The sequence below is a fragment of the Aplidium turbinatum genome, chromosome 12 (genome assembly GCF_918807975.1).
Source record: "Aplidium turbinatum chromosome 12, kaAplTurb1.1, whole genome shotgun sequence".
Taxonomy (NCBI): domain Eukaryota; kingdom Metazoa; phylum Chordata; class Ascidiacea; order Aplousobranchia; family Polyclinidae; genus Aplidium; species Aplidium turbinatum.
The window spans coordinates 20,041,703-20,113,791 of record NC_137483.1 but is presented as its reverse complement, the minus strand read 5'-3'; the positions used below and the strand labels follow the sequence as shown (position 1 = coordinate 20,113,791).

The 72,089-nt window shown below is 37.1% G+C and overlaps 1 protein-coding gene across 1 annotated transcript; it reads left to right on the top strand.

Annotated features, from left to right (window-relative positions):
• Nucleotides 1-15,789: 15,789 nt before the first annotated feature.
• Nucleotides 15,790-41,330, top strand: LOC145780664 (DDB1- and CUL4-associated factor 5-like). Its single transcript, XM_082592285.1, has 11 exons — nucleotides 15,790-15,997; nucleotides 17,539-17,685; nucleotides 19,688-19,847; nucleotides 31,314-31,463; nucleotides 33,068-33,194; nucleotides 33,584-33,667; nucleotides 33,973-34,104; nucleotides 35,900-36,069; nucleotides 36,719-36,889; nucleotides 37,069-37,167; nucleotides 37,661-41,330. Exons 1-11 carry the CDS (start codon nucleotides 15,790-15,792, stop codon nucleotides 38,223-38,225), a joined length of 2,013 nt encoding a protein of 670 aa, XP_082448411.1. The 3' UTR covers nucleotides 38,226-41,330.
• Nucleotides 41,331-72,089: the final 30,759 nt, after the last annotated feature.

Sequence of the window (72,089 nt, the reverse complement as noted above, 5' to 3'; positions counted from 1 at the left end):
AATAGAAATAGCCTACTTTGATTTGTTTTGGTATTTCAAAATATGTTTTTTTAATCGTTTCAAAATCCAAGCAATTTCATTTGGTTATGCGTTTGAAACGATTGTGAAAGACTGGAGAATCTCAGAACGTAGGCCTAATAAGCTGCCGGACTAAATTTGACCCAACACGTCTGACGTCTATATGAATGAGAGAGTCTCTTAGGCAACAAGTCAGCAGTTCTTGAGATCACCAGCTGAGTGTACGAAACTGCCATACAAAACTACTAGACTAGGCTACTAGTTTGAGAATTTCAAATAGGTCTGTCAGTTTCTGTGAGGTAGAAAACGAATAATTTACTTTTGCCTTTTCCGGAGTGTTTTTTTTTATCATTTCATTTTGATTTGAAGCAAATTATATTTTCTTGGCTTCCCCTGAATCCATATTTCAGAGCTTTTTGTAATAAACAGATTGAAATCATCAGTCAAGAAGTTTTCCAACCCCCAGTGCTATTGCGTGGTAAGCTGCTTATCCGGTTGTTAATACAATGATTGTTTTTACGTTCATGGATGATTTTATTCGAAACAGCATAGCCTAATTGAATTGCTGGTCGTCATTTGAGCTATTAGGGCGGAGGGTCTCAGGAGCGCCGGAAGCGAGGGGGCGGATGCCCCCTGCCATCAATTTTTCTGTGGATGGGGGGGCAATGGTGCCCTTTTAAAGTCATGTAAGCTACTGCACATTTTGCAATACGATATAACAATTTCAGCTATTCGCTTTCAGCCTAATTATAATCTTTCATTTCTGCGTCAAAATAATATTCAGGACACAAAATTCTGTATCACAGGTAGGTTAGCCTACGTCATTATAACATAGCATGATGCCCTTCCGTGCCATTGTTCTTTTTATACAGAACACTTGTATCATTACTCGATGATGAGCTAATGGATGAGCATTATTGCTATATATTAAAACTTTAAAAAAATTGGCCTTTCAGCAACAAAAGTGCCCTTTTTTCATAATCCTGCCCCCCCCCCTCCAGTCAAGAACCGTTCCGGCGCCCCTGAAGGGTCTACCTTTGAGCAACCCGGTTACCTTACAAGTAATGAGTCAGGATGCACCGTAAGTACCCACATTTCGAAATATGTTTGTTTTGAACAGCCTTGATGGATAGGCTATTTAACGTTCTAATACGTCTATATTTGATTCAATCTTATATTTGATTTGTTTTACGTTGTGAAGCATTGTTTGTGATATATTAGTACTCTTGTAAATGTGGTTAAGAAGTGCTGTGTCTTTAATTGCAATGGAAATTATAGTGAAGAAAATAAAGTTGCAGTGTTTAAACTGCCTAAATGCGAACCGGAACGTGATAGATGGCTTGCCACTATCCCAAGGGATAATATTCCCGATTCAAAGGACAACTTCGTTTGTGAACGCCATTGGCCAGAAAACTATCCTACCACAAAAGTGACATTATTGTGAGCTTTGAAAATGTCCTGGCTAATGCTTTTAGTGTCCAATTTCCTTTTTTAGCAGGTGATGATGTTGTATTTCGGGCTCATCAGACGCTTGTTTTTCAATGCAAGGAATTTATGCAAGATTCCGACATACCCAAGTTTGTGTTAAGAATTGATGACAATCTGAGCTTTGAAGCATTTCATTCTGGAGTAAAATGCTCTATAACGTCTCTATCAGCAAGTAAATGTTCCAGATGGTCACAAATTCAAGAAGCTGTGAGATTCTTGCATTATATGGAATTATCTCATCAACAAAGTATTAATCTTTTAACTAAGCGAGTCTTGGCTACGAGTAGCTGGTGCATTGTTTTTTTTAGATACTTTTTGCTAGTGAAGTTACCACTTTTTTAAATATCTCAGTGTTATCATGGCTGATCCATCGCAATTTTCAAGGTTGGTGTGGTACAATATCAAATGAACGATTTAATTGTATTTTTCCTTTTACAAGTTTGTGGTGGGCCCGTTTGATACGAGATTAAAAAATATATAAATTGTTTACGAGTAGCGTACTTGGTGATTTATTTCAACTTTCAGTAGGCTACCGTTCTGTAACAACATATTAGTTTTTTAAAGCTGCCAGACAGTGCCACAGCTTTCGTTTCAGTGTTATAAATATTAGCCTAACGTACGGTTCAATGTCGGTTCAATTGAAGACAATGGCAGTATGACGTCACTATCTGCCCCCAGTTTTAACAATCCCATTGTACGTTGTCATGGCCTCTATATAGTCCGTCTTGTCATCAACGTAACATTAATCGCCTGCGTGTTGCCTTCAATAATGCATTTAGAATTATACACAATTTGCCTAAACATTATAGCGTACGTGAACATCAAGTCTTGTGCAACATTATAACATTTCATGCATTACTTCGGAAATCTGTTTTTTCTTTTGTTGGAAGATGCGAAGTATCCGAGTGGTTAGCGCGTTGGGCTCGCAGTCGAGAGCCTGCATGTTCGACTCCAGCCACCCGCACTTGCTATTGTTTCTCTGGGCAAGAAACTACGATCATTGCCTCTACCCAGTGATCGATTTCGAGTAATGGGTAGTACCAAATTTAAGTCATAGACATTAAGTAGAGTAGACAACCGGAAACAAACATTGCAGTCGGCTGCAGCGTGGGTCAGGTGTATGTCGGAAGGCGTACACCAATGCATAGCGCTCAAGTCCGCTTTCCTGCAATGCAGGATAAAGATAAACAAACAAACTCTATTGTTGCCTCCCTGATGAGGTCCGATTGCCATCGTATATCAAATTATCGTCTTCATTATAATAATTCTATGTATGCTGATATCTAGTTTTGATGGCTGCCATGTCATCTGATTGCTTTTATCGTTCTGAATACTTTCAGTTCTTCTAACTTGCAACACTACCGTACCATTGTCTGTAAACTTGTAACATTAGATAGCCTATTTAGTGAGATTTTGTGCATTTGCAGTTTGTGTATTATTTCGTTGTTGTTGTTCGTTATTTGTGCATTTGCAGTTTGTGTATTATTTCTTTGTTTTGTATATTGACAGCTTTGTCTGATGCAAATAAATATTATTATTTGTGTAGCCTATTGCCCAAATTTGAGCTACCCGAAAGATTCCACTGGATAGTTGAGCTGTACTCCTCAGACATGGCATATTCACTAGCAGTGTGAGTCGAATTTTCACCGTCGACAAGAACAATAGTTACACGCCTTGGGCACTGGCAGCAGTGACCGAGTGGTTAGCGCGTTGGGCTCGCAGTCGAGAGCCTGCATGTTCGACTTCAGCCACCCGCACTTGCTGTTGTTTCTCTGGGCAAGAAACTTTACGATAATTGCCTCTACCCAGTGATCGATTTCGAGTAATGGGTAGTACCAAATTTAAGTCATAAGTAGAGTAGACAACCGGAAACAGACCTTGCAGTCGGCTGCAGCGTGGGTCAGGTGTACGTCGGAAGGCGTACACCGATGCATAGCGCTCAAGTCCGCTTTCCCGCAATGCAGGAAAAAGATAATAAAACAAAAACACTCCACGGCATAATTATTGAAGTAAAGTTTTAAAAATTTTCGCTTTTTTTGTATAATGCCCATCATATACTCTAGCCACTTGTAGCGTTTAGTTTCGTCATTAAACCGGACCTGGGGTCAAAATGCCCCCTTGAATCATTATATGAAGCTCCGTTATGTCTAAAAACGATTTTTTAGAACAAATGTATTGGATCTGCAATTATCAATGGGCTGAGAGTAATAGGTAAGCAATTTTAATTTGATGACGTCATAGTGACGTCATTTAAATATAAATAATATTTTATCAAATGTGAGTTGTCTCTTTCTTATACACATAGGGAAAAAAGTTAAAAATGAGCCTAAGAACTTGTGCAAATGGAAAAATACAGTTTCGCCACTAGCGGCGCAAGGTGCTGCTTCAAAAACGGCCATAACTTTTTTTACCAAGGATCTCTGATTGGAGGAGAGTGAAAATCTTAATCTAGAGGAGTTAAGCTTTCCAACGATACCTAATTTGTTAAGGTCGCAATTTATTCCAGGTCAATACGTTTTACGCTTAGACTATATACAAGCTTGGGTTCTTTCTCGTAGCCTACTGTCATTCATCTATGACGTCACAAACAATAAAAAACAGCTGATTAAAATGATTAAATAGGCTTGCTGTATGTGCGTCACAAAGTAAATTTGTTACAAAGATTTACGTCATAAAGTCCTTTTGTAAATTTTTTAATGTAAATGAATGGGGTCAAAATTTCATTTTGGCCATTTTGATAGGGGATTTCAGGTCATTAGAGTGCACAGAAAAAATGCCACCCTAAGTTTTTTTCATCTTTATAGTATCATCTGACAAAATCAAGAAAGTTTTTGCTTTTAACAAAAAAAATACACGAAACCTTTTTTCATGACAAATGTGCCCACACTATATGGTGTCATTATGGGAAACCACATATTTTGCATTTTTTAATCCTTAATAAGGTTGCCAGATTGGACGCTTTAATGCCTAATTGGGCTACTTTTGATTTCTCCAGGAGCCAAAAATTCGCGTTGGGCGTTGAGTTTGAGCTAGTCAGAAGTACTGTGCAGTTTTTTGTCTTTTTCTGTTTATAGATTTAGTTAACCATTGTATTTTTTTTCAGATGTAGTTAATTTGTATGTATATTATTCCTGAAGAGGACATCTTGTGATGTCGAAAACGTTCGATACTTAATTTGTTGCGTAGTTTTATGTTTATGTAAATGTAATAAACTTGAAGATGTTAAACTTGATCACGTTGCTCGGCTTCGTATGCCTATGGTTCAACTTTTTTTTAAATTTAATATAACTTTTTATGTAAAAATTGTATCATGTTTAAGATTTTTACCTAATTCGTAGGCTAGTTATTTCATTGAGGAACAGCGTTTTTGGAGGCCTCGATTAGGCAGGGTTACCAATTTGGTAAATAGATGCCAATTTTCATTTCCTGGCAACTTAAGTGATCCAGGTTTTCATGAAAATGCAGTGGACCAGGGTGGCCAGATTGGCCTTTTTAATGCCAAATTTCTCGAATTTGGTCTTTTTTAAAGTCTGTTGGCCTTAGAAATTATACGTTTAGCCTTTTTCTAGATTTGGCCTTAAATTTGGCCTTTTTTAAAATTTACTCTTCAAAATGCATAATAATCAATATTTCTCATAACTTATATCGTAACCTTACCAGATGAAACCATATTCACCATTGTTCAATACATGTTCTATGCTTGTTTAATAGTCGTAATGTGACGCAGTCACGCAGGCGCCGAGTCAGACTGCGCTCACCCGCCAAGGCAGCCAGTGGTGCCAGATGTTACCACTGTAGCGGATTATAACTCATCCGCTACAATCCTTTTATACTTGCTACCTTTTGGGCTACTTTCAGAATTATTTTTGCTACAATTTATTAAAATCCGGTACAAGTCATAAAATATCGATAAATATGAATATTATAGATATTATTTTGGAATTATAATGTCAACGCTCAAAAGTAGGTAGCCTAGCCTATACAGAAACGTAACGTGTTCACTGTTCACGTAATGTGCAAGATGAATATATTGCCAAAGCTAAGCAACATTTCTACAGATGAAAAAACCAAGAAACACCTAAATAAAATACCAAACTCCTCTTAAAGTTTTCTCAATAAATTTGTTCATGAAGTCACTGATTCAGAAAAAATAGCAGAAATTGATCTAAGTTTAACCACAGTCTCTATATTACTAGTCTGGAAGCTAATATAGAGACTGTGGTTTAACCATAGTGTGCCATGCATCTATTCGCTCAATTGATCACATTGGTGATGTGGTGAAGTATCATTATCATGGCAATATTTTCACTAGTTACTGCTGAAAAAACAAAGCCCAGAAACAGAGCACAAATTCAACTAGGCCTATTGGAAGTTGTCATAAGAATTCATTCTCATCTGTTGGACCACAAAATGTGTTGCAAAGACTTCAAGTGCACCCCAAATATGATTGAATTGCACAACAGCGCAGGGCCGTAGCCAGACCGCAGAGCAAGAGGGGCCAACTTTTAAGGGGGAGGGGCGAAAAAAGAAAAAAACGGGAAAGATGGGCAAAATCATTATAATTGTAGCTGTTGCTCGAGAACGTTGGGATTTTGCCAGGGGGAGGGGGGGCAAATTTTTTTCAGGGGAGTTGAGGCCCTCCTGGCCCCCGGCTGGCTACGGGCCTGCAACAATGAGAATTTGTATATTTCATCAAAAAATGAATAAACCAACTATTTAGAAGAAATTCTTCAATAATTCAATAAAATATAAGTAAGTTTGTTAAATATATGTAATTATGTATATTTCATTATTTTTAATATAAACAGGCAAATAGCCTATCCATTTGGGCTTTTTTATCTAATATTTTCCTTGTTTTGGCCTTTTTTGTATTATTTTGCATTAAGACCTTTTCATAGTCTGGCAACAGTGATTACAATGCTTATTTTATCTTGTTTGAGTTTGGCTTATTTTTGGCCTTTTTTCTACCTATTTGGCCTTAAGTTGGCCTTTTTTCTTGGTGAGTTTGGCCTTTTTTACAAATTTCAGTCTGGCAACCCAGTGGATATCAGTTCAGTTCAGGGTTGCCAGATGGTCTTTTTTTAGGCCAAATTCCAGAAAACTGGCCTTTTTAAATTGCAGTTGGCCTAAAAGAATTGATGCAAAGAACGCCAGAAAATCTGGTCTTATTTGGCCCTTTTTATAGCTGCAAATTTTGACCGGTTTAGAAAGTATTATTTTAAGGAAATTTAATTTCAATTGTAATATAAAAGTATCACTTATCATCACTTAGAGCCTGACCTATATTCGTTTTAATTTTAATTAGTGAGTAGAGACATAGGCTAGGTAGAGAGTAGAGAATGTGTTAGCGGTGGACAGGGCGGTTCTATTAAGTTGCACCTGCCGTAAACCGTAAAGTATGCACTTGCCTTGTTTGTTAATGTGATGTGTTTGCATTCCATTTGTGCAATCTTGTCGTATTTTGTTTGCTGCTAAATAATTTCAAAACCGAGTAGGGGGAGAACCTCCTACAGTGCCCAGTTTTTTTACATTTTCATAAATTTTGAAAAAAGTTGCAGAGAAACATTGAAATTTTGATTTTTATTCTATAGTTTGAGGTTTTCTCCATTTCTTGGCCTATTTGTCTAAGTTCAGGGATTACTAATTTTTGTTCGGTAGCCCTTTAAAAACTTGCTTTCAAAAGTGGGCACTGTAGGGTATTGGTCCCATACAATGCCCATGGGGAGTACCTACAGTGCCCACTTTACAAAGCATCACATTATTGTAATGCTTAAAAGGTCATATCGTACTTATCTTGTGTTGTAATATGCTGGCTGCAGCAATCACCACACAAAAATGTTGAATTCAAGCCATATAACTTAAAATGAACAACATTAAACAACAACAAAAGAAGCAGCTGAAGAAATAAAAAAACTTTGGTGCTGGTTTAGGATCGGCCGCCTTGGTTAGTGACGTCACAAAAATCTGTGACGTCATGCAAAAAAACGCAACTACTTTTAGGAAGGGTGCAAAAACGCGGAATAGAAGTAAAAGCGGAATGCCTATTGATTTTTAAATATTTGTAGGCATTATTATTGATCTAGCGCTAACTTAAACTGTTACTATTTTGTACCAATTCTCAGCAATTCATTTTTACAATAAAAATACTTGCTTTATTAACGTAACAACTTTCACGTTTATATGTTATCTACAAAACGAGCTATCGTGGTTCAGTATAAGCCGCCCACAGTTTGCTGTGATCGATGAATACTGCCTCCACCAAATATGCTGTAGCTTTCTCATTTCTGCTCGGATTCTAACAATTTTACTATCGTTGGATGGCATTATGCTTCATCTACCCGAATGGATTAATTGCCAATCTAAAGTAGGCACTATCTTTATGTAGCGCTAACTTAAACTTTACTATTTTGTAACAATTCTCAGCAATTCAATTTTTACAATAAAAATACCAAACCAACACAAAATAAAAGAATAGCCTATGTCTTGTTTTATTAACCTAACAACTTTCACGTTTATATGTTATCTACAAAACGAGAAATCGTTCTTCAAACGTAACCGCTCGACGAAGCTTTTTTCCAATGCATTTTTCAAGGCGATTCGATCGTGGTTCAGTATAAGCCGCCCACAGTTTGCTGTGATCGATGAATACTGCCTCCACCAAATATGCTGTAGCTTTCTCATTTCTGCTCGGATTCTAACAATTTTACTATCGTTGGATGGCATTATGCTTCATCTACTCGAATGGATTAATTGCCAATCTAAAGTAGGCATTACATTTATGTAGCGCTAACTTAAACTTTATTATTTTGTACCAATTCTCAGCAATTCAATTTTTATAATAAAAATACCAAACCAACACAAATTAAAAGAGTATGTCTTGCTTTAGTCAAATGTTAACTTTCACATTTATATCTAATCCACAAAACGAGCAATCGTTGTTCAAACGTAACCGCTCGACGAAGCTTTTTACCAAAGCAATGCGAACACAAAGCGATCAGTTTCCAGTGTTCATTACAAGCCGCCCACAGTTTGCTGTGATCGATGAATACTGCCTCCACCAAATGTGCTGTAGCTTTCTCATTTCTGCTCGGATTTGAGAAATTTTACCATCGTTGGAAAGCACGATACTGCATCTATCTGAATTCATTAGTTGCAAGTTTAAAGTAGGCATTATATTGATCTAGCGCTAACTTAAACTTTACTATTTTGTACCAATTCTCAGCAATTCATTTTTTACAATAAAAATACCAAACCAACACAAATTAAAAGAGTATGTTTTGGTTTATTTATATGTTAACTTTCACATTTATATCTAATCCACAAAACGAGCAATCGTTGTTCAAACGTAACCGCTCGACTAAGCTTTTTTCCAATGCATTTTTCAAGGCAATTCGATCGTGGTCCAGCATAAGCAGCCCACAGTTTGATGTGATCGGTGAATAGTGCCTCCACCAAATATGCTGTAGCTTTCTCATTTCTGCTCGGATTCTAACAATTTTACTATCGTTGGATGGCATTATGCTTCATCTATACGAATCAGTTAACCCTAATTCACAAATAACCACTGGAGCCATTAACTGATGGTTTAAACTTTACTATTTTGTACCAATTCTCAGCAATTCATTTTTTACAATAAAAATACCAAACCAACACAAATTAAAAGAGTATGTCTTGGTTTATTCATATGTTAACTTTCACATTTATATCTAATCCACAAAACGAGCAATCGTTGTTGAAACGTAACCGCTCGACGAAGCTTTTTTCCAATGCATTTTTCAAGGCGATTCGATCGTGGTTCAGTATAAGCCGCCCACAGTTTGCTGTGATCGATGAATACTGCCTCCACCAAATATGCTGTAGCTTTCTCATTTCTGCTCGGATTCTAACAATTTTACTATCGTTGGATGGCATTATGCTTCATCTACTTGAATGGATTAATTGCCAATCTAAAATAGGCATTACATTTATGTAGCGCTAACTTAAACTTTACTTTTTTGTACCAATTCTCAGCAATTCATTTATTACAATAAAAATACCAAACCAACACAAATTAAAAGAGTATGTCTTGGTTTATTCAAATGTTAACTTTCACATTTATATCTAATCCACAAAACGAGCAATCGTTGTTCAAACGTAACCGCTCGACGAAGCTTTTTACCAAAACAATGCAAACACAAAGCGATCAGTTTCGAGTGTTCATTACAAGCCGCCCACAGTTTGATGCGATCGGTGAATAGTGCCTCCACCAAATATGCTGTAGCTTTCTCATTTCTGCTCGGATTCTAACAATTTTACTATCGTTGGATGGCATTATGCTTCATCTATAGTTAATTGGCAGTTAATTGGTTTAAATTTATTCTACTTGGGTTGAAATTAGACTTGTTTGAGCCTTTAAATAGGGGTGGGGTATATCAAAATGTCATATGATGCGTCAGAACGGGGGGAGGGGGTTAGCTGAAACTGTCAGATAAGGGGAGAGAGGGTCCAAAATCAAGAGCGAATCCGCAGAAGTAAGTTACTGTTCCGATCAATGAACCAACAAAAGATATGAAACACTTCAGAACATAAACAATAAGTTAATCCTCCCGACCTCGAATACCTTTTGAACATTCTCTGCGATTCGCAATGACAATTTACAGTTTAATGCGATGGCTGTGCTTGGCAAATATATCAATGACTGCATCATGCTCGAGTACAATATCCTTATTTAAATACATCTGAGCTGGACCATCCAAACGTGGCTCGGTCATGGTCGTGCGGTAATAATTTTTCAGGTACTTTAGTGAACTGAAACATCGCTCATTGGAGGCAGTTGTAACTGGAAGCGCAGCAAAGATTCAAAGTAATAATTTATGGATAATCGGATAAGTGCCGAGTTGTTCAGCCGCTTGATACGCATCCACAAGAGTCGCAGGTCGTTTATCCACAGAAACTGCAAGCCAATTCGCTCTCCATCTTCGCAATTCAATAGTAGCTGCAAAGCAATTGCTTGGTTCAACATCCAGCATTCCATGGTAGAAGTCGAAAATCTCGTCGATCGTGCAGTCCTCATCTTCATGAATCAATGAAGGAAGAAATGTGCTGACTTTAAAAGCTGAGCAGTGCTCATTGAATCTATCGTGAATTTGTGCCATGCAATTGTCAAGAAAAGGAAGAAAAACTGTTGATACATTACATTGCAAAAAGTATACCCCGCGCTAGGATGAATCATCCAAGCAATTATTGCGCTACAACTTTTTTTTTTGCAAAATTTGTATTTTATTTTTTTACCTGATCATTAGGGGTAGGCCATCGCCCTTTATCCTCCCCCCTAAATACGCTACTGCCTTGGACAATGGACATGCAACCAATTGATTCGTGTAGATGCAGTATCGTGCTTTCCAACGTCAGCAAAATTGTCAAAAAAGCTTCATCGAGCGGCTACGTTTGAACAACGATTTCTCGTTTTGTGGATTAGATATAAATGTGAAAGTTAACATTTGAATAAAGCAAGACATAGGCTATTCTTTTAATTTGTGTTGGTTTGGTATTTTTATTGTAAAAAATGAATTGCTGAGAATTGTTACAAAATAGTAAAGTTTAAGTTAGCGCTACATAAATATAGTGCATACTTTAGATTGGCAATTAATCCATTCGAGTAGATGAAGCATAATGCCATCCAACGATAGTAAAATTGTTAGAATCCGAGCAGAAATGAGAAAGCTACAGCATATTTGGTGGAGGCAGTATTCATCGATCACAGCAAACTGTGGGCGGCTTATACTGAACCACGATCGAATTGCCTTGAAAAATGCATTGGAAAAAAGCTTCGTCGAGCGGTTACGTTTGAAGAACGATTGCTCGTTTTGTAGATAACATATAAACGTGAAAGTTGTTAGGTGAATAAACCAAGACATACTCTTTTAATTTGTGTTGATTTGGTATTTTTATTGTAAAAAATAAATTGCTGAGAATTGGTACAAAATAGTAAAGTTTAAGTTAGCGCTACATAAATGTAATGCCTACTTTAGACTGGCAATTAATCCATTCGGGTAGGTGAGGCATCATGCTTTCCAACGATAGGAATATTGTAAAAATCCGAGCAGAAATGAGAAAGCTACAGCATATTTGGTGGAGGCAGTATTCATCGATCACATGAAACTGTTGGCGGCTTATACTGAACCACGATCGAATTGCCTTGAAAAATGCATTGGAAAAAAGCTTCGTCGAGCGGTTACGTTTGAACAACGATTTCTCGTTTTGTAGATAACATATAAACGTGAAAGTTGTTAGGTTAATAAAGTAAAACATACTCTTTTAATTTGTGTTGGCTTGGTATTTTTATTGTAAAAATTGAATTGCTGAGAATTGTTACAAAACAGTAAAGTTTAAGTGAGCGCTACATAAATATTATGCCTACTTTAGATTGGCAATTAATCCATTCGGGTAGATGAAGCATAATGCCATCCAACGATAGTAAAATTGTTAAAATCCGAGCAGAAATGAGAAAGCTACAGCATATTTGGTGGAGGCACTATTCACCGATCGCATCAAACTGTGGGCGGCTTGTAATGAACACTCGAAACTGATCGCTTTGTGTTTGCATTGTTTTGGTAAAAAGCTTCGTCGAGCGGTTACGTTTGAACAACGATTGCTCGTTTTGTGGATTAGATATAAATGTGAAAGTTAACATTTGAATAAACCAAGACATACTCTTTTAATTTGTGTTAGTTTGGTATTTTTATTGTAATAAATGAATTGCTGAGAATTGGTACAAAATAGTAAAGTTTAAGTTAGCGCTACATAAATGTAATGCCTACTTTAGATTGGCAATTAATCCATTCGAGTAGATGAAGCATAATGCCATCCAACGATAGTAAAATTGTTAGAATCCGAGCAGAAAATTTTAAGCTCTTCGGTTTTTTTCATATTTGCTAGAGCCAAAGTGGTCTAAGCCATAATTTTTTCCCTGCGCTTGAGCCAAAGCGGTCTAAGCTACAATTTTTCCCCTGCGCTTGAGCCAAAGCAGCTGTTGTGCAAATGCTTCAGGGTTGTCAGTTGTCATTATTTGCAAATTTGGCTATTTTCAATATCATTTCAATGTTATGTTGTGTATAAATCTGTATGATGCAATTTTGGCAACTTTAAATAGAAATATTAATATTGTTCTTTTGTGGAGTTATGGAGTAGCTAGACTTGGTATTGAAGAAGTCAATCACAAATTCATGGTTTCTGGCCATAGTTATCTTCCCAACGATAGTGACTTTGCAAAAGTAGAAACCGCGAAAAAGCGTCATGAGAATGTTTACATTCCGCAGCAGTGGATGGACATTATTGCAGAGGCAAACAGGAAAAAACCTTTCAACGTTATTCCCATGTCTTCAGAAGACTTTATTGGTGTGAGTGATTACAAAAAAGAACTGGTGATCAGAAAAAGGGATACTGGTGGCAGAAAGGTGGAGTGGTTAAAAATTCAATGGATCAGACTTGTCAGTGAATCACCAAGTTTAATGTATTTCAAGTACAACTTGACTGATATTACTGAATGGAATGTATTGGATTTGGCAAAGCGTCAAAGTCGTGGTCGAACAGCCAATGGTGTGGCAGTTCTCAATCGTCTTCATGATCAGCCTGTGCTGATTAACCCGTTAAAACTAAAAGATATCAACGATTTGTTGGATTATGTTCCTCCTGTCTATAACGATTTCTATAAGAACTTGCGTAGTTCTGCGGATCAGGATCTTGATGAGATGCTACCAGACAAAGCAGATCATGAAAACGAAAATGATTAGAGGAAAGTTGTGTGAGTTAATGATATCCCAAAAGTTTTTCACAATAGAACTGCTTTTATTCCTTAAATGCATTGACACTTTCTTTTGGTAAAGTTTTTCTGCTAAACCTAAATATTCTTCAGCCCTTAAAAGATCCAACTGTAGATAGAACTCCCAAAATTGTAACTTACAATGTATGCTACAATGGTCTAACAGCATTTTTGTAGTTTGTATTGTTATGTTACAATGTGTGCCACAATGGTCTAACCGTATTTTTGTATTTTGTTTAGTAGTTATTGCGATTTTTTGAAACATTCAGTGGATAACAGATGAGGCTTGTCACAATATCTAATAAACTTGCAAGCATTGTTGTGTGTATTGTTTGTCGATTTTTTGGTACTCAAAATACTTCAATTGCGATTTACTCAAAATAATGTTTTTGTGGTTTAGACCGGTCTGCTTCTAAGCCCTTCATTTGTTTCCAGCCATGTTATTTGCCTTCCACGCCCCCTGTATTTTTTTGTCATATTTTGTACACGTAGCAAGTTCGTATGCCAATTTTCTAACGTTCTTATTGAAAATCTAAAATGGTGCTTTGCAAACTCTATTAGATAGTCACAAAGTTTCTGTTCTTCTTGGTCATTGAAAATTCTGTTTACGGAGTAGTTTTGATTGAAATTATTCATGGTAATATTCTCTAGATCTCGTTTACACTTAGCTAAATAACGCCGAATTGTTCTACGAGAAATGCCGCACTCCTCAGATACAAATTGTTTTGATCTTCCTTTTACAATCACCTCCATGCATGCTTTCTTAATGACATTTTCTGGATGTCTAACAAGCTTCTTTGTAGGCTGCTGGACATTTTGAAAATATGATATGGAAGATTATTAACTTATTGTCTGGACAAAACTAATAAAAGTAAACCTATCTGAAGATTGTTGCTCATTATCAATAAAAAATATATAGATCCAACAGTGCCCACCCCTGGGCATTGTAGGCTCTGTCACTGATGGGCACTGTTGGGGCCGTCGCCATTTTGGACAAAATGTGCTGCAATATTTATAAACTACATTATTACAAGCAGTAAGCAGTATCAAAGCTTGCCTACATTAACTAACTATCCACAGTGTTACTGACAATACTGTAACATGAGCAATGAAGTCACATGCACACTTTCCTTTCTTCCAAAAAAAAGTTTCTATTTTCCTAAAAAAATGATTTCTGTTCTCACTTGCCAAGTACTTCACGTTGCATCTTCACGTTACATGTGAGAAATCATTGGGCACGTGGACATCTCAAAATGAATTCGGGCGCGCAATTGATGATGCCTTGTGGGTAAAATTTGAATATGGGCACTGTAGGAGCCTGGGCACTGTAGGAGGTTTTCCCCTATTAGTTTTAGTTCTTATGACATCTTAAACGTATTGATTTCTTACTGGGTTGGTCTGTGAATAAGTTTATTATAAAAGCCTACATTTCACTGATTGTTGACCACTCCACGTTTACAACTGATCCGGTTTGCAATACGCAAAATGCTACAGAACGACAGGGAATATTTGCATTCGTTTATTTTTGATTTTTTAGATTCGTGGTTTTAAACTTCTATACATCAAATAAGTTTTGATGTGAGTGAAGGCTATATTTTATATTGTTATTGCGAAATTGAATTTTATACATTCTTTAGTTGATACAAACAGTGTTTTATTTCAATAATTTTTCTGTAATCATGTGTAGCACTGAAAATAGTTTCCAATCCTGTAGTTGTAGACATCCCTGGTACATATACTCAAGAAGACAAATTCATGCTTATTGCTTAGCTAGATGTTCCGAATAGCACTGTTCATGAATTGAAGTAATAATGGTTTCTAGTTTGTCTGCTACTACAGTAATTTTTCATTAATCAAATTATGCAAACGAACCGGTCATTATGCTCTGATCGTGCTAAATTATTATCTGTCATATTTGATCGTAAAATAGCATTTTCAAAAAATTATTTCAATTAAGTTGTTAGCGTTTATTTAGCCTTAGAAGTAAATAAAAAATTTGGCCTTTTTTTTGCCTTATTTTGTAATGGATTTGGCCTTACAATAGCTTGAATTTGAATATCTGGCAACTCTAGTTCAGTTTGTTTTTATTTCTGACCATCAGTCCATCACAACGAAAAACAATATACAGTACGGTATGTCAAGCATAGTAGGTGTCTAGAAAAAGGTAGAAGCGACAAAACACGGACGCTATAACGTTCATGATGCCAAAGCAGGACAATCAGTTATGGCATGGTCGCAACACCTTAATAAAGTTTTCACAAATGTAGAAACTTAGAAAGATGAGAAAAAAAAGGCTAGTGATTTTTTTTTAACAATTTATATGAGTAAAAAAAAAGATAGTTTCTACGTTGATCGACGTTGGTGGATTATGAAAACTGTTGATGGTCTTGAGCAAGTTGGCAAATTTTATTTTTATTATTGTTTTTAGGTTTACCATCTTCAAGAAGTCTTGTGTAAATTTTAACTATAGAAATTTAGAAAAAATGTTGAAAAGTACATGTGATGGAATTTGCAATGTGACACAGTTTACAAATTTACGTTCAATAAATGGAAAAATTAATTCAGTCTGCAACTTTAAACGAACATTTTTTGGGAAATGTTGCAACTTATATTCTCATCAATTAATTGCTCACTATGACTGCGTTAATGCCATGGAGTTTTCAAATGGAGCACAAAGTTATCTTGCTTCAGGTTAGTTAGGCAAGTTCCTAGTTAGGCAAGCACTATAACCTTATTAAATAAAAATGCGGTATTGTATTGCTTATGAAGGCATTGTTTAAAATGCAGAAAAAATACATATTAATCATAATGCATTGTGGTGTGTTGGTAGCATGCATTAGCTAGCATAATGTACAAGCAGCTGCTGACATGGGCAAACTGGTGCTCGCAAGCCATACCCGGTTTTTGGATTTTCTAATCCTGCTACTGTACCGTATATAACTATCTAATCCTAATCTTGGCTTAATTTAATGCTTATGCTTTAAATCAATTTAATCTTTTTATTACCTTAATTACTTGACCCTGTAGCAAAAACATTGTTATGTGAAAGTACTTTTCACACAACTTTTCTATTTTCCAAATCTGTTGCTATAACGTACTTGTGTGTTTTATGACCCACACTCATGTGGCCCATCTATACAAGTTACCACTTCTGTGCTGTATTCCTGACTAACCAAGAAAAGTACCTACATGATTCTAAAAGTACAGCAATCTTGCATGCAATGAGTCTGATTGTAAATCCAAGCACTTAAGCTGGTATTTCTCAATGACCGTCATCATTTCATATATATAACATCCAAACAAATTTATTTTCACACGAGTTCAATCATAAATAGCTAAAAATCGATTTCGATCAACTAGCAGCTAGATCAATGAAAAATGACATGAAAGAGTAGTATAGAATTGTACCGTACCATCATAAGCCTAACCAGGAAACAACAACAATGTGCAAAATATTGGTTAAATTGATAAAAAGAATAAATTGACAAAAAGAAGCTTTCACTTAATTACAAACTCTAAGAAGATTGGATAATCCCAACCCTGCAAAAAATGCTCCCTTTGCGGCAATCGGTAATATGATCTCATTCTCTACTACAAACCAGCTCATCACCAAATCAGAAAAAAAATGTCCCACTGAACGAACTTTAAATTGCAAAAACTTTGTCTTATATGTTGCCACATGCAAACTATGTAAAGAGCAATATGTTGGCCAAACTATTAATTCGTTTTCAAAAAGATGGACAGGTCACCGAACAATATGGAAAAAACTACCGTACTCCAAAAATTTGAATAACACAAAAGCATCCTTACTACAACAGTGTACAACACTACTCCAAATTCCACAACGACATTTTGCTTGTAATGGTACAATTATACTCTTTTGTGCCATTTTTTATTTGTTTCACCATTAGTTGTTAATGTTTTCCATCAATTCTTTAATGTAGCAAGAGTGGAATGTTTTTCATTCTTTCGCACCTTCATCATTTGATCTTTTGCGCTGTTTGCTTTCAGCTTAACTGAACATGATCTAGCTGCTAGTGGATCGAAATTTATTTTTAGCTGTTTATGATTGAAGTGACTCGTGTGAAAATAATTTCATCTGTATTACAATTTACAAGACATGTAACCGAGTCGTTTGTCAAGCATTGTTGTGGATTTGACACCTGTCAGAAGATAGTTTATTTTCTTAACACTTTATAACATTTAATAAAATGTTTAATTGTTTATTGCAGGTGGTGATGATAGACGGGTGTTGCTCTGGGATATAAGTGCAGCATTATACAAACCTCATTACAAACCTGTGCAAATGAATGAACCACACATGTCTAACATATTCTGTCTTGCATTTGGTGCTGATAATTCCAGGATTTTTTCTTCAGGTACCGTAAGCTTAGCTTTTTTGTCAAGAGCCTCAATTTGACATGATATTGATCATACTGAGGATGCTATGATAGCAAAATAAATTTATGATTAAATAATAAAGCTGGTAAACTGTTTGTTGCGTTGAGTAACAGGAGTCAGGACTATACTAATGATACGAGATAGCCAAGTACTTCAAGTGGACAGTTTGGTTTGTAAAAACAAAAGTTTTATTAGTGAATTAACTTGAAGCTAATGATGCGTTGTGTTAATAGGGTGGAGTGAAAAAATGTTTTTTTGATTTTCAAATGAACTGCATTAAAGAACGATTCACTGACTTCAACACCATTCGTCATAGCACATGACGAGGGGACTGTGTTCTGATAGCTAATGCAATTCGCTAACCACAGCGAACTCGCAGTATCAGGCTAAAACAGGTCGTTAAAATCTACATTGGGAAATCTGTAAAGAGGCCATTCTGCGAATCTTCCTTAAAAACAAATATATATATTATATATATATAATTGTTTTTTTGGTTTGGGATCATTACGATTCAACGTCAATTCAACTGTTCAATTTTAGCACTGAAGGTAATATGAGCTTAGTTTATTAAATGTTTGATGAAGCTCAAGATATATTATACATATATCATACAGAGTGCAGACAAAATTCTTGGACTGCTTTAAAGTGTAATGTTTCTCTAAATAATGAATAAGTGAATAAAATCTCAAAATATTTTAACGGTGTATTGCCAAGACAGTAACTAACAATCAGACTAAGTTTTATTCAATATGTCCCCCTCTGGCCTGAATAACACACTCAAGTCTACTTCTGAAACTCCCTACTGCTTTACATAGGGTTTTTTGAGGTTGTTTGCCCCATGCTTTTTTGAGAGAACATTTCAACGCCTCAACTGAGTCATGGGATGAAGCACGGGCATCTGCCTCCAAAACTGACTAAGCACAAAAGTCCTATGGATTCAGGTCTGGTGATGAGGGCGGCCAAACTTCCTTGCTCCAGAAATGAGGAAAATGGTTCTGGCACCATTCCTGGGTTTTCTTGGACGTGTGGGATGGTGCACCGTCTTGTTGGAATGTAAATGGCTTCCGTTTGAATGGTTCTTCAGCCTCTCCAAGGGCAGGAGTTAAAATTGTCTCAATGTACGAATTGGTGTTAACTTTAGCACCTTGTGGAACAAAAATGAGGGGAGACTTCCAGGTTTTGGAGACAGTGGCCCACACCATGACAAAAGACGGTTTCTGGCACCAGAAAGCTTTTTTCATGGAGTCAGGAATGTCTGCAGAAGACTTAGCAAGGATACGATCATTTTGTCGGTTACACATTGCTTCGACATTGAACAATTTTCATCTGAGAAAATGATCTCTCCCGTGTCCGTACCTGACTTCATTTTGTTCAGAAGAATTTTAGCTCGAGCGAGTCTGTTTTCTTTTTGGAGGTCTGTGAGGTGTTGGCAAGTTTGCATTTTGATGAGGGACAACTTCAGATCTGTTTTAACAATCTTCCTGATCGTCTTTTCATTCACATCTATTTTGCGAGCCATTTTCCTTATGGATCTCTTGGGATTGTGGCGGATTCTGGCTCGAACCGCATTAATGACCTTTGGGGTACGAGAAGTTTGTGGTCTCCCACTTCGAGGGCGATCTTTGGCACTGTTCAGTTCTTTAAACCTGCTAACAGTGTGATAAACCGTTGATTTTGGTGCTTCAAGAAGCTGTATTATCTCTGAATTGGTTTTGCCTGCTCGATGAAGCTCAATGATAGCTGCACTTTCATCACTCATACTTGAAATAAAGCTAAATCATGCTTAACTGATGACACATTCTGAAAGATAAGGTTTGATACAATAAATATGGTTTATCAAACACTTACTAAATCTATTTAAGGGCATATTAAATTAAAATTTAATTTTAGTCCAAGGACTTTGTCCGCACCCGGTATATGATTCTCTTCATATTACGCTCTATTATCATTTATATTTTTGCCTGCACATTTCTTCACCAGGTAACGACAAACATCTCTTCGTTCATGATATATCCACTTGCTATCCACTGAAGGTGTATCCTAGAAACACTGTTATATATTCTGTATCAACCCACCCCACAGACCCCAATATATTTGCCACTGCCTCAGAAGATGGCCAGCTATGCGTCACAGACATGCGGTGAGAATCCTTTCTGCTAGTTCTAGATAGCAAATCAATCTTTTTCTGCATTGATTTAATGTCAAAGAAACGACTGATTTTTTGGTACTGCCCAGGCCGTGAAATATTTTTTCCCACGAGATTTCTGTTACTTCACATAGACTTTGTACTTATACCGTGTGAATGCAAACATTTTTCGTTGGTGTGTTTGGTTCAGTGGTTTCGCCTTTTGCTTTACATTCGTGAGGACATCGGTTCGACGCCCAACGAAGTCAATTTTTTTTTCTCTTACAGACATTAGTTTTTGCGGTGCACGAAAGCTTTTCATAAAAAGTAAGGTTAGGGTAGTAGTAGGTTAGGGTTAATTCACTTTTAGACTAGTGAACAATTTTTTTTCCCACCAAATTTGATGGGTTAGGGTTAATTTCTTACTTTTAGACTAGTGACCAAATTTTTTTTCCCAAGAACCTTTCAGCCGATACTCACGGTCCAGTCCAAATCTAAACATTGAACTTGAAAAAAACACGTAGCCTGGAGACACACCTAGTCTAGTCAAGTTTAAAAAGGTTGAGAAAATAAATTGATTCTGGTCACCAGTCTAAAAGTAAGAAATTAACCCTAACCTTACTTTTTATGAAAAGCTTTCGTGCACCGCAAAAACTAAAAAAAAATTGACTTCAGTGGGCGTCAAACCGATGTCCTCACGAATGTAAGGCAAAAGGCGAAACCACTGAACCAAACACACCAACGAAAAATGTCTGCATTCACACGGTATAAGTACAAAGTCTATGTGAAGTAACAGAAATCTCGTGGGAAAAAAAATTTCGCGCCCAGGCCATGGTCCCTGATACAACAAAGCTCCCATTGTTTACTCATCAACTGTTGTTACACATCAATACATATTTGTGTTTTTTTGTTATTTTTTCAAAACGCTACATGACTTTTTAGATTATGATTCATGCATACGCGCTGACTTCGGGGGCGCCCTCCGTAAATTTATGGTTGAGGGACAATAAAAATAGCTATGACAAGTGGTGTTTCAAAGATAAAATACTTTGCGAAAGAAATTTAGTTCATTTAAAGTTTTTAAACAAACTTAAAGAATGCCGAAAGCGAAAAACAACCTACGTTGCTCTTGCCTGCAAAACTGCAGCTGATTGCATGGCTTTCTCTGGAACAGGAATTACTGGGGACGCGCCAGAAAATCAACAAGAGAAATAGATCAGTGTCGCATTTATATCATTTGCCTTGATTTGCTTCATTGTTGGAACGATCACACAATCGTAGCAATATTGCCACTGGAAGGAACTCAACAACGGCTTAAGAACAAAATCAGTATCATAAGATCATCACCGCAATAGTACCAACAACGCATCTACATCGCACAATCACATATATATATCATCAAATACTTTAAGAACATACAACTTATTATCACTGCAACAGAAACTACACATTAACTGCACAAGACCTTATCTAATACAATTACATCATTAACTGAAGAATATAGTCAATTGGGGCAAAAAAAACATAAGGGTACTTGGGGTAAAAAAGGACAACCCCCCCAACTCCCCCTAAGAATGATGTTTTTTTAAAAGCTTTGCATGGTTAGAAACATCATTTATTTGCATAGTTTTTTAACATACAATACAGGTTTAGAGGTAAGTAATCTTCAAGGATTATGCAAATCACTAAATTGACCTAAAAACTGTCAAAAAAAACTTTTTTTGCTCTTTACCAAACTTTTTGTGGATCGAAAACGATTGTTGACAATCACAATTTTTTTATGTGTATTTACATGATATTTTAGTGTGATTGTACTCCAGTACTTCAATTTCGATTGCTGTTAACCTTTCATTCTATTCTATGTTGTCTTTTTTTACCCCAAAACTACAATGTGTTGGGGGCAAAAAAAAAACAGTTGTTTTTATTTTCCCTGTGCTTGTTTTTTTTTACCCCATCGTTAATAAATTTCATTTTAAAACGATTTTGGTTGCTATATAAGGAATTAGACTAACATTTTAATGTTTTACTTGCATTGTTTCAGTTTCCTGATCTCTAATAAATACATTAATCCCAATCTACTGATGATTCATGACAGGAAAAGCAAAGTTAAGTGTAAAGTTTCACGCTCCAATCGTTTTGTGTTGTTCTTTGTAGTTAATTGATTTATGTACCATTCCACTAGTTGAACTCCTGCCAAGTAGCCATTCAAAAGCTTAACCTTCTTCTAAGCATTTACCAGTTTCAGAAGTCTCAGTTCAGTGTTAGTTTAACCAGTCCTGGTAGCATTATGTTTCGTATATAGGCAAATAGGAAATTCCGTTGAGGCAAATAAAATGCTTTAACTTGACTTGCCCTTCATCAATATGATTAGCTTTGAGGTTGTCTCAATTGAGCAATGAGCAAGAAAAAAAAACAAAAAACGTCTCATTGAGCAATGTAGTGTCGTTTCAGGATGATTTCTGATTAGATAAATCCTAAAGTACTCGCATGACGTGCCAAAAGATGAATCGGTTTTGATAGACAGTGTGTTAACATCAAGGGGACGACATACAAATGACAAGAAGAAGAGTGAAGAAGAATGCAAGCATTTTAACAAATGAAGAATATAAAGTGCAAGTTGAAAACTTTGAAGCAGATGGAACAATTGCAAAAATGAGAAAAGCTGGGAGAAGGAAAAGGAACGCAGACGAAGATAAGAAATAAATTTACGAAGATAAGAAAGATAAGAAATAAATAAGATAAGACCTGGAGAAGGAGGAAGAAATAGAAAAAAGGATAGAGAGAGAAATTTAAAGACAAATGGATGAAGACAGGAGGAGAGTAGATACAAAGGATAAGATGGTAGAAGAGTCTGACAATGAACATGAAGAAATGAATGACGAAGCAAGAGAAGACATAGTTGTTGGAATGGAAGATGTAGAGGAAGAGAGAAAAGATCTAACTGAAGAAAGTGTAAATAAACAGAGGAAAGAAAAGAGAACAATTAAATTGGAAATAAGCAAAGAGCAAGTTGGAAAGTACTTTGCAGTGTTTTGGGAGAAGCCAAGAACATATTATTGGGAAAAACTTCTGAAGGTCTTAAGATGAGGTTGATGGAAAAATTGAGCAAGCTGAATTTCAGTTTTTGCACAAGAAATCAACTTCAGAAGATGCAGTGTACTGGGACTGGCCAGCAAAGGAGGACAGATATCCTCAAATGTTGAAAATTATTTTTGGGGCCTTTCAACTGCAGTGTTAACTGCTGCCGGACGTGCACAATCATATTTTGGTTTTGCCGAAGGAGAAGAAGTAAAAGAAAAACTTGTGTTCCTAAGCAAATGTGGACTTCATAATGCATAAACTTCTTTGTTTGTTTGAACAAGATGTTACAAGTTCATCCTCATCTGTATATAGGTACCTATTTCTTCTGCTTTGTGTAGCTTTTAACAAACAAAATTTGCTGTAAAAATTGATTGTTTTTTATTGCCCCAAACACTGGGGAAAAAAAAACAACACAAAATATTCGATAAAAATAAAAAGAATATAAACTTAATGCTCCAATTTTTTGGATACATCAATGGAGTATCAATATTGATCAATGGAGGGTAAAATTTGACTTTTTGGCCAATTTTTCAACGAGAAAATCAAAAGTTTGTCAATTTTGCATTTTTTTGCTCCACTTGACTATATCAAAATCGACTGCCTAATATCAAACCGACTGCTTAATATCAAAACCGACTGACTAATATCAAAATCGACTGAATAATATCAAAACCGACTGACTAATATCAAAATCAACTGAATAATATCAAAACCGACTGAATAATATCAAAATCGACTGAATAATATCAAAACCGACTGACTAACATCAAAACCGACTGAATAATATCAAAATCAACTGACTAATATCAAAACCGACTAAATAATATCAAAATCGACTGAATAATATTAAAATCGACTGACTAATATCAAAACCGACTGCCTAATATCAAAATCAACTGAATAATATTAAAATCGATTGCCCAGTATCAATATCATATCGACTGAATAGTATCAAAACCGACTGCATCAAAATCGATTGCTGAATATCAAAATCGACGGATTAATATCAAAACTCACTGACCAATATCAAAATCGACGGAATTATTTCAAAATCGACTGCCTAATATCAAAATCGACTAACTAATATCAAAATCGACTGAATAATATCAAAACCGACTGCATAATATCAAAATCGACTGCCTAATATCAAAATATACTGAATAATATCAAAGTCGACTGAATAATATCAAAATCGACTGAATAATATCAAAACCGACTGCTTAATATCAAAACCGACTGACTAATATCAAAATCGACTGAATAATATCAAAATTAACTGCTTAATATCAAAATCGATTGCTTAATATCAAAACCGATTGATTAATATCAAAACCGACTGATTAATATCAAAATCGACTAGTTGCTTAAAAGATCAAAGTCCCAATTGGTGTACAATAGAAAGTCCATTGCTCGCGTTAGGCTAATGCGATAAAGCAATTATCCCTTGCTCCTCCCTGCAGGCAATGAAAGAATTGCACTTGTATATATGTATAGCGGATTAGTAGGCCTACAGTTTTCCTAGAAAACTGTCTGATAACAATAAACTTAATCTACTTTCTCACTATTGTTTGTATTCGTTCCAACTTTGGAAAACTAGTCCAGCTGTAATTATTATTTAATGTTGAGGTATGTGTTGAAAATACCGTATTATATTAATAGATAATGTCAAAATTATTGAAATTGAAAAGTCAAGAAATCTCGATTTTGAAAAGTCAAGAAATCTTGTAGTCGTAGCTTCAGTGATTTTATAGATACAACTGTTGATACAAAAAAGTTGAATTGACATCCCCCCAACCCAATGGTGTAGCCAGCCCAAAATTTTTGGGGGGGCCAAATGTTTTGACTTTAAGCGATTAACAATAGTTTGTTTAAGGCACTGCCCATCCAAGCACATCCTGACAAAAAATGCTTAGTCGGCAAACTAAGTTACCGTAATAATTAAGCTAAGTCGCTATAAATTTCATCAACATAAAATCCACTTTTCCAAACAATTTTTTTTTAAATCTGAAACATAACAAATGTTTAAGACGCCATAAGAAAATAGCACTATGATCAAACCTCCATTCGTCGCTTTCCGCCAACGTGACAACTCGATAGATCATCTCCTCATTGATCCTTTCACGATGGCAATGAAGCACACACAAGTCGGAGAGGCGATCGGAAATCATCGCTTAGCATAACTAATACTATGTCTTCACTTGTTTCATGCACGAAGAAGACCTCTGCTCAGCCTCAACAGTTGTTGCGGGTGACGCCATGATGATTTTGATTGCGTTACGCACGCTTGGGTAATCCTGAGCACTCAAAAGAAGCTCCTGTGAACATTTTCTGTTGGCTTCAGCGCTCAACGAAGATCTAACCCACAAGCTTACTTCGTTGTTGAGGTTATCCAAAGAATACAAGCGCGCAATGTCATCTATCTTGATTGGTTTGTTTGGAGGAAGGATTTAACAGAGCATAAATGAAGGGTTGTCAGTGAATCGTTCTCGAATAGAGTAACTCAAACCATCGATGTATGGAAGACATACGGAACGCCGGAAATACTGTGAGGCCGATTCAGCACAAACGTTTCCACGATAAACTGCACCTCCACTATTCTGGGCATTTTCAGGTTTTACACCAGGTTCTTACACAAGCTTCTTAGTGAATGTTTGACGTAATGTTGTAGTCGATGCGTTCTTAATTAGGAACGCTTTGAAAAGTAGAAATGAGGCTTTTCACAGATGGCATACTGACTCCGACAGTCTGAAGCTTGGGTGCTTATGGTTTTATGGCCAATCAAATATCGGCCAACCAAACATACAGCATAAGTCACGCCAAACTTCTCTAGAGTACATTTCAAAGAAAAAACCTTCGCCTTGGTCTGACTGCTGGGTCATTCCATTATATTTCAGGTCAAAATTAGAGGAAATGCCACCCACCCTCTCCGATTTGGTTGATTTTGACATATGTGAGAGATGGCAACCCACTGAGCTCAACTAAAAAAATTTTGAAATTGGTCGAGGGGTTTTAAAGTTACACCATTTTCAATTTTAACCACACGGTGGCAGTATTTCAGCTCCAAAGAGTAAAAATGCCCCAATATCTGTTATACTGAAGCTAGGAAGTTGATGAAAATATGTAGAATACCATTTTGGGGGATGACGAATCCAAATTTGCTAACAGAATATAAGAAAAACATGTAGTTTTGGAGTAATTTGATTATAAATATTTTTTGAGGTATATATTTTGGGGAGAAATTTGCCCATGTAGCTGAAGAAAAAATAAACATTTTTTTTGGGGGGGATGTTAAGTTGGACTTATATTTTGATAAACACACTCCAATTTTGTTGTTCCATATTGTTACTTGCCTTGACTGGTGGTCAAAATTCTTTCTAAAATTTTGCAAATTTTAAATGCTGTTTTAACATTTTACAGTGGGGCATTCCACTTATAATCATCAGATTTTTTCAAATTTTGTAACCACCAGTCACAGATTTTGCTTATTTTGACATATTTTGTACATACTAAAAAATGATGAAAGTAGCAAAAAAAAAATTTGAAGTATCTTCATTGGGGGTCGAGATAGAGCACTTTGAATTTTCGGCCACTAGTAGGATTTTGGAAGCTGAGCACAGTCATTTTTCATTTTGCGCCTTCATTTTTTGACAATAACTCTTTTCCTTGAACGATTTTCGCACTGAAAACATCAGGGTTGCACAGAAAAAAGATGCAAAAAAGGTAGATTCATGCTTATTTCACCTCAAATACTACTTTTTACCAATGAAGTGCCTCTCACTCACAGTACATGCTGGCATAACTCAATAAAATAATGCACTAGGGCTGATGAGGCCTTCTTGCATAAATGAGTTTTAGTGTAGAACAAAGTGGCATTACTTGATTTTTGTGTACAGAAATATCCACTGTGTTTTCAATTTATCCTTGGAAATTTCCTTCACAATCACAGTCATCCTTAAGTCCTAATTTGAAGTTTGTTTTAAGTACCTTGTAGTACTTTGGTTCATTTTTTCAATTTTCTGATAAAAATTGGACAAATATGATGCTCTGGGTTTTTTTTATGGATTTTTTTAAGTGGGTTTTTAAAAAAAAACCACACGCGTTTTTTTGGGTTGGGTAAAATACCGACAACCCTGGAAAACATGCATTTTACCAATTTAAGATCCAAGGAATTCATTTACCGTAAATTGCAATTAAAAATATGCTAAGATGAACATTTCAAATGGTAATTTAGGTTTAAAATTTTTCTTAATTTATTTTTGATACGCTAAGTTTGGGGGAATATTTCGGAGCGTTAAGAAAAAAAATCCCAAAAAAATTTTTTTTTAAACAAAGCAATTGAAGTATAATATTTTCACGAAATTTGATTGATGTAAGTTTTGCATAAACCAAAATATTCAACTTAGAAAATATCAACCCATATATATCGAAAAAATGAAAATAATTGAAACATAACTGATGCTTTGTTACAATATTTGCAGGGTTCAGCCATATCATGGTCCATTTCTTTAAGAATTGTTTTATGTGTCAAACTACCAATGTTTTATTATTCAGCTGATATCACACAGCTAGTCTGATCAAGATTTTATTACCGTTTTTTATCAAACCAGCACATGCACCCTTATCATTTCTGAACTAACTTTTCATTGAAGTAGAAAACTGCCTGGCCATGATGTTTTTATTATTCAGCAGGAAAGGAGTTGTTAAACAAAACAGTTTGGTTTGGAAAAGACGATATGCTGGATGCCACCCATTTCTGCACTTTTGAAACTAACTCCACCTTCTACAATCTACATCCAATGGTTACATCCAATGGTAGAAGTTACATTTTTAGCTCGCAAGAACTGAACAAACTTGAAAAACTTTTTAACTAGACTGATGTGCAATTTGGTGTATTTTTTATCACTTGATCCTCACTCAATAATTTCTAAGCTGTACCTATGGGATTTAATTATACTTTTAACTTTTTTGATCATATGGATTGAAACAAATCACTGTCAGATGACAGACATTGCAATTTGCTGTTTCAAAAATGCCAAAACTTCATGTCAAAGAAATTGGAATTTTGCCAAACTGAGTATCAGTTTTAAACTGCAGTCCCTCTCAAAAAACAGATGGAACAACTAAAATAACTCATCATAAAGACATAGCATAAACAGGTAAATAATTTCAGAAAAAAAATTTTGAGTTTGGTCATGGCTACATGGCCAAAGCACCCCTCAAAGTTATCCCCCCAAAATTTGTGAAGCGTTGTTTTCATCTATAAATGATATGTTTTCACCAATTTTGACAAGAAATTCAGATTCCTTGCCCCCAAAAATGGTATTCTACATATTTTGGTTGTTTTTTTAGGTATGTATAAATTACGAGATATTAGCAAAACTTGAATTTTGGGGGGCACGATGCCCCTGTCAGGTGGTGAATTTCAAACCCCCACAACTTCTAAACCACTTGGTCAATTTCAAAAAATTTTTTTTTGGTGTGCTCAGTTAATGATTGTGAACTTACTGCCGAAGTATGAAACATTTCCAAGAGTATTGGTTTTTTCATGACCTGAAATATAATGGAATGACCCTGCTTGCATCTCTCATCATAAAGCTAAGAGTATCAAGTATAAGCTACTCTTGAAGTTACATTTGAAGATTCGGATGCTCTTGTCTTTTTCGGACCACCAGGTGGGAGAGAACAAAGGAATGTTAATTCCAAGGCTTGCGCGCCGTTTAGGTCTTTCCTTGAAGAAACGATTCCTTAATACTACCATAGAAACTTCTGGTGATTGGAAATTTTCTTTGGTCATTGATCGCCAAGTTTAAAGTCGATTTTGATATTATGCAGTCGATTTTGATATTAGGCAGTCGATTTTGATATTATTCAGTCGGTTTTGATATTAGTTAGTCGATTTTGATATTATGCAGTCGATTTTGATAATATGCAGTCGATTTTGATGTTAGTCAGTCGATTTTGATATTAGGCAGTCGATTTTGATATTATTCAGTCGATTTTGATATTATGCAGTCGATTTTGATAATATTCAGTCGATTTTGATGTTAGTCAGTCGATTTTGATATTAGGCAGTCGATTTTGATATTATTCAGTCGGTTTTGATATTATGCAGTCGGTTTTGATAATATTCAGTCGATTTTGATGTTAGTCAGTTGATTTTGATATTAGGCAGTCGATTTTGATATTAGTCAGTCAATTTTGATATTATGCAGTCGATTTTGATAATATTCAGTCGATTTTGATGTTAGTCAGTCGATTTTGATATTAGGCAGTCGATTTTGATATTATTCAGTCGGTTTTGATATTAGTCAGTCGATTTTGATATTAGTCAGTCGATTTCGATATTACTCAGTCGATTTTGATATTAGTCAGTCGGTTTTGATATTAGTCAGTCGGTTTTGATATTAGTCAGTCGATTTTGATATTATTCAGTCGGTTTTGATAATAGTCAGTTGATTTTGATATATATTAGGCAGTCGATTATGATATTACTCAGTCGATTTTGATATTAGTCAGTCGGTTTTGATATTAGTCAGTCGATTTTGATATTAGGCAGTCGATTTTGATATTATTCAGTCGGTTTTGATATTAGTCAGTCGATTTTAATATTAGGCAGTCGATTTCGATATTACTCAGTCGATTTTGATATTAGTCAGTCGGTTTTGATATTAGTCAGTCGGTTTTGATATTCTTCAGTCGATTTTGATATTAGTCAGTCGGTTTTGATATTAGTCAGTCGATTTTGATTAAAGGCAGTCGATTTTGATATTAGTCAGTCGATTTTGATATTAGTCAGTCGGTTTTGATATTAGTCAGTCGGTTTTGATATTAGTCAGCCGGTTTTGATATTCTTCTGTCGATTTTGATATTAGTCCATCAGTTTTGATATAAGTGAACCGATTATTTCAATCATGTGTTGATATTGGTGATGTGATGGCAACGATGCTGAGATGGTATTCATATTGCGATGATAGTGTTGTGGTGGTGATACAACTACCAGGATGGTATTGACACGTAGCTGATATAAGTAACGTTTAGGTTACGTTCCTTCATTGATATTGCTATGGTGTAGCTCTACGGCTGCTTTTGTGATTAATACTACGGATTTGATATCATTCAGTTGCTGTTTTCAATCTGTTGTTGGTACTAATGGTGGAGTCCGAATTGCTACGGTATACTGAGATGCACACGGCACGCACGCTCACAGTCACACACGGCTTATCTTCCCGCGCGTGAGGAGCAACTTCAAAGTCAAAACGCGTGGTAGCGAAAAAGCGAATGCGAGGTTGAATGATTGTTTATTCTCATTTCACGAGTTATTCAGACGTCCATTAGATTTTTTGTAAATTCAAATATGAAATCGATTTTAGCAAACTTTATCGAATTGAAACTACGACACGCAGGTAGGGTCGCTAGTCCTCACACCCGTTGGTCGACGTTGCCTTACATGCGAGAGTGGGAGCTTCCGATGTTGAGTGCTCAGCGAAGGCAAGTCGACCCTTGTGTTCTATCAGAAACAACTTAGGTTTGTGGCACCGAAAGCGGATTAAGCTGTTTCGAGCCACATAACACCCCACCAGTGTCTGAGGGCTGGGTTTGCCCGAGACACGCAAAGGTAGAGTGTCCTGCGTTGTTCTGAACGTCAGGGTTTTTTTTTTGGTTTCAACTGGTGCGCGATGTTGGGGTGTTCAGCGAAGGAAAGTCGACCCTTGTGTTCTATCAGAAACAACTTAGGTTTGTGGTACCGAAATAGAGCAAAATCCCGAAAGTGGGGCTGTTTCGTGCCACAACACAACGAACAATTACGTGAATACAGCTTAAAGAAAAAATGCATTTTTCAAAACCGTCATCCATGTTTTGCTTCAATAAGCACTGAATTGATGTATATATTGTGAAAACATATACATATCATACACTCATCAATATACACTCATCTAGGCCTATATACACTCCTGCACTACTGTATAATTATACTCGAGTATGAGTCGATCTCGTGTATGCGTTGAACCCCTACGTTTGAGCTGAAAATCGGTGATACTTCCTTCTTCCGCGTATAAGTCGAATAGCTTATTCCCGTCACTACCATTCGATGGTTCAATCAGTTCATCTAAGTACTGGCATACGGTATGGAAATTTCAAAGTAGAGCGCAGAGTAACTTACGCTGCTGGAAAAGTCACGTAACCATTCACGGCAATATTATGTAAACCAGCTAAATTAGACGCGCTATTTTCAACGAAGTCTTTCCGCTGTGAGATCAATTATGACGCCACAGAACGCATTGCTTTGTTCGCAATGTGTGAGAATTAAATCGATTTGTTAAATACAGTTGTTTGAAGTTGTAACGTTAATTATTATTGATGACCAAATTGACCATGTATATATGTATATTTTGTTTTCAGAAGCAATTCTCAGTCTCCAGTCGTCAGTGTAAAATTCTCTCCAAGGAAACCTTTTCACGGAGTTGCCTTCAACCCCGTGGAACCTTCACTTCTAGGTTGGGCAAATGGTAAAATGGGGGCCGGTGTTTGGGATGTGAAAGTGCCCCAAAAGTAAGAATAGTTGTTCTTATGAAAAGTTCAATTTTGGTAAAGAGGTCACTTTCTTCAACCACAGACATATACAACCAAGCAACCACACGGCATTTAACATAATCGATTAAAAATTGAACAAACTATAAGCTACAAACGTTTTCGGCCATACACACGTTAGCCCTTATCAAGTAACAAAAAACAACTACTTATCATATCTACAATGAAAATGAATAACTGATCTAAACACTGAATTGAAAAACGAAATGCAAAATGAAACGGCAGAACAAAGGAGAAAGGCACATCACATGGCGTTTAAATTACACCAGGCAAAGACGCATCATATGACGTATCAAGAAAAGACGTTGAGTAAATAAGAAGCACCTGAGGCAAACAACTGTGTATTGAGGCGAGGATTGTATGATTTTATTAGCAAAGCCTCGTGGATTTTAGTGTCGAATTCGGTGAAACATTTACGCATAATTCTAAAGGACTCCAAGGATGGTTTGTTATTTGAACATGTTTGACAATCGAATATGTGATCTTTAATGGCACTTTGCTTGTTCAAATTAGTTAAATCTAAGTGCTCCCTCACTCTCGTGGCCAAATGCCGCGTAGACATACCGATGTATGTACAATTCGCGTCATGCGAACAAGTGAACTTGTACACGACATTTGAATAAACAACAATTATTCATTTTCATTGTAGATATGATAAGTAGTTGTTTTTTGTTACTTGATAAGGGCTAACGTGTGTATGGCCGAAAACGTTTGTAGCTTATAGTTTGTTCAATTTTTAATCGATTATGTTAAATGCCGTGTGGTTGCTTGGTTGTTATGAAAAGTTGGTTTTAAAACTTTTCAACTATGTATAATTCTTGATTCTTAATAGTCTTAAAAGTTTATCGCTTGCAAAGGAAGCTATGTTCACTGAGTTATAGTTAACTGTGCAAAATCTCAAGGACTCTTTTTCTTGAATCATTTAACTTCCAGAGACACTTTAACTACGTTTGATACACGTTTAACAATATTTTATAATTCAACTGATCACGCATAAAGACGTGAGTCGTTTTTTGTCTCTGTTTTTTGTTTTTTGCACGTAGCTCGATGCTGCAGGTTTTCGTCTGATTCTCTTCAGGGCTAACGTGGTACCGTCAGAATAAAATAAACGTAAATGTCGTGAAGCAGAAGAAAAACGGAATGTAAATTTGGCTAATCAGAAGAATTCAAATCAACAAAGGAGCTTTAAGGCATCAACGAATTCTATTTGGCGGCACAAGACTGGAACGAGAATTTTCATAAAAATTGCTTCCAGTGTTGCAAGGTAGAACGATCTTCAGCAAGGAATGAAAAGCGTTCGAGTCAAAAGTTCCAACCACATTCTTTGTTATCCGGCAGGTGTTGCCCAACTGCAGAGTCACTAGATACAGTATATATATATGTTTTGTCACTAACAGTTTTACATGCACGATTTGGTTGGAATCTTCTATCATTTTCTTTTAATTATTTTCAGGACATGTTGCTTGATTCGTTCCTCCAGGCGTTTTTTGTTTCTATTGTAAGATTTAGCAATGCAAATTGCTAAAATATCACTATTTCCTCATCATTACTTATTACTGCTTCAGGATCTTGATGAGGTACGATCTATGGGACAATGATATGAGCGTCCGATTCAACGAAACCGGTTCACGCTTGCTCGTACTGAGACGCGGATATTTTCCAGGAGTTTATGAGACTACAAGGACAAACCCAGTGAGGAGTTTTGGTGCTAGACTACTTGCATTAGATTGAGTTTCGCTTTTAGCAGCATGACTGTTGTTTATTTAATTTACACTTGTGAAGTACTTGCATTAAACTATTTTTTTGGTTTCCTCGTCGTCGTGTGAGCCTCTGGGGCCGAAGGTATATCCTTTTACCACCCCGGATTTACGGTGTTCCCCGGCTAATCTTCAGTTTCAGAAAGTATAAAGAATTTTCAAAAGGCGCTGTGTCTATCAAGGATGTGCGTTTTCAGCGTGGTTTGGCTATTTTTCTAAGTTTATTGATTAAACATCTGCAAACGTTAAAGTTGAATCGATATAAAGAATAACTGCATTGCTTGCTGGAAGGAGGCTTTGAATAGTTTGTTCGATTTCTTTCAGATATCGATTGCACAGTTTCGTTCTGACACTTATGCGAACTCTTGCACCATGAAAAGTGGCTGCTTTGCCAGCGAAAATGATGAGGTAGTTAGGTTATTGTGGTGATACTTTCTCTGATGTTAGTCTTATTGCTCTAACAGATGTTTCACTCATTCTCCAGACAGCAAAATCTGTCATTTTTACATTGATTCAACGTCTACAGACGAACTATAGTGCGATCGCATTGACAATCTGATGCTAAATTGAAAAATCACCGTTGCTATAAAATCTTTAAAACTACACAGTTTCATCAGCGAAAAGTGACAAAATTATAACACGTATTAAAGCTTTTTTCCCACAATTTCGTTTTCTTAAGTGGTTATTCTTCATTATTATTATATTTTTTTCAGTACGTAGTATCCGGTTCCGAGGATTTCAAAATTTACTTATGGAAAATTCCTAATTCAAACCGGACTGTTTATGAAAGTCCAGTAACATATCCGCACATGGTGCTGCACGGGCATCGGTCCATTGTCAACCAAGTGAGTTGAATGTTGCTTTTAAAAATACAACTGCTTCAACAAGCGAACTATGAAAATGATGTTTTTGTTAGCAATAAGTTTTAAAAATCTATCTCTTATTACGGCAGTTTCACGCTTGTGTAAGTGGTACACCTCGGAGTGTCAAAATAAGACTGCCTATAACTCTATAACACAGTGGTTCTTAACCGGGGGGGCGCGCCCCCCCCAGGGGGGCGTGAAGCCTCTCAGGGGGGCGCGAGCTCTACAACAATTTCAATTTTTTTAAATTACTTTAATGTCCTAGGACCTATGCTGTTTGTCATATTTTGTATTTTATTGTATTTATCTGCGAAGCATTGAATACTCTCAACCTTTAGCTTCAAGGGAAAAACATCAACATCATTAAGCATCATGACATCATTTGAACTTTTATAGCTAAACTTGACCTCTGGAAGAGTCGAATTGAACAAGGAAATCCAGCGAGCTTCAGTATAAACTTGGATTCTGCTCTCAAAGATGGTAACTTTGAGTCTGAGTTGAAGAAACAAATAGAAATCCACTTTAATGAATTGAAAGCTCGGAGTTCATCAAATACTTTCCAGATCTGGATGAGAAGCGTGAAGCCTGGAAGTTCATCAGAAACCCGTTTCAATGCAAAGTAGTTGATATTTTCGAAGAAGGACAAGAGGAGTTTCTTGAGATGAAGTTCAACTTCACAGCTAAAGAAGACTTCAAAAAACTGGAACTTGAGACGTTCTGGGCCAATTACCTTCCTGTTTACCCTCTTATCGCAACTCGGGTTTTTCGAATTCTAACAATGTTTGGATCCACGTATCTTTGTTAAGCTGCATTTTCTGCTCTCGTTGCTATCAAGACCAAGTACAGAAACAGGTTGAGAGTTGAAGGAGACTTACGTTGTTCATTCTTTGGAGTTAAACCTCGCATCAAAAACCTAGTTGCTAAGAAGCAGTGTCAAGTATCTTACTGATGTGTACAATAAACAGACAAAAATGCAATTTTTTTGGTATGATACTTATTTAAAGTCTAGGGGGGCGCGAGGCTCATGACCATTATTGAAGGGGGGCTTGATAGAAAAAAGGTTAAGAACCACTGCTATAACATGTCCTGCATGCCCACGTGCAAGTCATTTAAAGGTGTTTTGTTCACTGGCATACATGCTCATGTAAATTATCCGCTTAGCAATGTTGTTTTGCTTGTAGTTATTTTTTTCTTTTTTCATCCATCAAGATATTTGCTAACCACAAAATTATTAAGCCTAAATTATACCTGCGTAACGGAGTATTTATATGTGCCGTTTTACTATCTTTAAATGGTGTCACAGTCAGCCAGCACTGTGGGGTACTGCACTGCAAAAATGTACCACTCGAAACTGCGAAAATGTACGACTCCGACCTCACGTGTTTGTTTGGCCGACTTCGGCTTCAGTGTTGGCAAGATTTGGAGGGTTGCCAGATTTTTTTTTTTAATTTTGTCCCTTTTCATTTGAAGTTGTTGTAGCTATTAAAACGACGACTTTCACGAAAACTTACAAGAAAAAACACTTCTATTTTCTGGTAAAGTTTTAGAGCGCTATACGGAGATCAAAAAACAATACTTTGAAAAAAAATAGCAAACAAAATTTTATTGTTATCATTTTGTATCAAGTCGGAGTAGGCCTTTTTAAGTTAACTACTCCGGACAAACCAAACTCTCTTCGACTCCACAGCCCTGGTGTTAACATCACTTCAACAAGTGAACTTTTAAAAGTGACCTAGACTGGGCAAGATGGTACAGTGCACTGGTTGGTTAAACTCAGGTGAGGTACAACAAGGAAATGCAGCTTCTTGTCTCATGTGGCATAGAAAAGGTCATACATTTGTGGTCACCTTTCAAATACAAGAACTTCACTGGAACTACTCGTAAGCCGTCAACTACAGCAAGTCGGGCTCTGTACACCAGACAGGATCGCATGCGTATGTTGCAGAGGTGAGTTAAACCAACAATTGCTTGGCGAATATTATACGTAAGTTTTTGTTTCTTACAAACACTTGCTAACAGTACGCCTATGAAATGATAAAAACTTATGGGTATAGTTATTGTCTTTTTTAAAACTTTGAGGTTAAGGATTACAATTTCAACTGTTAATCCAAGAAACATTTCTACTTTGCAACTTTTGTGCCATTGATAACATAATCCTATCGGTTCATTTTATATCAGCATTTGTCTATTTTTGTGATATATATTGTTGTGCTTGATTTAGGTCCTTTTGGATGTAAAAAATTGGATATTTTGATTTTATTTACTTTTTTTTTATATTTAGTGGCCGAAGAACAGTTCTGTTTGTTTGTATTTCTAACCACCACAATGAAAATATACCAAACATGACAGCGGTCTAGAAAAAGTTATAAGCGACAAAACGCGAACGTTCTACGTACAGTGAACAAACAGGAATTTAAGGAAGCTAATCTCCGAGACCACTGTTATATATGCCTTTAAGTGTCCTGACACAGCCGTGTACTATTAAGCGGTGTCGAACTGGCGCCGTTTCAACTGTCGCATCAGGGCTATCACCACTCGACTATGCAGCCGACTAATGATGCAATAAACCCAGTTACCACGACCCGTTACATCGCAGTGCTATGTCCCCGACTGACGATTATGGAACTGTGGACGAAGATCCGAGAATGCTTGCCTTCTTTGATAGTCTGGTGGAGAATAATCGTAATAGCTCTTCCATCTCTTTGTTATCGGATGAAGAGAACCCTCCATCCAGAGAAACTTTGTGGGATTCCATCGCTAATGACAGGTAACTTTTTGTTTTTACTTGATCACGTTTGGTAGTAGCTTTCTCTCATGCTTTTTCACAATGGTCATTTATCACGATGCATTCACCTTTATTGCAACGAATCAACGATCGTTTTACTTAGTTTAGGACAATTTGATGTCCACAGTTCACATTTTGCATCCTTTTATTTATGCTTGCAGTGACGCAACTAATTCAAGGGATGACACCGACGCCAATGTGCCGCGTGTTTGGCGACAACTCAGTACATACAATCGTCCCAACTCATCATTCGGGGCCGCGTAAGTTGATCTATTTCTGTCATGCTCTTCTAGACTGTTAGATTCGACTTGACCTTTTATAACCCAGACAGCAAAATCCGCCATTTACGTCGGTTCAACGTCTGCAGACGTTGAATCAATGTAAAAATGACGGATTTTGCTGTCTGGGAAGTGATTGTTTAGTGTTACTCTTGCTGCGCCGTCATGCCGGCGTGCTAAGGTCACTACTCCCTGTTGCAAATAGCTCAACGCTATGCGTATGTGCGTTATGAAATACTCGTTTCCAGTATAACAGATGAAATGGTTGCTTAAATCGAGGAAAAAGTGCAAAGCTCAACATGTAGAAACGAAAGTCACGCTCAGCAACGGTTTTGCAAACCAAAAATTCCATCGTGAGAGCAAAAGTTGAGTGATTATTGTCATTAGTTTTGAGTTTATAAAATAAAAGTTTATAAAATCATTCATTGAGATACTAAAAGTTCAATTTGGTTGATGAATATCTTGGAAATTATAGATCAACACGAATGCTAATCTGGCCTGGCCAAACCCACACCAACGCCTCAACCGACATCGACGCCTCAACCGACACCCACGCCTCAACCGACACCGACGCCTCAACCGACATCGATTCCAGCAGAAGCGACTCCGACTCCTCTCCGGGTGCTTCGAACAAGCCAAGTAATGTTAAAAAAGCAGTGACACATTTCAAGAAGATAAACGCAACTCATTCTTCTGAAGACACTTCCAACGATGATGCCGATCACCGTTCAAGAACTCGCAGGTTCAACGCCCAGAGGCGTCGTCGGAAGGTACCCACGAAATGGGGAGTAAAGCGATTTGTTCCGACACATCACGTGTCACCCAGTGAAAGTGACCCACATTGTAGCAGTAACCTAATCCCACATGAAACCCGCCAATCTAACCCAAGTACATCTCGCGAAGAGGAGACCCAGGTCCCACACGAGCCTTCCCATGCCAAACAGGGTTCGCCAAGTGGGGCGCGTAAAGGAAAATTTGCAATGGCAGCCATGAAATTACCGAATGATCTCGACGAAAGAAGCTCGTCTGATGATGAATGATTTGACAATGATTCAGAAGCTGTCTGTAGTCAGTCAGTAGACTATTTTCGTACGTGTAAAAGCGTGGGACTCGCAAATGACTATTTTAGGTCACTCTTGCAGAATTTAAAACAAACAAATGAAAAAAAAAAATTGCGGACGTTTCAGCTCAGTACAAAATCAAGTAGAATTTTTATAAAAAAAATGTCGTTGTATGACACAATATTGCAATATGGTAATAGTGCAATAGCAATATGGTACATGTTTTGTTTTTGTAGTACACTGTGTAAAGGGTGCGTAATAGGTGTATTATTTTGATCATTTTGATTACTATTTTGATCATCGTGCTGTCTACCATTTTCCCATGTGAGACTGACTGTGGCATGCTCTGTAACTTGGCTTTCCGGTTTTGCCGAGTCTCGAACCGATATTCTTTTAAACATCGTCCAGATACTAAACCAACATGACGAGGTGCTAGGACTTCAGTGCTTTCGGAGCTTCAGTAAATGTTTAAAGCACTGAAGGTGAAGACAATGCAGTTTTCGAAACTTTTGTTTACTAAACATGAGTTAAGTAATTAAGTATCCACATTTTGGGCTCTTTATTTTTTGATTAAACAAATTCGTTTCTTTTCGAGTAAAGTTTCAGAGCACAATTCCAAGAATAAAAAGCCAAATTTGAAAAAATATTGCAAATATAAATGTTATTGTATTAATACTTTTAAATCAAGCCGGGGTTGGTCTTTATTAACGACTCCGGACACGCCAAAATCCCTCCGACTCCACAGCCCTCTAGACAAAAGCAGATAAAATGCTTACGAGTTGTGCGTGCATCTAGTGGAAGGAATGTGTTTTTTAATCCTCGAACCGTGAAAAACTTTCTACACAATTTGCCAGTAAGCGAATGCAGTATACCGGTATATTGCTTTTTACCGTGCTTTCATATATGTTTAAAGATTTTAGTAGTAGTAGTCCAGTTTTAATCCGGTGATGTCCCCGTTACCGAGGGTGGCCGGATTCACCTCCAAGTGCCGCAATCGTCTTCACACCCTGCCTCCACATCGATCTGTCTAGCGCGTCCTCTCTTGTCAAGCCCACCTTGCTGCTTTCTTCCTCAACTTGCCTTTTCCACGTTTTCTTGGGTCTTCCTTGTTTTCTACGACCCTCCACTCGCAACTCCAGCGCTCTTCTCACAACATCATCTTCATCCCTTCTCAAAACATGCCCATACCACCTCACTCCATTCGCCTTCGCCAACTTATCAACACTCTCATTCAACCCAAGCAAGCTCATAAGTTCTTCGGTATTCCTTTTGTCCATCAGCTTTACACCACACATTGCTCTCACCATCGCTCTCTCAGTTCTTCTTAAAATCGCCAATTCGTTTTCCCGTATTTTAGATCATGGGAATGCGAAACTACTTCCGCTTTTGGTTTATCCGCCACACAAGAAGGTGTACTTTTTCTAATTTACAAGATATCATTTTCTAAGAAAATTATGAAGCTCGTTTTAAAGAAATTTAAAGTTTCTTGTACTGTAGAAGCCTCAAGCTGCCAACGTACAGTTAGTCGAATTGACCCTTGTATTGTATGCGGTAAAACAAAGCTTCCCCATAACGTAATGTCCCTTAGTCATATCTTTAGTAACAATATCTGTGGTTTTGACTGCCAATACTTGTGTGTCTACATTGCGCTCGGTCTAAATAGCTGGTTCTTTGGTTACCAAACCCTTCTCTTTGATATCAACAGCCTAACTTGCAATCACTGTTAAGCTTTGAATGTTGAAATGCATTGCTCAAGCGCACACCCCGAGAGTCGAACTAGCGTCGCTTGGTTTCCTACTTTTTCGTATGCAAAGTCGGCGCTTTCCCAGCTTCACATTATGACGCCATCCTGCGTATACCCGATGGTCTGCATTTTTCTACTTTATGAAATCAGCGTGTTGTGTCCAAGCTACTACCACAGGTCGTTACTATCTATTCTACTGTACATTGTGAAGTAAGCAACGATCATGCTGCTAAAAGCGAAACTCAAGCTATTGCTTAATAACTTCATTTGAACAACGCCATTGTTTTTGTATGCCATGTTTAATTTTAAAGTTATGGTCTAGACCTGTGGTTCTCAACGGGGGCGGTACCGCCCCCCGGGGGGGGGAGCACTTTGATTTTACAGGGGTGGCGGTATGATTACCTCGGATTAAAGAGGGCGTTTTGATTATTAGGGGGCATTCTGGTTTAACCCATCTAACGCCCAGCGTAACGATTTCGTCAAAGAGCTCGTATCTTCGTGGTAGCATTTCCTACCTCATTCCTGGTGGAAAAGGGATTCAGCTGTGTTGTTCTGCTACATACCAAACAGCGAAACCCACTTGACATAAGAGGTGATCTTCGAATGTTTCTCAGCTTTTCATTAAATATAGTTACTAGTCTCTAAAACCCATACAGCCTGTTTCACGCTAAAAGGGGGATCATCAAAAGGTCCTTATTCTAATAGAAATAGAATTCTATTTGAATAAGGACCTTCTGTTTTAAGGAAAAACGGGCTGTAAGGGTTTTAGAGGCTGGTATCTAACCTATATTTGATGTAATTCGTTCTGCTTGGCATTGAGCACTTTTTGTAGTATTAATAGTATTTATTGTTTTATATTCGCTTTTCGTAATTAATTGTTTTTGTTGGGGAGCGGTAAAAATTTGCCAGTTCATGAAGGGGGCGTTGGGCCAAAAAAGGTTGAGAAACACTGGTCTAGACCGTATTTATGTTTTTGTGTTTGCTTTGTTGTTGTAACGGTGCGAGTGTTGCTCTCGAAATCTACCTCTGTGAATAAATCTTTGAAACTCTACTAAAATTAGTTATCCTAGTTTTGGAATCCCGTGATGGGATGAAGTATGTGCAGAATCCTTTTTGAAGATGCAGAACACTGCGAGGAAGATATGAGAACACCACTTCCCTTTGCTGCCAACAAGCGCATGACTTTACAAGAAACTACTTTTAGAGTAACATTCAACGGTGCTGGAGTCGGCATTAAAAAAAAATGTTTTTACAATGATCATAGTGAAAGAGTCAATAAGTCATGTAAATTTCACTGCGTGGAGCTATGTGCCCTTGAGAGGTTGCTGATATTTTTTTCATTTAGGCTCAACTTCGGAATCCAAACTTTGAAAATTTGGTTTATAGGCCTATGGCTCCTTTCGCCCCCCGCCCTCCTTAGCTACGCCTATGCTTTGGTAAATATATCCGAATAGCATTCACCAGTAAGCAAATGAGGCGAAGTTGCCTTGTGTGTTGCTGAACAAATAAAGATTAGAATCTGTACAATTCATGAAATTTGTAAAGAAAAGTTTTGAGCTGTTGCAGAGTTTGAATCAAGGTCGATACACCAAAACATGATTGTGCTTTTATTGCTTTTGCCATTTCAACAACCCTTATTTGTATGTTAGCAATGATTTTGCCTCCTCCTTTGGGCCTCACTCAACTTCTTAATTGTATTAAATTTAGGTAAGAAACCGAGAGCAAACTAATTCGTCCCATAAATATTTCCTCCTCCAAAATCGTCCCTGAAAAAATTGAGATAGTTGGATAGAGAAGTCGCGCAACTTTCCCCCCTAGCATAACATCGTAAAGGAAAAACGAGTAGTTTTTCGGTTTTTCACTTTTGTTGGGGCCCATTTTTTGCTACTAAAATTAAAATGTAACAGCTTAAAAATGAATAAATTTTTGAGTGAAATGGGTAGCCTAGTTTCAAGTACTTTTCTATGATTGTACTGTAGATAATAGCCTACTTCATTTGTTTCTCATCAAGAACAAATCGTTGTCGTGAAGGCAGGCTATGTTCAACTGCTTCAATACGTAAAATCTGCTGCTATTAAGCCTACTGATTTCTGTGTCACTGGACGGTTTCTGTTGTTTCAACACGAAAACTGGTGATGCTTCGGCTAAGCGTGTAGCTAACTATTAATGATAATCGTGCTTTTATTTGCGCCCATTGCGATATCATACAGTGCATTGCGATCACAGATGCGATACAACAGACGACAGGAAGCAGCAAAGTGACATATAGTCTTCGAGTCAGCTGCTCCCCTTATTTTGGCTTGCCATTAAGTGTCTTTGCTGAGACACAGCCGCGTGTTCTCGAGCGGTGTCGAACCCACGCCCTTTCGAGCGTCGCGCAGACGTTCTCGCCACTCGGCTACGCAGCCGACTATTTTTGCTTGACCAACTGAACCATGACTTCAAAAACTGCGTTGGCCAGGCATGTTTAATCCAACATGCCTGGAAAGGTGAACAATTTTCAACCAAGATTAAAGAAGGTAGGCCTAAACCCTTCCTGCTCATAGATGGCATTTCTTTAAATCTATATAGGCTCATAGTGTTGCCCACATGTTATATCAATCTTGGAGTAATTGATCGGATTTAAGCTTGTGTCATTTTTAACTGCAAACGACCAGATAGGAAATTCTAAAGAAAGCTGTCCCTACTTGCAGCCTACAGTTTAAAATCTATGCCATTATGTGGATTACAGTCCTAAACGAGATTCACTCTACCAACTTATTCATACAGCAAAAGGACTGTTCAATGGTTAGGTAATGTTCCTGGGCCGTTTCCGTACGGGCATCGGGCTTTTCCGCTCAACCATACACCAATGGGGAATGGCCTATTCCTCCTCCTGTGAATGTGGTGCCCAGGAACAGACCTTAGACCACATCATCAATGACTGTAGCCTACCACCTTTAAGTCACCTAACGGAGTGGAAGGTCTGCTCGTCATGAATGATGAAACCAAAGACTGGCTGCTCTCTAGTAGCCTTCCAGTGTAGTCCGGGAACATCGTGAATCTTGTGTGGTAAAAGGATAGACCCTCGGCCCCAGAGGCTCACACGACGACGAATAGTCAATCAACTGACAAATTTAATGAAATTACAGGAAGATGTAAGCTAAACAAAATTAAGGAAAGCTGGAAAAAGTAAGCTACCTACGAAGCTACTCGCAAGCTAAATTTTTTGTGGAAGTAGGCTATGAATTAAAAAGAAAAAGATTTTCTGGGAACGGAACGCTCCTACAAAACCGCTTCACCGGCTCAATCATAAAAAAAACGAAATTAATTTTTATCGCAGGCTATGTTGGAAAAGATTCGCTAGGTGTTGATAGTTTAGGGACAAATGTATCAAGAACATCATCGATTAGTTTGAAGTTGTATGGAAATTTCATCATATGTCTGATGTGCAGTTGCAAGCATGTAGAACAATTTAAACATGTTGTAGCCTACAATGATGAAATTTTGGATGAGTTGGTAGGCTACTTTTGAAAAGAAAGCTACCCAGCAAACTTGAGCTTCAAACCGGAACTCATCACCCAGGATCTTTATTCAAAGAAATCACCTAATCGTAATTTTTGAAACACTTTTCTAAATATTTTGTTGCTTTGAAAATTTTTACGTAAGCTGGTAAGCTACCTCCAACGGCTGCGTGTTGAAAACGTGGTTTTAGCACACTGAAATTTGTGAAGAATTGCTTGTAAACCATGACTCAAAATCGATTGAACAGTCCAGTACATTTTGTGCACCATATCAGACGTTGCATTTGATGCTGTGATCCGTAACTTTGCATTGCTAAAGGTCAGGACTGGATTGAATGCTTTGTTGAGCTATTTATATTGCCTGCAGCCTATTGTGTGCCCAAAATTTTTTGTCCATCAAGCTAGGCGATACTAAAATTACCACCTACAACAATTTTGATTCGCACCATGATTGGTAGGCTACCAATACTGGCCTGCCACGCAAACTTGTTGAGGGGAGGACGTTATCACTGACCAAACAACAGCTCTTCCAGGATTTTAAACAACAAGCAAGCAAGAAAGGGTAGGCTATAACAGCTAACAGGATCATCAGCAAACACGTCCGCACTTTCCAAACACTACATAGATGGGGTCACCTACTCTCAGCAGCCCTAAATGCTCACATTGCGCATCTAACATAGAGGACGTCGATCACCAGGCATGGCCTATGAGAGGGGGGTACGGCGTACCCTTGAGGGACCAGGCCTGTGATTGTTTGGGGGCCCGAAGTAGGGACAGTGGAATACCGGGACGACTCACTTTACTGATTTTTCTTGAGAAATAGACAGCTGGAGGGTTACTAAGAAGTTCAAAAATTAGCAGAACTGCACAACGTTTTCTTTGCTTTTAGGTAAATTCATTCTCCTCAAATGAATTGCTATATTTGGTTAAAATTTTGGGTGCTAGAAAATCTGCAAAACCTTACTGCAGCAGTGTGAGGCTACCTAGCGTTATCGGTGTTGCGCGAAGTCTACCCGTGCATTATCATAACTTGAATACTATTAAATAAACATGCTATCACATATTTCCTACATTTGTTTTGACGATACACACGTTGTACACACGTGGGCAGGTCATATAAACTGCACCTGAGTGTGCGACATATGGCAGTAGACCTCAAGCTGTAGTTGCATCAATTTTTGTCATAACATTATGACCCTCCAGTTGTCCATCTTACTTTTGAGTGAGCAATCCCCTACTTCTACCATCCCTAGCCCGAAGTTGTGATTTTATTACTTACGCGCAAAATGTTTGGATTAAATCATCCTGAACGACTAAATTCAAGCATAAAAGTTGTTATTCTCTAGTCCTGGAAGGGCCGTAATGTAGCAGAAGGGCCCGGAAAGGTAATTGAGTGCATTTCGAGCAAATTAGAGGCCCAAAGTGGTGATTTAATGTTTTACGTGTAAAATGTTCTGTTAAAAGCACTTTAAATTAAACCTTGATTTTTTTAAAAAGCCCAGCCCACTAGGTTTTTTTTTAAAGCCCAGGTGTTTTTGAGCTTTTTTGTGTTTTTTTAAAAACTATTTGAAAAAAGTGGTTTCACGCTTATTTCACTTTAAAATGAATTTCGGAGTTGGAGCAGGAGCCGGAGTCAATACTTTCGGAGCAGGAGCGGAGCCGGAGTAAAAAAAGTGACTTCGTTCACCTCTGCTAGGCATGTGGTGAATGCAAAAGTTAATGGAGAAAGGTTATTGGTCAGGTCTGGTCAGGTGATTAATTTGATTATGTTTTAACAAGATGTTACGTTTGAGTCTTGGTAGAGAGCTTGACTTGTTGTACCAGATGCATGTAACACTCAGTAACGTTAACGGATTTACCATTTTTTGTTAAACATACAAAAAAAAAACAAGAAAAAACTACTAGACTAAGCTTAAATGTAACGTTTTCGATACCACATAGTGTCCTGATCAAGAATAATTATAGGCTATGTCCAGTGATGTACGCGCATACAAAAAATATTGACGCCGTCAGCGTAAACGCAAACGTTCGAAAAATCATACGCCGTATGCGTCAACGTAACTTGTAAAAAAAGTTGGCGGCGTCAGCGTCAGCGCATACACTAGCGTAAACTCATTTTGTTTGCTAGGTGCAGGGATTCCAAAACAAACCTAAAAAGGTTTGTTTAGGAATCCCTGGCTAGGTGCCAAACATTTACACGGTATAAACCACTCGAAACAAACAAGTTTTATTTTGAATTTACACGAAGAAACACAAGCATCTGAAAGTGTTCATCTGACGTTTTGCTGCGTTTTGGTTTCAATATGTCTTTGCCCATTGAAAACATTCTTTCAATTGCAACGCTGAAAGGTATTGGCGTGTTGTAGCGAAAAAAAGACATTAGAAAGTATGCGTTGACGCTATGCGCTAAAAAACCGCAAAAACTTTACGGCGTAGCCTCAAGCAGCAAATATCCAAAACAATGTGGCCGTAAGCGTTAGCACAAACAAAAAGTCTACGCCTCAAGTCTACGGCGTAGAATTTGCGGCGTATACGTACATCTCTGGCTATATCTAAGTGAAATAAATAAAGGAATTTGAAAATTTTACATTAAAGCTGTAGCCTACTAGCGACACCTCTCAACAGCACCATCGACAACGGCAAACATCACGTGTTTTGTCCAAGACAAAGGGGGCCCAGAGTGAGAGGAGGGCCAGGAATGACTCGTCGTTCCCTTAATGAAAATTTCTCTCAGAGGCCCTGTCACCAGGTCAAGGATTGCCCATCCACCAACAACAGAGGCGTTCAGTTGTTCAGTTCAGTTCAGTTGTTTTTTTTTATTTCTGACCATCATATCAAAACAATACACATCAACATAGCAAAGGTCAAGAAAAAGGTAGAAGCGACAAAACGCGAACGTTAAAACGTGCTTGTGATCGAAGTAAGTTATTGAGTTGAAAAAAATTTGGCACGGTCGCAACACCTTCAGAAAAATTTATGATATAAAGGGAAGAAAAAAAATAAAAAATGTTACAAAACAAATAAACATATATAGGCTATAACTTTATTAGCCTACATAACTTTAGCTGATATATTGAAGATTTGTATGGACAGTTGCTATGAAGATCGGCCATGGTGCGTTATCAAGAGTGCTGATGGTCGTAAGGGGAACACGTCTTGATGCGTTTAGCTCATAGCAAAGAGCAAGGCAGGCAAAGAAAACCCCACAAAGAAATCCTACCACGGGCAAAGCCATTTCAAGCGCAACGCACCAGGCCTTGCACGACTCACAAAATAGATAGGCTATAACTTGACGACATGAAACAATGACAAAAAAACAAATAAAACAAGCTAGCAAAAAAACAACATCATCATCTTGCGGAAATTCAATTATACCCAGGGAAGTTATGTCTTAAAGATATCAAGCGTGCTTTGATAAAAGTTGCGTTGATAAAGCGATAATTTTAGACCCCTGTCAGCTAAACTCGCCACTTCCACACCGATCCAACGTTGGCTAACGTTGAACTAATGCAAAAATGACAGTCATCGCCAGCTGGGATGTAGTAGTGGTATGTCCCAGTAATATGATAAATTTGGGTTACCGTATGTTTTACACGTTAAACCATATTAAAGTGACAAAAAATATCCAATTTGGTATATTACGTTAAAAAAGATAGATAAACAATCAGACAATAGCATGACGATCCAGTCCAAGATATTGAAATAAAACAACTGGTTGGAGCACATGGCCACCGCTTCACCGAAAGATGGAGATTGGTCAAAAAGGATGGAAAAACTTCTGCAGACTCTGTAGAACTTCTGTGGACAAAAAAACACAAGAACCAGAAGGCCAGTAGGAGTACTTACAATCTTACTATTTTGCTAATAATTCTACACACATTGGCTAATCATTGCTGGACAATAAAAAAAATAAATAAAAAAAAATAAAAAAATAAAAAATATTAGTATGTTTGGTGCATGATGTAATACTTAGATGGGATTATTTCAAGGAAGATTTAGCTTGTTTATTTTTGATTTAAAGCCTTTTACAGTTTTACATTCATTTCTTATAGTAGTTGGAAGCTTGTTCCAAACTGTTGGCCCCGTGTACCGTATTGATTGTTTGCAAGTGTTAATTCTGCAATATATCGGAATATAAGGAGAATTACTTCTTGTTGTTAGGCTACTTGATTGTTTACACATAAGTATATCATTGAATGTTGTGGGAAGCAGCTTTTTTGAATATTTAAACATGAAAGTTGCAATCTCTGTAGTTTTCATGTGGTTAATTGACTTTAAATTATTGAGTTCCATTACACCTTTTATGCTTTCTCTGCGGTCAATGTCAAATACAGTACGAAGAAAGTTATTGCATGTTCGTTGTAGCTTTTGCAATGTAGTTTTGTTTTCATGACACCACGTTGAGATACAATATAATATCTGACTCTCAACTAGAGAATGGTAAATGGAGAGAAGTGCTTGTTTGTTTAGGAAAGGCTTAATTTTTTTTGTCACGCAGAGTGTTGATCTTATTTTTTGAAGCAAGATTTCCATATGAGATTTCCATGACAAATGCTCGTTTACAATTATTCCCAGAAACTTTATTGAGGCAACTTGTTCTATGTTGCTTTTTCGAATATTCAAGGGTGGGTGGTATGATAGTGTCTTGCTTCCTTGACTTGAAAATAATATATGTTTGGTTTTGGTGACATTTAGAGACAATCGATTTGTTGATAGCCATTGATCTATGCATACAAGCTCTTGATTTGCCGTATCATATACTGTAGAAACGGTTTTATTTTTATATATAATGGTGGTGTCATCTGCAAACATAATTGCAGTTCCGTGTTGAAGGCAGTTAGGAAAGTCATTTACATAAATCAGGAATAGAAGAGGGCCTAAGATAGACCCTTGTGGGACACCCAAAGATATGTTGTTAACATTAGAAGATAGTGTGCCATTGAAAACCACTCTTTGTTTTCTATTACTATATGGAGGCGTATATGGAGCAGTGGCTTATACGCATGTGACGATGTTTATAAATACTGGTTAAGGCGTCAACAGCACCGTAGGCTATATGCGATGTGCACACCATACGACTATAGGCCTATTACAATTTTTCTAAACAAAATAGTGAGGAACAATGGTAGGCTAATTTTTCTGCAAGTGTATTCGAGTGATTTTGGTTGATTTTCATATTGAAAGTAGTTTTTTTTTCATAACGATGCGCTGTAAAACTCTACACTTCTAAGAAATTCAGGTTCACACCGAGGGAAGTAGGCCAAGTTCAGCATAAAAGATATGATAAAATGCATGATACAAATTTGTTGGTTTTATTTTTGCTGGAAAGTGTTTTTGGGGCCCATTTTTTTGTATTGTTTCCCGACCAGTTCTGACTTCTCTCCGAGGCCCCAACTTGTGATCAAAGTAAGCTATTAAGTGAAGGATTTGGCACGTGCGCAACAACTTCATAAAAAATTTGAGGTAGAAATGGAAATAAAAGAAAATGTTACAAAAAAAATAAAAAAAACATAAAAAAACAACAGCCCATATAGCTTTAATTAAAATTTTAAAGAATTGTATAAATAAATATTTGCTATGAAGATCGGCCATGGTGCGTTATTAAGACTGCTGATGGTCGTGAGGGGAACACATCTTGTAGAATCTGCTTGAAGATTTGCCTCTTTTTTGACACTTCGTATTTGCTCTCTGCTCCCGCCACTAAAGCATTTCATTCAATCTCTCTTTCTTTTGTATGAGCTGCTTCAACCATGCTTCAACGTGAGGTGTGGTGTGCTGAAGTTCACTGCATGGCCTGTTCGACTCCCAGCGTGGCTTCTAGCTTAAAAGGTTTGTGCTTACTATTTGTTTATTTTGCAGTACTTGACCTTAATGTTTAAAAATCAAACTTAACAAGCATTTGGACAATTAAACTAAGCTCTAAATATTGACTTGCAAATATTCTGTGGCACATAAAACTCTGGATTGGAGTTGCCATTTTCCCCCTCTCTTTTTTCAAACCTGGGTTGTTTTTTTTGAGACAACACTAAAAGGCGGAAACACGGAAATAAGCCAAAATAACTTTAGAATTAAAACAGTCATGGTACTGTATTTAACGGTCTCACAATTGCTTCTAAATAATATCTTTCAATGATATTTCAACATAAGAAAATGTTCGGTAGGGGAGATGTGGGACCAATGAAACAAAATGGGTATTTTTTCCGTTGTCGCGCGTGATTTTCGCAGTACAGGGCTACTTAAGCGTTTGAGGGAAGCACATCTTCTTACTGTATTTATGCATAGCTAAGGCTTCGGATTAGACCACAGATTAAAAAATTATTTCACTTTTTAAAAGTTCACTTTTTTGTATCATTGGTCCCACCTGGGTGGGACCTTTGCAACACACCAATGGGACCTATGAGACAGGTTTACTACTTACACGAAAACTGTACTTTTTCTGAAGAAAGATTGCATTTTGTGTAAAAGCAAACAACAAGAAGTTTCTAGAACGAACATGGAGAGATGGAAGAACGAACAAGCTGATTCAATACAAAATTGTTTAAACAGTAACAGTTGGCTGGGGAGGGGTCGTCACAGACAGCAATGTGATATTGTGACAAGTTTATTGCAAATTTCAAAACACCAGACAAGCGTTTCGTTTTGGCAACAGAGGTTGGGTCTGGCAGAAGACATACAATATCACAATGAGACACATAAGCCACATTTTTATTTCCTGGGAACACAAAACAGTCCTTCATTTTGTCCGATGTTTTCTCAATTTAGTTTTAAAAACTCCATTTCATAGTCATTATCTTGATCAGGTCCATGTGCAAGCCGGCCGATGAAATGTTTAAATTTAACATCTGCATTTGCATGAACTTTGGCCACTACATAGGTTCCAGTAGAAAGACAATCAGGAATTATGTTTTGCAATGCATTTTCTTCACATGAAACATCACTGGTGTCGGTGCAAACACTCTCAACGTCAGTTTCTAGATGAACTTCCACAACACTGCTTGTGTTAGATTTTGAAGATTTTCACAACTGATTTACGTTTTCGTGATTTTCTCTTTCTTCCCTTTGCAACTGCTTTTGGATATGGCCGTATTGAAGATAACAAAATCGAATCATTTTTTTGTAAAGAAGCTGAGGTACAAGGCTCAGTTTCTCCTGTTTGGTGATGCTCATCAGAAGTTACATAATTCTCACATTGTACGTTTCCAGAAATACCTAGATTGATTTGGAGAAATTCATAAATTTAATGAAGTGTGACAACACTTCAGAAAATGGCTCATTTTTCATCCATCCTTCAAGTATCTGCCAAGAGTGGTATGATCAAATTTATGTTTTTTGGCAGTTTTTCTCACAGATAAGTTATATTAAACAATGTCATGCAAAGCATTATTTGAAGCTTCATTTGAAAAATTCCTTTTTAAGCCTTCGGATGGCTTTAACATAGGCATTTTCTGCAAAAAATACTTTCAAATTCAGACAGGGACCTTTGAGACATGGTCTCAATTGACAGTGTCTCAAAGCTCCCCCATCTCAAAAACTTTGAATTAAACGATGGTTTCACAAAACTCGACTTATTATCTCTCATAAAGCCTACCAATCTTGTAAAATACCTTCCTACCTAGTACATGAAAAACTTAGCATTTGCTATAATAAACACTTGAACATAATATTGAAAGTTTTCCAGAAGTACCAGATTTTACTTTTGCCTGCCAAAAACACACTTTTGTCTCTCATTTCTGCATTTGCAACAACCTAACTTTCAAACCCCGTGGCAAAGAAGGTTTATGTAATCTCGTTCCAATAACTACCAAAAAAAAAGTTAATTTTTAGTAGGGATCAAAAACGAGCTGTGTTGTATTGGTCCCCTTGTATCATTGGTCCCACATCTCCCCTATTGAGTTGTGGCTAAAAATCGCATTTCTGCCTTTTTCCTATTGGGTCTACTGGGGTAATACGGGTAGGATTTTGGCCATTTTTTTTTTTTTAATCTTGTAAAATCTTAACAGATGAAGTAATATTTAAAAAAAAATTGCAATGTAACATTTGATATGTGTAGAATATGTCATATTTATAATATTCAAAAATATTCACTTATATAACTTGTAGGCCTATCATTTTGAACCTGCATTTTGGTACCCATTTTTGCCAGGCCTCGGGGTAAAATGGGTATATCATTCATATACTCAGTATTAATCATTTTATTGTTGCATTACAGAAAAATAAAGAGCATGGAAAAAGAACCACAAACACAAGCATACAAAATAATACAGTAACAAGTTATTTAACATCAAATATCAACACAAACAGTCAAACACCATACTGCTATACAAACGACAAAAGTTTATTGGTGGCATCGGCTGCAAATGTACTCTGTGTCTAGTGTCTGCTACTCTACTGTCTATGTTAAAATCAGAAGGAAGACAAGGGACACAGCTTCATTCATCACACACATCACACGCAACCCATTTTTTTTCTGAAGTATCCATCTCCCACTGGTTATTACATGTGATGCAATGAGTTACGGTATATTATGGCAGTGGCTATTTGACCGGCGCCGGTCTTTAAATCTGAAACACTATTTGACCGGCGCCGGTCTTTAAATCTGAAACACTATTTGACCGTCATTACGTCATTATACAGTCACTTTTTTTCTTTTTCTCTTTCAAAGCAAAAGACGAGACGCGCGTATATAAGCTCTAAATCCGACTATTTCATTCAACTGGTTACGTGGCGAGTGCGATACGTCGCCGCTTCCTGTTGTAGAGGAACTGAGTTCGATACTACCCGGAAGCGTTCTTTTTTTTTATTTATTTTTTTTTTAACTAAATTTTGACACGAAGTGCATTTTTGTAGTCAATTTTTAATTTGAGTTGTCTACAGCCCAATTTTTTATGTCTTTTCAAATGTGAGTAATAAAGTTAGAGTTTTTTTAATTTGTTGGAACTTGAGAATTTCTCTGGGTAATTTTCCGTTTGTGGCCGTGCTAACTATAGCCTACTACATAATTTGGTGCTCTTCCACAAGACGCCCTGTTGGTCAACCAGACAAAATGATGACGTCACACATTGGAATGGACTATTATGAAGGAGGAAGTGCGGGGTGGAAATGGAACGAAATACACCAGAAGGAAATTGTCTCCCATTCATTCATTTCTTGTTCAATTTCAACAAATTTGCTATTGTTGGAAAGCACAAGCATAGATCTAACCAACTAAATTAATACCAAGTCCCAAAATACTACTAGCTCCATCTGGTGGCCACCTAAACTTGACCAAATTCAAACCATCACCAAAACTTCATTTTAAATGATAAACAATCTAAATCAAATCTAATTAAAAGAACATGTTACTGTTTATTGAAGTGCTAACTTTCATTGTTATATCTTATTCAATATGCGCGCAATCGTTGTTCGAAGACAGCCCCCTAACGAAGCTTTTGCCCAATGCATTTCAATGGCGAATCGATCGTCTTCCAATTCACGCCCTGCATGATCACGATAATTAATTGTCTCCCATTTATTCATTTCTTGCTCAATTTTAACAGATTTGCTATCGTTAAAAAGCACAAGCATAGATCTAACCAACTAAATTAATACCAAGTCCCAAAATACTACTAGCTCCATCTGGTGGCCACCTAAACTTGACCAAAATCAAACCATTATCAAAAGTTTATTTGCAATGATAAAAACATTAAACGACAACCAATTAAAAGAACATGTTACTGTTTATTGAAGTGCTAACTTTCATTTTTATACCTTAATTAATATATGAGCAATCGTTGTTCGAAGACAGTCCCCCAACGAAGCTTTTGCCCAATGCATTTCAATGGCGAATCGTTCGTCTTCCAGTTCACGCCCTGCGTGATCAATAGCGAATCGATCGTCTTCCAGTTCAAGCCCTGCATGTTCACGATAATTAATTGTCTCCCATTCATTCATTTCTTGCTCAATTTCAACAGATTTGCTATCGTTGAAAAGCACAAGCATAGATCTAACCAACTAAGTTAATACCAAGTCCCAAAATGCTAATAGCTCCATCTAGTGGCCACCTAAACTTGACCACATGCAAACCATCACCAAAACTTCATTTTAAATGATAAACAATCTAAATTAAATCCAATTAAAAGAACATGTTACTGTTTATTGAAGTGCTAACTTTCATTTTTGTATCTTATTCAATATGCGCGCAATCGTTGTTCGAAGACAGCCCCCCAACGAAGCTTTTGCCCAATGCATTTCAATGGCGAATCGATCGTCTTCCAGTTCACGCCCTGCATGTTCACGATAATTAATTGTCTCCCATTTATTCATTTTTTGCTCAATTTCAACAGATTTGCTATCGTTAAAAAGCACAAGCATAGATCTAACCAACTAAATTAATACCAAGTCCCAAAATACTACTAGCTCCATCTGGTGGCCACCTAAACTTGACCAAATTCAAACCATTATCAAAAGTTTATTTGGAAGGATAGGAACATTAAACGACAGCCATTTAAAAGAACATGTTACTGTTTATTGAAGTGCTAACTTTCATTTTTGTATCTTATTCAATATGCGCGCAATCGTTGTTCGAAGACAGCCCCCCAACGAAGCTTTTGCCCAATGCATTTCAATAGCGAATCGATCCTCTTCCAGTTCACGCCCTGCATGTTCACGATAATTAATTGTCTCCCATTTATTCATTTTTTGCTCAATTTCAACAGATTTGCTATCGTTAAAAAGCACAAGCATAGATCTAACCAACTAAATTAATACCAAGTCCCAAAATACTACTAGCTCCATCTGGTGGCCACCTAAACTTGACCAAATTCAAACCATCACCAAAACTTCATTTTAAATGATAAACAATCTAAATCAAATCCAATTAAAAGAACATGTTACTGTTTATTAAAGTGGTAACTTTCATTGTTATATCTTATTTAATATGCGCGCAATCGTTGTTCGAAGACAGCCCCCCAACGAAGCTTTTGCCCAATGCATTTCAATGGCGAATCGATCGTCTTCCAGTTCACGCCCTGCATGTTCACGATAATTAATTGTCTCCCATTTATTCATTTCTTGCTCAATTTCAACAGATTTGCTATCGTTGAAAAGCACAAGCATAGATCTAACCAACTAAATTAATACCAAGTCCCAAAATACTACTAGCTCCATCTGGTGGCCACCTAAACTTGACCAAATTCAAACCATCACCAAAACTTCATTTTAAATGATAAACAATCTAAATTAAATCCAATTAAAAGAACATGTTACTGTTGATTGAAGTGCTAACTTTCATTGTTATATCTTATTTAATATGCGCGCAATCGTTGTTCGAAGACAGCCCCCCAACGAAGATTTTGCCCAATGCATTTCAATGGCGAATCGATCGTCTTCCAGTTCACGCCCTGCATGTTCACGATAATTAATTGTCTCCCATTTATTCATTTCTTGCTCAATTTCAACAGATTTGCTATCGTTGAAAAGCACAAGCATAGATCTAACCAACTAAATTAATACCAAGTCCCAAAATACTACTAGCTCCATCTGGTGGCCACCTAAACTTGACCAAATTCAAACCATTATCAAAAGTTTATTTGCAATGATAAAAACATTAAACGACAAACAATTAAAAGAACATGTTACTGTTTATTGAAGTGCTAACTTTCATTTTTATACCTTATTTAATATATGAGCAATCGTTGTTCGAAGACAGCCCCCCAACGAAGCTTTTGCCCAATGCATTTCAATGGCGAATCGATCCTCTTCCAGTTCACGCCCTGCGTGATCAATGGTGAATCGATCGTCTTCCAGTTCACGCCCTGCATGTTCACGATAATTAATTGTCTCCCATTTATTCATTTCTTGCTCAATTTCAACAGATTTGCTATCGTTGAAAAGCACAAGCAGGGATCTAACCAACTAAGTTATAACCAAGTCCCAAAATACTACTAGCTCCATCTAGTGGCCACCTAAACTTGACCACATGCAAACCATCACCAAAACTTCATTTTAAATGATAAACAATCTAAATTAAATCCAATTAAAAGAACATGTTACTGTTTATTGAAGTGCTAACTTTCATTTTTGTATCTTATTCAATATGCGCGCAATCGTTGTTCGAAGACAGCCCCCCAACGAAGCTTTTGCCCAATGCATTTCAATGGCGAATCGATCGTCTTCCAGTTCACGCCCTGCATGTTCACGATAATTAATTGTCTCCCATTTATTCATTTTTTGCTCAATTTCAACAGATTTGCTATCGTTAAAAAGCACAAGCATAGATCTAACCAACTAAATTAATACCAAGTCCCAAAATACTACTAGCTCCATCTGGTGGCCACCTAAACTTGACCAAATTCAAACCATTATCAAAAGTTTATTTGGAAGGATAGGAACATTAAACGACAGCCATTTAAAAGAACATGTTACTGTTTATTGAAGTGCTAACTTTCATTTTTGTATCTTATTCAATATGCGCGCAATCGTTGTTCGAAGACAGCCCCCCAACGAAGCTTTTGCCCAATGCATTTCAATAGCGAATCGATCCTCTTCCAGTTCACGCCCTGCATGTTCACGATAATTAATTGTCTCCCATTTATTCATTTTTTGCTCAATTTCAACAGATTTGCTATCGTTAAAAAGCACAAGCATAGATCTAACCAACTAAATTAATACCAAGTCCCAAAATACTACTAGCTCCATCTGGTGGCCACCTAAACTTGACCAAATTCAAACCATCACCAAAACTTCATTTTAAATGATAAACAATCTAAATCAAATCCAATTAAAAGAACATGTTACTGTTTATTAAAGTGGTAACTTTCATTGTTATATCTTATTTAATATGCGCGCAATCGTTGTTCGAAGACAGCCCCCCAACGAAGCTTTTGCCCAATGCATTTCAATGGCGAATCGATCGTCTTCCAGTTCACGCCCTGCATGTTCACGATAATTAATTGTCTCCCATTTATTCATTTCTTGCTCAATTTCAACAGATTTGCTATCGTTGAAAAGCACAAGCATAGATCTAACCAACTAAATTAATACCAAGTCCCAAAATACTACTAGCTCTATCTGGTGGCCACCTAAACTTGACCAAATTCAAACCATCACCAAAACTTCATTTTAAATGATAAACAATCTAAATTAAATCCAATTAAAAGAACATGTTACTGTTGATTGAAGTGCTAACTTTCATTGTTATATCTTATTTAATATGCGCGCAATCGTTGTTCGAAGACAGCCCCCCAACGAAGATTTTGCCCAATGCATTTCAATGGCGAATCGATCGTCTTCCAGTTCACGCCCTGCATGTTCACGATAATTAATTGTCTCCCATTTATTCATTTCTTGCTCAATTTCAACAGATTTGCTATCGTTGAAAAGCACAAGCATAGATCTAACCAACTAAATTAATACCAAGTCCCAAAATACTACTAGCTCCATCTGGTGGCCACCTAAACTTGACCAAATTCAAACCATTATCAAAAGTTTATTTGCAATGATAAAAACATTAAACGACAAACAATTAAAAGAACATGTTACTGTTTATTGAAGTGCTAACTTTCATTTTTATACCTTATTTAATATATGAGCAATCGTTGTTCGAAGACAGCCCCCCAACGAAGCTTTTGCCCAATGCATTTCAATGGCGAATCGATCCTCTTCCAGTTCACGCCCTGCGTGATCAATGGTGAATCGATCGTCTTCCAGTTCACGCCCTGCATGTTCACGATAATTAATTGTCTCCCATTTATTCATTTCTTGCTCAATTTCAACAGATTTGCTATCGTTGAAAAGCACAAGCAGGGATCTAACCAACTAAGTTATAACCAAGTCCCAAAATACTACTAGCTCCATCTAGTGGCCACCTAAACTTGACCACATGCAAACCATCACCAAAACTTCATTTTAAATGATAAACAATCTAAATTAAATCCAATTAAAAGAACATGTTACTGTTTATTGAAGTGCTAACTTTCATTTTTGTATCTTATTCAATATGCGCGCAATCGTTGTTCGAAGACAGCCCCCCAACGAAGCTTTTGCCCAATGCATTTCAATGGCGAATCGATCGTCTTCCAGTTCACGCCCTGCATGTTCACGATAATTAATTGTCTCCCATTTATTCATTTTTTGCTCAATTTCAACAGATTTGCTATCGTTAAAAAGCACAAGCATAGATCTAACCAACTAAATTAATACCAAGTCCCAAAATACTACTAGCTCCATCTGGTGGCCACCTAAACTTGACCAAATTCAAACCATTATCAAAAGTTTATTTGGAAGGATAGGAACATTAAACGACAGCCATTTAAAAGAACATGTTACTGTTTATTGAAGTGCTAACTTTCATTTTTGTATCTTATTCAATATGCGCGCAATCGTTGTTCGAAGACAGCCCCCCAACGAAGCTTTTGCCCAATGCATTTCAATAGCGAATCGATCCTCTTCCAGTTCACGCCCTGCATGTTCACGATAATTAATTGTCTCCCATTTATTCATTTTTTGCTCAATTTCAACAGATTTGCTATCGTTAAAAAGCACAAGCATAGATCTAACCAACTAAATTAATACCAAGTCCCAAAATACTACTAGCTCCATCTGGTGGCCACCTAAACTTGACCAAATTCAAACCATCACCAAAACTTCATTTTAAATGATAAACAATCTAAATCAAATCCAATTAAAAGAACATGTTACTGTTTATTAAAGTGGTAACTTTCATTGTTATATCTTATTTAATATGCGCGCAATCGTTGTTCGAAGACAGCCCCCCAACGAAGCTTTTGCCCAATGCATTTCAATGGCGAATCGATCGTCTTCCAGTTCACGCCCTGCATGTTCACGATAATTAATTGTCTCCCATTTATTCATTTCTTGCTCAATTTGAACAGATTTGCTATCGTTGAAAAGCACAAGCATAGATCTAACCAACTAAATTAATACCAAGTCCCAAAATACTACTAGCTCCATCTGGTGGCCACCTAAACTTGACCAAATTCAAACCATCACCAAAACTTCATTTTAAATGATAAACAATCTAAATTAAATCCAATTAAAAGAACATGTTACTGTTTATTGAAGTGCTAACTTTCATTTTTGTATCTTATTCAATATGCGCGCAATCGTTGTTCGAAGACAGCCCCCCAACGAAGCTTTTGCCCAATGCATTTCAATGGCGAATCGATCGTCTTCCAGTTCACGCCCTGCATGTTCACGATAATTAATTGTCTCCCATTTATTCATTTTTTGCTCAATTTCAACAGATTTGCTATCGTTAAAAAGCACAAGCATAGATCTAACCAACTAAATTAATACCAAGTCCCAAAATACTACTAGCTCCATCTGGTGGCCACCTAAACTTGACCAAATTCAAACCATTATCAAAAGTTTATTTGGAAGGATAGGAACATTAAACGACAGCCAATTAAAAGAACATGTTACTGTTTATTGAAGGGCTAACTTTCATTTTTATACCTTATTTAATATGCGCGCAATCGTTGTTCGTAGACAGCCCCCCAACGAAGCTTTTGCCCAATGCATTTCAATGCTCGTTGTAGGACCAATTCTAGGTTTGCTTTTTTGTGTGGGGAAATTGAGAGAACATCTAATTTTAAAAACACATTTTGATGGTAAAGCAACTTGCAATAGATTGAGTTTCGCTTTTAGCAGCATGATCGTTGTTAAAGATCGAACAAGGTAAACAGCTTGATTAATCTTTCTGTTGATATCAACAGTTTTTCTTTTCATGTCATCGTTCCGGTGCCCCTGTGTGTAAAGCAGCGTTTCTCAACCTGGGGGTCGCAAAGGTCATTTCACGGGGTTCGCAAAGATATTCATAAAAGATTTTCGAAATCGCAAAGAATCCTGGAAAAGTGAAAAATCTTTGCAGCAATCACTTTAGTACACAATAATGTACCGTAGTCGATTGTTGTAGAAAAATTAAATCTTCGTGTTTTTTAATAGTTGCACTGAGGTCTCCACAGGGCCTCTGAAAGAAATTTTCTGTAGGGGTACGAAGAGTCATTCCGGGCCCCCTTTGTCTTTGGCAAAGCGCGTGATTTTGCTTAGGCGTATTACACACCATACAACATTTTACTGCAAAATTGGTCATCTGTGCGCAATAATAGCATCAGGCTGCAATAAAACTATTATTTAGTGTTTTGTGTTGTACATAGCCTATCATGTGATCTGTTCCTCGCCAATTATTCCTCGCCAATTGCGTAAGCTATCCTGCATTGAATTCGTGTGTCAGTTGTTGATGCCGGTGCTGTTGAGAGGTGTCGCTTGTAGCTTACAGCTTTAATGCAAAATTTTCAAATTCATTCATTTATTTCTCTTAGATGTAGCCTATAATTAGTCCTGATGAGGACACTATGATTTGGTGTCGAAAACGTTGGATTTAGTAGTTTTTTCTTGTTTTTTTGTGTGTTTAATAAAAAATGTTAAATCCACTAACGTTACTGAGTGTTATATGTATCTGCGGTACAACAAGTCAAGCTCTCTACCAAGGCTCAAACGTAACATCTTGTCAAAACATCATCAAATTAATCGTCTGACCAATAAGCTTTCTTCATTAACTTTTGTATTCACCACATGCCTAGCAGAGGTGAACGAAGTTACTTTTTTTTGACTCGGTTCCGTTCCTGCTCCGAAAGTATTCACTTCGGCTCTTGCTCCAACTTCTAAATTCATTTTGAAGTGAAATAAGCGTGAAACTACCTTTTTCAAATAATTTTAAAAAAACACAAAAAAGCCCAAAAACACCCGAGCTTTTTAAGAAAAGCCCGAGTTTTTCTCAACCCTGCTTTTGCTTCCCTATGTCCTAACCGAACAGGAGAAAAACCAACTTTTACGATTTAATTTTGGGTGCTTTAAAATGGAACATTTTTGCACGTAAAGCATTAAATCACCACTTTGGGCCCCTAATTTGCGCGCAATGCACTCAATTACTTCTCCGGGCCTTTTTGCTACATTACGGGCCCCCCAGGACTAAATGATAACAACTTTTATGCTTGAATTTAGTCGTTTAGGGTGGTTTTAACCATCATGTTTTCGCGTAAAGTATAAAATCACAATTTTGGGCCTCCCAACAATCACAGGCCTGGGCCCTCAAGGGTACGCCGTACCCTCAGTATCCCCCTCTCATAGGCCCTGGGTCTCCAAGCAAAACATTCAAACACAAACGGTTTTGGAACTACAAACATTCGTGCTTGTACGAAAAGCATAGGCTACTATGTGGCTTCATGCCACACCATCACTATTGATGAACACGAATATTTGCCATTTGTTGATAACGTACAGGTCTGTTCGGAGGATTTGTTGAGGAATCAGCATCAAATCGGTGGACCTGGCCACATCGTCGCTATCGATGAGTCCTTGGTGGCCAGACGAAAACCAGGAAATTCACAAGGGCGCCCAGTGCCACAGCAGTGGATCTTCGGCGGGATTGACACCACAACAAAGTAAGTTATATATTATGTGCATGTTTACCCCCTACAACTAGGCCTACGCCTAGTCAACTACGTTCGAGCAGGTGAGCAATATCACTTGGGCTTGGGATTTGAAGGAATATTTGACAACACTTTTATTTAACCTACCCTCCTTAGGGCACGTTCTTTTGCACCTCAATGCCTGTAGATATCCCTAGTAAAATTGTGCTATTAGAGAATGCTTCATTGTAATGGTACCGCGGCGGGACAGGGCTACACTGGAGGCAGAAATTCTACGCCACATCGCACCAGGAACAGAGATTCATTCCGATGAATGGGGTGCATACTCTAACTTGTCTAGTGAGTGTTTCTTGTAGTTCTATTTTAAAATGACATAGGCTACACTAACATGTAAACACTTAACGTAGATTATGTTAAACATTAAATGGATTGGATGAAGTACATAAAATGCATGTAGATTAAACATTTGTGTAGACTAGGTGTACTGAGAGTAAAAATGTGTAGGGGAGATGTGGCACCTATGGGACGAATATGACATTATTTCTAAAAAAACGTTATTTTAAAGCAAATCATGAACTAAAGCAATTTTATTGCAAAGTTTAGTCATTGTTTCTTAACATGAAATCAAAACAGTGATGACTGTAGGCTAATATTCTTTATTGTTTTTTTTTCATCATTAAAAAGTGTCAGACAACTGTCCCATAGGTTGCTTACATACATGATCAATGGGACAAGGGGTTATGTCCCAGGAGACACTTTTCTAGATACATCAATTGATTGTCAAGGGTATGATGGAATGAAAGAGACTCAAGAGAAAAGAAGCAGAACTTGTTTTCTTGGTTTTCATCAATAAATAGACCCGCTTTTCTTTTCAGACATGATAAAATAAGACACTTTAAAGGTTCAATGAATTGAAATCTAAAAAGGTATATACTTTTGCCATGATCTATAGCAAAGTGTAGTGTAATAAGGCTTTTCAAGATTGTACAAAATAAAGCAGTAGCTCTTATCTACATCCCTAGTGAAAAATACTTTTTAAGTGAAAAAAATTTCTTTCAGCCTTAAAATAACGTAGGAATATGTCCCAAAAGTGATTGCTTGCACAGTCCCATTGGTCATTCAACCACCAGTTTGTGTTTAGCTTGTCTGAAGACATATCACAGTACAATGTGTACTTTTCTGTTGTGATAGCATCAGACCCAACCATTTGGCTTAAACTGTCATGCCAGGTCCCACTTGATACAACTTATTCATAGTGTAGAAACTGTTAACAACAATTAACCATTTAAAGTTACTTTGGGAGCAGAAAAAAAAATCAACTGACCTCGCCACTTAACTGCACAGCTCCTTTTCAAAAAGCACGATGGCTCATGCCAAAACAATTATGCATCCATTAAAAATAAATTTAACAATTTAACATGTTTTTGTTATTTCTATTTGGAAACCGTTGCAGCAAGCATTTTAGGCTGAAATTTATTTAAAGTTGCTTTCGTATTTTTTAGATCTTGGATATCGCCACCAAACGGTCAACCATCACCATCATTATGTTTCGGCCACAGGGGTTCATACGAACCACATTGAAAACCTGTGGCTGAATTGTAAACGGAAATTTAAAAGAATGGGTGGCACCACAAGGCCCATGATACCTGGGTATCTTGATGAATTTATGTGGCGACATCAGTTTCCACGGGGACGACATTTTCCGGAAGTTCTCCGCGCCATAAGGGAGTCCTACCCCTTACTGTAGCCGCCACATCGTCCATTTGCCAAAAAAAAAAAAAACAGCCCTTTTCAGGGCTACCTAATGATAAAAAAGAGTTGCTGCCCACATAGCCTACTTTGTGATATTTATTCTATAACAAACAAACTAGGCTAAAAAAAGTGCAATGTCACATGAAACAAAATAATTTTTTTAACTTACGTTTGTAACATGATTTTTGTGTGTTAACGTTTAAGGTTTGGACCTATGAATCATTTTGTTTACACACACGGATGCCTTTGGGAAAAAGACTTCGTGTGGTAATGAAAGAACACGAGAATGCAAGCCCAAGTCATTTCATTACGGTTTCGTTACTTACCTTTGATCCATATTTAAGCCTAGGTTTATTAGGCTTAGCCTATGTGTTGCGAAAAAATTTCTTGGCTAAGCATTGAACAAAACATAAGTATCCGCACCCACTGTCTCGCTGGTTGTTGTTGCTTTTTATTATTTGCAGAGGTTTCTCCATCCAAATAGGAACAATTTTCTGGCTCCTGCACTTGGAGCTGACATCACTTGCTTCCTCAACCGAGCTTTTCCAATAGATGTCGACTGAGGGCCGAGTGACAAGAATTCTTCCACGACCTCCCAAAGGATCAAAGTTCTACACCGCTCTAGAGCACACATCGCTTTCCTATTGATCAGTGTTTGTTACATTACTTGATTCGGACAAGCCATCACACCACCAACTAGGCTATTTGTGTGCCTGATCCTAATACTTTCTATGACTTTAGCATTTTTTCAATATAAATGGGACACAATTAATTATCGCGATCACGCAATGTGAATCCAGAAAGACGATCGATTCGTAATTGAAATGCATTGTGCAAAAGCTTCGTTGGGGGGCTGTCTTCGAACAACGATTGCGCGCATATTGAATAAGATACAAAAATGAAAGTTAGCACTTCAATAAACAGTAACATGTTCTTTTAAATGGCTGTCGTTTAATGTTCCTATCCTTCCAAATAAACTTTTGATAATGGTTTGAATTTGGTCAAGTTTAGGTGGCCACCAGATGGAGCTAGTAGTATTTTGGGACTTGGTATTAATTTAGTTGGTTAGATCTATGCTTGTGCTTTTTAACGATAGCAAATCTGTTGAAATTGAGCAAAAAATGAATAAATGGGAGACAATTAATTATCGTGAACATGCAGGGCGTGAACTGGAAGAGGATCGATTCGCTATTGAAATGCATTGGGCAAAAGCTTTGTTGGGGGGCTGTCTTCGAACAACGATTGCGCGCATATTGAATAAGATACAAAAATGAAAGTTATCACTTCAATAAACAGTAACATGTTCTTTTAAATGGCTGTCGTTTAATGTTCCTATCCTTCCAAATAAACTTTTGATAATGGTTTGAATTTGGTCAAGTTTAGGTGGCCACCAGATGGAGCTAGTAGTATTTTGGGACTTGGTATTAATTTAGTTGGTTAGATCTATGCTTGTGCTTTTTAACGATAGCAAATCTGTTGAAATTGAGCAAAAAATGAATAAATGGGAGACAATTAATTATCGTGAACATGCAGGGCGTGAACTGGAAGACGATCGATTCGCCATTGAAATGCATTGGGCAAAAGCTTCGTTGGGGGGCTGTCTTCGAACAACGATTGCGCGCATATTGAATAAGATACAAAAATGAAAGTTAGCCCTTCAATAAACAGTAACATGTTCTTTTCATTGGATTTAATTTAGATTGTTTATCATTTAAAATGAAGTTTTGGTGATGGTTTGCATGTGGTCAAGTTTAGGTGGCCACTAGATGGAGCTAGTAGTATTTTGGGACTTGGTTATAACTTAGTTGGTTAGATCCCTGCTTGTGCTTTTCAACGATAGCAAATCTGTTGAAATTGAGCTAGAAATGAATAAATGGGAGACAATTAATTATCGTGAACATGCAGGGCGTGAACTGGAAGACGATCGATTCACCATTGATCACGCAGGGCGTGAACTGGAAGAGGATCGATTCGCCATTGAAATGCATTGGGCAAAAGCTTCGTTGGGGGGCTGTCTTCGAACAACGATTGCTCATATATTAAATAAGGTATAAAAATGAAAGTTAGCACTTCAATAAACAGTAACATGTTCTTTTAATTGTTTGTCGTTTAATGTTTTTATCATTGCAAATAAACTTTTGATAATGGTTTGAATTTGGTCAAGTTTAGGTGGCCACCAGATGGAGCTAGTAGTATTTTGGGACTTAGTATTAATTTAGTTGGTTAGATCTATTCTTGTGCTTTTTAACGATAGCAAATCTGTTGAAATTGAGCAAGAAATGAATAAGTGGGAGACAATTAATTATCGTGAACACGCAGGGCGTGAACTGGAAGAGGATCGATTCGCGATTGAAATGCATTGGGCAAAATCTTCGTTGGGGGGCTGTCTTCGAACAACGATTGCGCGCATATTGAATAAGATATAACAATGAAAGTTAGCACTTCAATAAACAGTAACATGTTCTTTTAATTGGCTGTCGTTTAATGTTCTTATCATTCCAAATAAACTTTTGATAATGGTTTGAATTTGGTCAAGTTTAGGTGGCCACCAGATGGAGCTAGTAGTATTTTGGGACTTGGTTATAACTTAGTTGGTTAGATCCCTGCTTGTGCTTTTCAACGATAGCAAATCTGTTGAAATTGAGCTAGAAATGAATAAATGGGAGACAATTAATTATCGTGAACATGCAGGGCGTGAACTGGAAGACGATCGATTCACCATTGATCACGCAGGGCGTGAACTGGAAGAGGATCGATTCGCCATTGAAATGCATTGGGCAAAAGCTTCGTTGGGGGGCTGTCTTCGAACAACGATTGCTCATATATTAAATAAGGTATAAAAATGAAAGTTATCACTTCAATAAACAGTAACATGTTCTTTTAATTGTTTGTCGTTTAATGTTTTTATCATTGCAAATAAACTTTTGATAATGGTTTGAATTTGGTCAAGTTTAGGTGGCCACCAGATGGAGCTAGTAGTATTTTGGGACTTGGTATTAACTTAGTTGGTTAGATCTATGCTTGTGCTTTTCAACGATAGCAAATCTGTTGAAATTGAGCAAGAAATGAATAAATGGGAGACAATTAATTATCGTGAACATGCAGGGCGTGAACTGGAAGAGGATCGATTCGCCATTGAAATGCATTGGGCAAAAGCTTCGTTGGGGGGCTGTCTTCGAACAACGATTGCGCGCATATTGAATAAGATATAACAATGAAAGTTAGCACTTCAATAAACAGTAACATGTTCTTTTAATTGGCTGTCGTTTAATGTTCTGATCATTCCAAATAAACTTTTGATAATGGTTTGAATTTGGTCAAGTTTAGGTGGCCACGATTGCGCGCATATTGAATAAGATATAACAATGAAAGTTAGCACTTCAACAAACAGTAACATGTTCTTTTAATTAGATTTGATTTAGATTGTTTATCATTTAAAATGAAGTTTTGGTGATGGTTTGAATTTGGTCAAGTTTAGGTGGCCACCAGATGGAGCTAGTAGTATTTTGGGACTTGGTACTAATTTAGTTGGTTAGATCTATGCTTGTGCTTTCCAACAATAGCAAATTTGTTGAAATTGAACAAGAAATGAATGAATGGGAGACAATTTCCTTCTGGTGTATTTTGTTCCATTTCCACCCCGCACTTCCTCCTTCATAATAGTCTATTCCAATGTGTGACGTCATCATTTTGTCTGGTTGACCAACAGGGCGTCTTGTGGAAGAGCACCCATAATTTTTCATTCAGGCACGTTTTAAACCTTCAAGGTTTTGCCACCTTTTCCCGTTCATTAACGTGCTGGTAGGTCTATATCGATTTTTGTAGTATCTTTTTTGTCCCTGACGCGTTAATGACGAAAAATAAAATGATTAATGGTATGTAAATGTAATGCAACTCAAATTAAAAATTGACTACAAAAATGCACTTCGGGTCAAAATTTAGTTAAAAAAAAAAAAAACGCTTGCGGGTAGTATCGAACTCAGTTCCTCTACAATAGGAGGCGGCGACGTATCGCACTTGCCACATAACCAGTTGAATGAAATAGTCGGATTTAGGACTTATATACAGCGCGCTTCTCGTCTTTTGCTTGGAAAGAGAAAAAGAAAAAAAGTGACTGTATAATGACATAATGACGGTCAAATAGTGTTTCAGATTCAAAGACCGGCGCCGGTCAAATAGCCACTGCCTTATATTATCCTCTGACTCTTTCGATTGATAACTGGAACAAGCTTCATTCGACTTCTGTTTCCTTGCCACTGCAATTTTCTTTTTCTTTGTTGTTCTTCCATAAATAGGTGTTTTGCAGCAGTATCTGCAGTCAATACTTTCCCAGTCTTGGCCTGTACTCGTTTTCTCTTTTGGGGTAGTCTAGAGCACCTTGTATTTCAGCAGATGCAGGAGGAGCAATTGCATTAATGATGGATTGTCGAAGGTTCAGCTTTCTTGGAGACTGAGATGGCTGCTGAAGAAGATTCAACTCTTGAGTGCTGTTAACAATTCGAGGCTGTACTTTAGTAAGACCAAATGGATGGAGCCCACTTCCCACAAATCTTCAAAATCACTTCCTACAAATCTTTTTGTAGGTCCATGGCATTTCTTCCAGCAAAGCATCACAAGCATACCCATTTTACCCCATGTTCTACAAATACTGGTTTCCAAGTATTATATACTGTGCATGAAAAGCAAAAATAATTGACAGAAAGATGGCCTGACACCTTCTAAATGTGATTAATACAATATTTTGATGCTTACTTTTGAACTTTCCAAGCAGCATAGAAGTTTCAAACAATACCCAAAAAAGGGTCTTGCACAAAAAATACTTCAAAATCAATAAATGGATTAATTAAACTCTTCTTCGCACTTTTTTTTGTGTTAAATTATAGCTGTTGGTATAAATGACTATCACTGAAAGCAGCTCTACATTTTAACTACAACAAATGATGCAACCATTGAAATAATATAATTACCTGTTTTACCCCAGGTACCCATTTTACCCCTGCAGACCCTTTCAATAAATTCCATTAAATTTCGAAATTTCAATAACTGTGGAATTAAAACAGTCAAAGTATTTAATGACCTCACAATTGCTTCTAAACAATATCTTTCAGTGATATTTCAACATAAAAGTAGGTTCGGTGGTGAGTTGTTGTAAAAATCGCATTTCCGCCTTTTTTCCATGTTGCAACATTTCATTCATTCATGATGAAGTTATCGCTATGTTAAACGATTATAATACAATGTAGACGCCAAGATCGTATTTCCGCGTTTTCTACATCGGCATTAAATCGCTACTTCTGCGAACAATACGCCATTTCACGTCCGGCTTATTTCCGCCTTTTAGTGTTGCCCTTTTTTTTGTTGACTCAGCTATTTGTAGTATTTGGGTGTGTTGGGCCTTCTTGACCATAACTTGGGATCATTTGTTTTGGCACTCACATGTGCTCTTGTCGTCTACAAGTACCCCACATACCGTCAACCGGGGTGACTTTGTTCACCGGGGTGATTTTGATCAGCACTGTTTTAGCTTTGTAATTGCCAATTTGAGTAACTGGACTTCGCTCAAGTATACTTCAGACCCCATCCTTGGAATTTGAGCGAAGTCCAGTTACTCAAATTGGCGATTACAAAGCTAAAACAGTGCTGATAAAAGTCATCCCGGTGAACAAAGTCACCCCGGTTGACGTACATTTCCCTTTTTTATTGGGCAGTGGCTATTTGACCGGCGCCGGTCTTTGAATCTGAAACACTATTTGACCGGTCATGACGTCACTCTATAGGCACTTCTTTCTTTTTCTCTTTCAAAGCAAAAGACGAGAAGAGTGCGTATATAACTTGTAAATTCGACGATTATCTTCAACTGATTGGATGGCGCGTGGGTTACGTCTCTGGTTGGTGTTCCAGAGGGAATGAGTTCGATACTTCGAGGAAGCGTTTTTTTTTTAATTTTTAACTAAATTTTGACCCGAAGCGACTCAATCGTTAGGCTGCTGCATTTTTGTAGTCAATTTTTATTTTCGAAAGCGTACAGCCCAATTTTTTATGTCTTTTCAACTATGAGTAATAAAGTCAGAGTTTTTTAATTTTCTTGAATTTGAGAATTTCTCTGGATAATTTTCCGTTCGTCATAAGAGGATGTGACCGTGTTTGCCGAATGACACAAAAATGTAATGCGTCGTTCGGCAAACATGGTCACATTGCAAAAATGTAATGTAATCTATGCTCTAACCCAGTGAAGAGCAACGTGGTCCAGGTGGACCACAAGTGGTCCACAGAGCATTTTCGGTGGTCCACGGATAAAATAATTCAAGACACACACACATTCGGTAAAGTTATTTCCATATTGTTATGGTATGGTACCAATGCTAAGTTATTAGCAATTTAACTCCGTATTCACTGTGCTTGTGACATATCAATGGCCCCCGAACAATATTATAAATATTATGTGTTTACGATTTCTTGGGGAATCCCCATGTTTCGCCTTTTCGGAAAAAGATATCCCAGAATGGGTTCTTGATCTTTCAAACTTTGAACCAAATGAAAATATTGATCCAAAAATATGTGAAGAGCTGTCAGCCATGAAAGAAAATGTTCAGCTTATTACAAAAATAAAAAGGGAAGGTGTCTTTGGTTATACTGAAATAATGAACTCCAATCCACAGATTTACGAAATTGTACAATCTTTCATCACATCCTTTCCAACAGCATGGCTAGTTGAGGCTGGATTTTCTGTTATTAATGACAGTTTTTGTAAAAAAAAGAAACCGACTTGATATTAATAAGCGTGGTACAGTAAGATTAAGATTGAATCAAACTTTTACTTGTAATATGACTTAATGTGTGACAAACATCAAGAACAAGGCAGTCACTGACGTAAAATTTTATGATATTTGGTCAACTGTTACTGATAAATATTTGGTTAAATTTATTACTTATAAATATGTTGTTTTTCTAAACTTAAGCCACAATTATAAATCTGATATACAAAAAAGGCTATGGTCCACAGAGATTTCTAAAAAAAAATTATGGTCCACAGTCACAAAAAGGTTGCTCATCACTGCTCATCACTGCCGGAAAAAAATACGAGTTTTAAGGCCTGCATGGAAATGTCTTCAAAATTATCTGTGTTCATATTTAGAGCATTTTATTGAATTGTGGGGTAAGTTGATTGGTGCAAATTTCTAAGAATAGCCACATCATTAAAATATCATTTTTTCTTTGTCCCCAAAATTAGCCGTCAAGCTGACCAATGGCTAGTAACATACAAAATTAAATGTTACCCATGTTAGTATTATCTTAGCCTTCATGTTGCCCCAAAACAATGGTTATGTGGGAATGTGTTACAAAAAATATTATATATTATATTTTTGTGTGGTGCTGATATTTCAGTCGAAACTGGGTAACTTTGGACAAGGTTTACAGAACTTTTCCATGTGTTTTCCCAGGTGTTGTTTTCCCAGGTTATTTATGTGAAGGTTATTTATGCAAAAAATGCTATAGAAGTGCTTTAAAAATCAGGTTATTTATGCAAAATGTGTTTTCCTAGGTTATATATATAATATGATACATAGTGTGGTAGAAAAATAGTGAATGACAGCAAGATTATAATGGTAAGGGCATATAAAAGGAAGCCAGGTTCGAGAAAGTACCAGGATTACACAGTGGAAGGTCTGAAAAAGGTCGTTAAAAGTGTTAAAAGGAAGAAAATGTCATTGAGAGAAGCTGAGAGAAAGTTCAAAATTCCCAAATCAACAATAAGTAATAAAGTGAAAGATATACATACAAATAAACCAGGAAGGCAAGCGGTGTTTACCATCGAAGAGGAAAAGGAAATAGTGGAGCATTTAATAACATGTAGTGTGTGGGGACAACCCTTTTCACCACTAGTTTCCAACACATTTTGTTCCCACAAACCTCACTAAAATACATAACACCCTGCTCAATTATTCTTGTAACATTTACATAATTTTCAGTCGTCCTACTTTACCCCTAGGTGGGCTTAACATTGATCATAATATCTGTTTGTTATGCTTTATAATGCAAACTTGTGATCGGTCCAAAGTTACCCCACAGCTGAGTTAAGTTTGGACAGTCAAAAATTTAAAAAAATAAACAAACTTATTAATTGCTTCAGTTTATTTTTCAATCCACATGAGATCTATAGTTACCTTCTTAACATTCAAACACATAATTGCTTGGAAAACCCACATTACATTGAAAAAAAATACCAGTTATGTCCAAAAATTGCCCAAAGTAACCCCGGTTGACGGTAACTAACGTCACATTGATGTAGAAAAATAACAACCTGTTTACTTTTTGATATCTCACACTCCCATGACTTTTTGCGCGCGCATTTTGGCATTTGTTGCTTGCAGTGATTCTTTCACTCAAACAAAACGTTTTGTTTCAGCAATTTTGCGTTGTTCGATAATTCTTAAGTTGTAAAGGAGACTCAATTTCTCCATTATTTATCATTTGTGTTTCTTTTTTACTCTCAGCAGAGTATAAAACTTGTAAAAGTTTTTCATCCATACGACATCATGCAGGGGTCAATCTGAATATTTTTTTTCACCAGCCACCGGACTAGTTGCTCCCCGTTTTCACTAGCCCGCACGATTTTTCACTAGTCCGACCAGTTTACCGACTTTTCACTTGTCTAATGACGTATTAACAATAGCGATAACTACCCAGCTAACACTCAGCGTTAGACACTTTGTGGTAACGTTGAATCAGCATTTGATCACAATATATCAACAAAAAAACGTTAATTTCGCCAACTGCTGCTTGCTGGGATGCTGGCTTCGTGCTGGCGACCTGCAGGGTTGCCAACCTGTCTTCACCAAAAAAAGCCAGACCTAGTCACAAAAAAAGCCTAAAAAAAGCCAGCAAAAAACAGCTGAAAAAGCCAATTAGTATTCATTAAACATACACATATAAAAAGTGCACAACCAAATAGTGTCCCACCGAACTTTGACTTCAGCCTCTGGCGACCTGGCGTGCTCACTACTATCCTACCACGTGTCGTGTCTAGCGAAAATGCGAGAAAAAAGTAGTCACGTGCTCAGTTGATCGACTTTGCAGTCTTCTTCGTGCAATTTCGCCTCTGGCGAGCAAATTTCTGCAGTATTTCAGCGTGAGAGTGACGTCGCCAATCGCCATTTTGTAAAGCAAAACTTTTCACCGGCGAATATTTTCACTAGCCAATCGGACTAGTACTGCAACATTTCTACTAGTCTGTGCAAATTTTCACTAGCCATTGGCTAGTGGACTACCGCTAAGATCGAACCCTGTCATGAATGAAATACCGTATCTCAAATCGGCGTAATGACGTGACATCATCTAAACATTTTATCGAATAAGGAATTAACAAATTCGATCGTCACAAGTGGTTTGGTTGTGGTAAACAAATACGTTTTGA

Excerpts from the sequence above, each read along its gene's own strand:
- LOC145780664 (XM_082592285.1), top strand. The coding sequence starts at position 15,790 with ATGTTGAAAAGTACATGTGATGGAATTTGCAATGTGACACAGTTTACA. Across the intron at positions 17,686-19,687 it reads TTCCAGGATTTTTTCTTCAG|GTAACGACAAACATCTCTTC; the intron begins GTACCGTAAGCT and ends TTTCTTCACCAG. Across the intron at positions 36,890-37,068 it reads GATTCCATCGCTAATGACAG|TGACGCAACTAATTCAAGGG; the intron begins GTAACTTTTTGT and ends TTATGCTTGCAG.